The sequence below is a fragment of the Patella vulgata genome, chromosome 4 (assembly GCF_932274485.2).
Source record: "Patella vulgata chromosome 4, xgPatVulg1.2, whole genome shotgun sequence".
In the NCBI taxonomy this organism is placed as follows: domain Eukaryota; kingdom Metazoa; phylum Mollusca; class Gastropoda; family Patellidae; genus Patella; species Patella vulgata.
The window spans coordinates 207565-279653 of NC_065882.2; the positions used below are offsets into that span (position 1 = coordinate 207565).

A 72089-nucleotide genomic window follows, 5' to 3' on the forward strand; every position below is an offset into this window, starting at 1 on the left:
TGACCAACTTTCTGGTTGCCAATGATTCTTCAGTAATGTGTCCAGATTTTACTGGTTTTGGAAGAAGAATAAAGTAGACCTATTATAACTTCTTACCACAAGTGAATGATGTTCGACTGTCTTCTCCAGTAATAATTAATTCATTTAAACATAGAACTAGAATACTAACGGAAACGCCCACTCGGTGACGTATAATGGTGATGACATTATTTATGTTGTACATCGCATGCGCGAAGTGGAATTTCAAGAACTTGACGATGTAAGTTATTTCATAATTTTGTGACCAGGGGGAATCAACAATAAACATGCTGTAGTTCTTGTCAATGATAAGCTTTCATTTTCACGGAATCAAAACGGAAACGAGAGCATCGCTAACGCTGCAATATACGTCCACAGTTTTGCTTAAAATGAAGAGAATGAAATGGGGTTTTACGTCCTACTGTTCTGCTCTGACTGGGCTAATGAAGACGGGCATACGCCATACAGTGTGCTATTAGGGAAATTTCGCCCGGCAGCAGCGCTACGGCCTACTCTTATATCGAATTCCAACTGCCAAGGGATCTTTTACGTACACGCCAATGTGTACACAGGTCCTCGGTTTTTCGTCCCATCCGAACGACTAGACAGCTGTCCTTGTCAGGCCCTCCATCCTGCATCACTGACAAGGGGAAACCACGCCGGAAAATCTGGATGAACTTTCTCGGCCAATGCAGGGATCGAACACCCGACCACCAGGCTAGCGAGCCAGCGTCTTACCCACTTAGCCACGTGATCCCCTTCTGTAATATGGCGTTCGGTTTGTTTTGCCTAATTTTCAGACAAAATGTTAACAAAAAAGTGGGTGTGACACTGCACCAGGGGGTGGGTGCGCAGGGGGGTTGGAGGAGGTTTTGGGGGCATCAACATCAATAGTTGCCGTCCTTAGAGTATAAGGAATAAGTATACCAAGATAATCCATTCAGAATTGTGGCTTTCGGGCGCTAAAGGCAAAAATTGGGCGTGGCTCCGGCCCTGGGAGTCGGGGCATTCACCAAAATCAATAGTTGACGCCCTTAGGCTATAAGGAATATATATGCTAAGTACCAAGCTGATCCATTCAGAATTGCGGCCTGTAAACGACAAACACAAAAATTTGGCTTAGCTCTGCCCCTGGGGTCGGGACATGCAGTTGTCGTCCTTAGGCTATAAGGAATACACATCCCAAGTTCAAATGATCCATTAAGATTCGTGGCCTGTAGGAAAAACACACAGACACAAAGAATAAATGGGTATGGCTTGGTCACATTCTACCCCGCTAAACATAGTAACAAATCATAAAAGTATAAATACAGTTAACAATATAAAAAGTCTAAATAGTTCAAAGCTTTTAACGTTTTTATACAATCAGTCTCATAGTACAGATTTAGGTAAATGGTTCCAGCTGCAGCTCTAGTACTCCTGCGCAGTTGTGTACATGTACCTGTATCAGGTTGGGTGTTTGGGGCACAGTTAAATTCACATACCGAACTAAGAACAACGAGTTCATTGTTTACTTTCAAAGGTTCACTGCAAATAGTTCTATTGTCACATGTACTAGCTTTCTTATTAGAATCTAATACATTAACTATACTTATCAAGTTTTCAGGAATACAAAAATCACCTTTATAGTCCTGTGGCTGAAGAGGGGGGGGGGATCGTCACGTGAGCAGTGAATTAATGAGACCAATTTTCTCTAGACCAATTGTTTTTGTGTAGATTCCGAATCTTGGTGGTGATTAGACGGTTGAGGATGCGTGTTCGAGATATTGGGGGGGGGGGGGGGGGTGAGTGTCATTATGTTGACATAATATATCAATAAGACTTAATTTTTTAGGTGGGGTGGGATAAGCAGGTGTGTGGACTGGGAGGGGGGGGGGTAAATTGGCGGGAAATGAGTCCACGTTGTTTTAACTGACGATTTACAATGTGAATTGGTTTCTGAATACATGCCCCCCCCCCACACACACAGACACACGGGCACCCACCCCGGTGCCCCACCCCCACCCACAATGGTAATCTTATAAACACATTCAGAGATGTTCACCAAGCTCTTAGAAAATCATCATTTCAATCAACGTGAACTCATTTCCCGCCAATCTTATCCCCACCCAGGGGCGTAAATGGGGGTGGGGGGATATATTAAATGAATTAATGAGGTAAACAAACAAAACAGGCGAAATTGACAGATAGGCCTCAAGATTCTGAGATTCTGTCCCATTTTTATCCTCTCGTTGACGAGAATTTGATTCCAACTTCCCTTTACCATGACATTGACTAAAATTTTCAAGCCCAGTCCCCAAAAAATTAAACGCTGGGTTACTACATATCTGGAATTTTTTCGGCGTCACACTATACAAATGTTATGTCAACTCTTGCAAAACAGGCGGAATTGACAGGGGCAGATCTCGAGATTCTGTCCCATTGACTCATATTTCTGGTCCTCTCGTCCACAAGAATTACTCCCAGCAATGAACTCAATTGCCAGGATATTGACTTAATTTTTCAAAATTTTCTTAGGTTGCTCAGTGTTATATTGGCACAATCATCATATATGACATAAACTTTATGTCAACTTAAATAAAACTGCTTTCCGGCGAGAAAACGATCGGCGAACAACTCTATAATTATACAATACTATTGTTACAGTAGTATGTCTTTATATCAGGTTCAGATGACAAGACTAGTTTAACCAATTAATATGTTACAGTATTGGGTCTTTATATCAGGTTCAGATGACAAGACTAGTTTAACATCTTATAATACTTTATATCAGGTTCAGATGACAAGACTAGTTTAACATCGTATAATACTTTTATTCTTTTATTCTCTGCTTCTTACATATCAAGTACACACATCGTATTGTTAAAGACCCCGTAACTAACTTGTATTGAGGGAGCCATGTCCTAGCTTGGCACAAATATGCCAACTCCCAGCCGCTCTCGCGTCCTTGCCCGGACCTCACTAACTATGTCGTTTCCATTCTGGGTTTATAAACCCTTCAAGACAAAGGATCATATTAGACACCTGGCTCATGTATCATATCAGGTCTAACATTCGATACATGCTAATCAGACAAAGAAAGTTTAAATAAAACATGCCAACAACAAGTTCGTTATGTACGCCCCTGTGCCCAGGAAAGGTTGCTATACAGGTTTTGTGTTGTTTCAACATTTAATATAAGTTTGTGTTGTTAAATAGAGATACTTAACATGTGTTGAAAATAATACAAGATGAGAAGAAATTGTATTCTACAAAATTTTAGTCTGTGGTGTCTTTCGCCGTAAGAGCTCCACAAGACATTGGACATTACAATATATAATTTTTTCACAAATTTCTTCTCAGGTCCAACTTTGGGGTTTCTTAAGGTTCGTTTCGGGCATGCAAGTTAAAAATAAACATTTTATGAGAATCCCTAAATGTTATAGTTTATTTGAACAATGACCTGGTAAACGAGAACGACAAGAAGACATGTAGATCCGTGTATGAATGGTGACTAGACGTGACCATATATAGACGTGTCCATATATAGACGTGTCTGTGAGTGTTTTAGTTTATTGAAGAAGGATGTCCGGGTACAATTCGTCGAGCTAGTATGGCGCATGTGACCAGATATAGGCATGACATTGTCATTTGTATTCCATGAAATGTTTACTACCCAGAAATATAATCTTTCTACCTAACTTCATATTTCTTTTATTTCCTATCTATGCCCACCTGCAGAAAATAACAAAATCGTTCCGCAGAGAGAGAGAGGGGGGGGGGGACAGACAGAGAGAGATTCATTGATGGTGCGCGACATCAGTTTAAAAGGACATGGCCACCTATGCAATTTACCATTCAGAAAGAGTGTTGTGTGCGTCAGGTCCGTTCTATGGTCGCGGTAACTCTCTGAAGATTCGTTTAAACTAAGCGCGAACGCAACCTGAACGCGGCGATCGCATTTTGGAATGGAGTCGTTTATACTGATCGCGCGGAGATCGCCTCTAGAGCGGATGTTTGGGAATATTTTGAGCGAACGATTTACATTAGACAACCAGTGTGTATAGTCGAAAGGCTTACATGGTCAAATCGTCTATACTCCAGTTTTACCTGCGAATGTCCGTATCGCTGCTCACAACACGAACGATGATGCTTCGCGGAAAAAGTTGCATTGGGCAGTTGTCACTGGCACACAAACCTCGCGATTATCCGGACCCCATTGAGATCCACGGTAGATCATCAGTGGATGGGGTGAAAAACGTGGTTAACACGTGGACATGTACGTCAAAATCAACTTGGTAGTTGGAATTAAACAAAGAGTAGGCGGCAACACACTACATGGCGCTCAACTGAATAGCCATTGCCAGGTACTTTGTGATTGATCGGACACATCGGAATAAACCTGAACAGACACTTCCAAATCTATAAAATTTGCGAAATTTAGGAAAACGCAAATATACGTGAAAATGTATAAATTTCCCTTTATGGCGCGAGACCAAGATCGTTTGAACAAATCTGAATGAATTATTCATCAAAGTAGTTTTAAATAGATAAAACGCTTCAGACGAAGCCGAAGATGTAAAAATTAACGGACCGACGAATAACGAAGGGAGGAATTACATAAGCTAGGCTACATCTACTGGTCAGATGAAAACTTAAGGGCAGTGCCACGTTGTACCGGGTGATTCTCAAAGATTAAGCATATCCTGCTTTGTACATCACACCATATATAACTTCTAGTTATGAGACCTATATGAAATTGAAATTTTGTGGCGCCAGACAGGGTAAGCTTACTCTTCCGGACACCTATACCACTGTTTGTCGTGTATTTCGTACACGGCGAACAGTTCATTTTGCTAATTACACTATTTTGCTTGTACCGTTTGTTTTGGTTTTTTTGGACTTCGAATTTTGTCTAATGGTTTGGATTGTTCGGACTTGGTTTTATTTTATTTCCCCCTTTTCTGAGGTGCAGGACAGTGGACCTGGCAGCGAACAACGTCTAGTCCTACGGTTTGGACGACAGATCGTAGTCCCTTACAGACATTAACATGCACGTAAAATAACCCCTTTCGATTGGAATTAAAAATATGAGTCGTCATTAGCACCAGTGTCAAGGCAAACTTACCCTTATAGTACACTGTATGGCGCATGACCGGCTTCATTAGCATGGATGGAGCAGAAAAGTAGGACTTTAAACCCCATTCAATTTATTTAATTATAAGAAGATAAGTGTGTAGAGAGATCCGGCTCCTACTTGACAAATACTTAAGATGATATGCAACATGAACACTTAAGATAACGTGACTGAACTGAAAGGAGATATGTATGGGCGTCCCCACTAATATTTTTAGTGGTGGGGACATGATATATTGTGTCCCCACCACTTATTTTTGATGTTTTGCGTACTGCTATTTTTTTTAATTGAAATCATTCCAGAGCTTTTATTGACATTTCAGAAACTTCAACTGGTACTATGTGTATCATTAAAATAGCTATGGGAACAATATAAACAGCTAGATTTATCAATTTATCAATTTTAATGAATTTTATTTAAATTAGTTATATACTAAACAGCAAAAAAAAAAGGCGTCAGTACGATTTCAAAATCAGAGAGGCACTTTAATCAAATAAGAAAACGACTTACTAAATGGATCAAAGCATGTTTTTGTGGACAGTATGTTGAGACATTAGCGATTAATTCATCACAATTCCAAGAGAATGTTTAGAGTCTGTACACAGTCTATTCATCGGTATCTGGTGTGTCACCGCGAGTGTCAATAACAGCAGCACAGCGTCTATACGAGCAGTGGACCAGACGATTGATGAACGCCATTGGCGCCTGGAACCACACTCTCGGAAAAGCCTGGCGCAATCCATCGGCTGTGTTTGGTCTCGGTACGACGTTAAGTCTCCTCAGAATTTCATCCCAAAGATGTTCAATCGGGTTTAATTCCGGACTAAGGGCTGGCCAGTGCATAACGTTGACACCGTTCTGCTGTAGAAAGTCGATCCCGAGTAACTCTGGTGGTGTGGGCACAGGCGTTGTCATGCTGGTAATTAACGGTAATAAATTTTATGGGGGGTAGGGATAGCCTTTTGGTTCTTGTTCTTAGAAGCTGAAAAAAACTTGAAAATAATTTACTATCATCTAAAATTGGAATGGGTGACCAGTGCATATTTTTGGTCAGAACTTCTTAATTTGCATAATATATGACATAATTGTGATGTAATAGTGACCTCTTTGTTTTTATTTTGTCATAAGAGTACCAATTAAAGGCTAAAATGTCAATTAAACACAGATTTTTTGAGTTTCAATAATCTATTTCATCGGAATGATATATTTATTATATTCAGACAGGAATAACATATGGTTTATTCCATATAAAGAGTCCACCAAGGAACTTAAAAATCATAGTGTTTTTGTTATTTTACAAAATTCTAAATTTTAACCACTAAATAGGTTCTAAACAGTATCATTTGATATAGGCTAATGTCCTTGTAGCACCCGACATAACATTTACAGTGTCTGTAAATGGAAAGCCGTTAAATAAAGCCTCAACGAAGAGCGTGGTCTGACAAGTTAATGATTTGTTCTTCTCGGAGTACGGGCTCGGTCTAGGGAAAGGGGTCGTCCCCATCGGCGTATCTTCGGATTTTAATTCACTTGGATTAAGGCCTCGGCAAGATCAGTAAACCAGGATATTATATAACAAGTATTAATGGGATGAGAATTTAAAAGTTTGTTGACAAGCAATTAATGAACGAGGAAGGAAGGAGGTCTTAATCAGATGTAACAAGTCACGAGTATCTTGTACGAGCTAAATCTGTCTTTCCGACTTCAATTTTATTTAAATTATTATTTAGATATTTATTCACATGACATAATTAATCCCCTAGCACATCGGATGTTCGGGATTTAAATGGATTCGAACTCCCCCGAGATTTAAAAAAAATACGATAAAATGGATAATCGAGACGATAATAAACGTATACGTTACGTTTTCAAACACTCATAATCTTAAATAATGCATATTTAATTTTAAGTCACGAGTCAACGTGTAATTATATATAATGTCCATTGAGTTTAAATTGACAAGTGTTGAAGTTACCACACACAAGCAGAGTATGCTCTTCTCAGCTGTAGTCACGAGGGGTGCGTCTCTCGAGGCGTTGTACCTGTTTTCTGACTGTTTAGGTTGGCGCTAGGGCGAACGTAGCTATGGGCCGAGGAACGGGCCCATTCTACCCCCCCACACCCACCACACACACCGCGGCTGACTTGACTGCCCTTAGAGGGCTTAACGGTACAAGTGTGATGGCTAGGTTTTTCTTGGTGGGACGGTGGGAATTGCGGAAAAGTTTAGTGGGTGAATCTAACGTGACCGCGAATCACAGGGAAAAAATATTCGCAGATTCCTTCTCAAATAAAACCGTCTTTTTCTGGTGTGTTAATGTGGAAGACGTCGTCTGTTCGATGAAGAGTGGCTGCCAATGTGTCCATTACCAAAAGTGCTAAATTTCTTATAGAGAACATTATACCATAGGTTAATTCAAGACTCTCTCCGCAAGTGGGGCTAAGCTATTAACATATTTTTTAAAATTTTGTGCGTTTTCTAATTCGGTAGAAAGCACTTGTGTTGTCACAACCAGAAAACGCATGTACTACACGTAAACAAAGGCTGACGATTTTATTTTTTCTAAACAATATTTTTTATTCATTAAATCTGAATTTGGATTGGGGAACAGACTATGCCTATGTGTAACCCCTCTCTCCGATTTAGATACATGTACATTATCAAAATATATACATACATACATAATTACATAAATATAGAATATATATGATACATAATGGATAATATAGAGACTCTAACAAAATATTACTTTAATTCATAACAAAGGAGTAGATTTCATTCTTAGATTTGTTTAGCACTGCTAAAGGTAGCTGTGACAGTTTGTGAATGTTATGTAGACTTTTGGTTAGGTCTTATGTCTGAAGCCAATTCTTGGCAAAGGCTTCCGATGCCCCACTCAATTTAATTGTTATTTCTTCGTTAAGTTAAAAATCTTCGTTAAAAAACAAACGCGTCTGCTTTTTATCGTGTGTTACTATTTCCGTTCAATCGGACACACGCGGATTTAACGAATAAAGTCGATTAATAGATACATGCGATATAAACAATAATATTTTACGGGAATTCCTACTTTGATTTCTCATTTTACAATACTTTTACATATATTTATTTTTATATATTTTATTTACAATACGTGGGGGATACACTGGATTTTTTTTTTCCAAATTGAACACTGATAAAATTGACATGTCTTGCAACATGAGTGGTACTACTTGATTCCCTATTTCCGAATCTTGCGGGATTAACTAATTATTCCGCTCGAGGTAAGTATTCCGCATTCCAAGGGGAGACTTTGTCTCTGGTGGCTTGCAAGTCTCGCAGTAGTAATCATTCATTCCGCTCGAGGCAAGCAAGATCTCCTAAGTAGCGTTTCGTCTCTCTTTGGTAACGTGCAAGTCATACAGAAGAAATTCATTACGCCGCTTAGGACAAGCACGGGCGAAGGCGGGCGTTTCCAAATATAGGGGGATTGTTTGTTTGAGTTGGGTTACGTTTCTAATTAAATTTGCGGGTTCCGTTTGGGTTATATAAGATTTGGTGCTTCTTTTGTACGAATATTGTTAGTTCGGACTGAGGCAGGCAGCAAGCTATGGTAGGCCTATGTATGTTTTATTGTAAAGTTACGAGTTTCTAATTAATTAGAAAGTTCTGTTTGGGTGATATAATATTTGGTGCTTCCCTTCGTACGAATATTGTTAGTTCGGGCTGATGCAGGCGAATTTATTGTTTATATTTTGTTACAGTTCTGAGTTCAAATTGATTCTGAGGGGTTTCGCTCGTGAGTTATATGATTTGGTGTAAGCGGACGCTACGTTTCTTGGTTCTGTAAAGCGGACATAGTGACATAAAAGGATAGTTGATGCAAACTTAGTGCAAGTCCTAGGTTGGGCACATTGACAAAAGGAATTAAGTTAAATTTAGCAACAGAAAATTTATTACAAACAAATTCAGAACATTGACAGTGCTGTATTTACTATAAGTATACTACATATTCCCATTCACTGCCTAGCTAGATTACGACAAACGCGTAGATGAAGAAGGGTGCAATTTATTTACATAAAAATAAAGGCAAGCATTTTTATCACCACCTGATAATTATCAAAAAAGTTTTACTTTATTATTTTGTGGCCTGGATTTTTGGCTAGCCCTATTTAAGGCACGTGCCTTATTTGGCTCATGGTTAATCCAGCACTGGCTGTACATGCCCGTCTTCATTAGCCCAGTCGGAGTAGAACAGTCACAGTGGCCAGTGGGACGTTAAATTTCATTTCATTTCCGAGCCATCAATAAATAAAATAAATTGAAAGTACAAGACTATTAGTATTTTAGTAATTAGGTTATTTTTTGATAGCGACACATTTCCTTGTCTACTTCTTCAATCAGTATCGACAATTCTGTCAATGTCATTTTCAATCGCAACAAATCTTTCGATGCTGTCATTGCAAGGTTGCTTTATGTCTAGGCGCGTCTGACCAGTACTCCGACTTGGAATTGCACTAAGCATACTGGATAACCAAGCTAGTTTACGTAAAATAAATAAACGACCTTCACCGCAGGGAGCAGTTATGGCGTTTTTTGTTTTGTTTATTTCTGTTTTTATCTTTGTTATTCAAAATAAACAAATGTTTTAAACATTTCAACTTGATATAAATGTTTTAAAATAGACTCGGATTAATATATTTTAGAATTGTCACCAATTATTATTACAATACAATTCTTCACACTTTTGAATATATAAGGAAATGATTGCTCAAGTATTCCGCGGGAAACTATGTCATTGTGAGCACGTGCAGACATAAACAATAACTGTACAACAACGTTTTATTTGATGCGTTTTTAGACTAGAGCAGAATTTATTTTTTTAGACAACTGAGGTGTTGTAAAATGCCGAAGCCCAAGAATCGGACAACTGTAAAAGTAACCAAAGAAGACAAGACAAATAAAAAGGGTAGGTCTATAATATTATAGTAATAATAATAATGTAATCTTATGAAAACCAAAAGCATGCACAGACAATGTACGTGTATTGGTACGTGATAATATTTCAGAAGTTCTGCTGAGCTGGGATTAATTAACACCAATGGAAAGCCCCTCAAAAATGCCAAATTTTGATACCAAAATCATCACAATACATGTAGGTGGAATAATAAAATGTGATAATGAGATATTCTATTTTTATTAGTTGGCATATATCACCATGAAATTTTCAGGGGATATTTCTGTCACTGTATTTTAAAAGATGCAATTATTAAATAGAATCATTATTAGCCCACTGATTAGCAATTAATTAAAATACATGATGCAAGAGCTAAATCTAAATGTTATCTAAATTATTAAACATCCATTATGCAAGAGCTAAATCTGCCTATTGTAGGTCTTTCTTTAGGCCTGAAATGTTTCTAAAGTATTAATTAGACATTAATAAACTGATCCAGGCCTTAATCAACTCTCGATGGCATCAGATTTCTCCGATATTAAATAGATTAGAATGGTTCAGCGATACTTTGATTTAATCAAATATGGAGGACAGAGACTTAGCTTCGATCAACCAGTACGGTGGTTGAAATTATTGCACACGTCTGTCAAACCTTCAAAGGCTAATATCTTCGCTTGCAATAGAGTAATTTGAATGAAATTTTCAAATTATTCATTTTACATCATCTACTTTCGAACTATTATAGCAAGAATGGCTAGTTCTTTATCTAAATCTTACATAATGTATCTTTAATTAGACATTAATAAACCTGTCCAGACCATAATCAACTCTCGATGGCATCGCTAGCCTGCGATCTTTAGTGGATTATGAGCCGATTTACTGCATAACTTTCCTTCGAAATTTAATGATTAAATGGATAATCGAGACACTGTTTATCGTACTGACTTCAGTATTAGTAATGATGATCAAGGCTAGACGGAAATTTCAATCGCTTAATTCTCGGTTCATAGAGGACAAATTTGAATGAAATTTTCAACAATTTGCCTTTACATTATCTATTTTTTAACTATTATAGTGAGAACTGCCAACTCGTTATCTGATCTTCCATAATGTATCTTTAAGTCAGAGCTTACATTGGAAGATAATTAATTTTATAATCGTTAACAAACTTCACTGAAGTTCCCACAGTTAACAACCTTCTAAACATTAAATATTTACTACATAAGTTTACATGTATCAGTACTCCAACACAGTTAATGAGGGCTTTTATTATTAATAATAATCGATCCCTGCTTGGCCGAGAAAGTTTATCCAGGTTTCCCCCTTGTCAGTGGTGCAGGATGGAAGGCCTGACAATGACAGCTACCTAGACATTTGGATAGAAGGAAAAACCTAGGTCCCGTATATACATTGGCGTGTACGTAAAAGATCCCTTGACAGTTGGAATTCGATATAAGAGTAGGCTGTAGCGCCGCTGCCCAGACTAAATTTACCTCCTAGCACACTGTATGGCATATGCCCGCTTCATTAGCCCAGTTCAGAACAGAACAGGAGGACGTTAAACTCCATTTTATTTTATTTCCTTGCTTGAAATGGTTTTATACGCCCACATTTTCATGAGTGGTTAAAAACAAAGTCATGGGTATCACAAAACCATCTTTTATAGTATCTTAACGTTTGGTAAGTCTAAAAGCCTACTTCTTCAGAGAAGCGTTAGATACTATAAAAGATGGTTTTGTGATACCTATGACTTTGTTTTTAACCACTCCTACTACTGGTGTCACCGTATCAAGTTTATTATGACTTAGATCCCATCTAGGTTTATGTTATTCAAATGGTTTTGGATTCCTCTCTCTTTATATATTTGGATTCACACATTTTTATGAGGACGTATATTGTCGTCGCCCCTGTCCGTCTGTCCGTCCGTCCACAATTGTTTGTGAACACTCTAGAGGTCACAATTTTATCCGATTTCAATGAAACTTGAAATATAGGTTTATCACCCTAAGATATTGGCATGTATCGAACTGTAACTTCATGGAATATGGCCCTTGATTGTACGAAAAATCACATTTTTAGCTTGTGAACACTCTAGAGGTCACAATTTTATCCGATTTCAATGAAACTTGAAATATAGGTTTATCACCCTAAGATATTGGCATGTATCGGACTGTAACTTCATGGATTATGGCCCTTGATTGTACGAAAAATCACATTTTTAGCTTGTGAACACTGTAGAGGTCACAATTTTTATCCGATTTGGTTTAAACTTAAAATATATGTTTATAACCCAAAGATCTCAGTTCCTTTCGTTATTCGTGCATATCGGACGATAACTTCCTGAATTATGGCCCCTGATTGTACGAAAAATCACGTTTTTAGCTTGTAGACCCTATAGAGGTCATATTTTTTATCCGATTTAAAAAAACGTTTTAATATATCACCGTTACACCCTAAAGATGGCAGAGTTCGAATTTCGTGAAAATCAGACCAAAACTGACTGACAAAATGGCCGCCCATCGTTCTCAAATAGTGTAAAAAAATATGGTATATCAAGGTTGTGGACCCTATAGAGGTCACAATTTTTATCCGATTTTGTTGAAACTTGAAATGTAAGTTTATAACCCAAAGATCTCAGTTCCTTTTGATATTCGCGCATATCGGACCGTAACTTCCTGAATTATGACCCCTTATTGTATAAAAAATCACGTTTTTAGCTTGTGGACCCTATACCAAATCATAATTCTTGTCCGATTTAAAAAAAACGTTTGAATATATCACTGTTATACCCTAAGGATGGTTGAGATCAAATTTTGTAAAAACTGACAGACAAAATGGCTGCCTCTTGCACGCAAATAGTGTAAATGTATGGTATATCAAGGTTGTGGATCCTCTACCTTAGAGGTCACAATTTTGATCCGATTTTGATGAAACTTGAAATACATATTTATAACCCAAAGATCTTGGTTCCTTTCGATATTTGTGCATATTGGATCGTAACTTCCTGAATTATGGCCCTTGATTGTATGAAAAATCACTTCTTTTTTTGAGCTTGTTCTCTGTCCATCTCTTTCAAAATCTTGCATGGAAACCCCTTGTTCAAGATCTTTGTGACTTGTGAAATACGAGGGATGGCTGTCCATTGCTAAAGAGCGTGAGTAGTGCAACTTTCAAGGCTTAATGACCTTGTTTGGACATGCTTTAAACATGCATTATGCAAAAGCTAAATCGCCTATCACAGGTCTTTCTTTGTGCCTTAAATGTTATATAAATTAGTAATTAGACATTAATTAACTTAGGAAGACCATAATCAACTCTCGATGCCATCAGATTCAGACAGTCTAGATTTTTGATAGATTTAAATATGATTTGCGTTTGAATATTTAGCATAAAAATGGATAATCAAGACTTTGTTTATTATCATAATAATAGTATCGATGACAATCAAGGCTACACTGTATTTGTATCGACGATAACTCACCTCAGACTACAGTAATTTGACTGAAATTTTCATTATATTCCATTTTCATTATATATTCCATTATCAATATATATTCCATTTTCATTATATATTCCATTTTCATTATATATTCCATTTTCAATATATATTCCATTTTCAATATATATACAATATATATATTCCATTTTCAATATATATATTCCATTTTCATTATATATTTTTTAAGTATTATAGCGAGAACTGTCAGCTCTTTATCTAATCGTACATAATGCCCCTTTAAAAGCCTGTTTGGCCCCCACAAAACTCCTGAAAGGCTTTGTATTCTGCTTTTGTTTTTGAGTTGAAAGATTTTACTCAGTACACGTAGCTTTTTAATACTTGAGATGGAAGTGAAGATTGGTGAGGTAGAGTTGACAGGTCTGTCTGTCCGTTAGATTCTGTAACACCATTCTACCTATGTAGACTATATTTTTTTATGTTTTTTTTTTTCAGACAAGACTAGCAATATTTGTAGAAAGATTTCCCCTGTACACGATTTTGATGAGGAAGAAATTAAGAAAATCCGCTTGAATCTTGTAGAATGGTATCAGTGTAATAAACGTGATCTTCCATGGAGAAAACTGGTACGAATATTATCTTATTCCCTTACAAGCTAAATCTGTCTATTGCAGGCCTTTTTGTCCCCTGCCTTTCGAAGATCCCTGGCATCCTATCTTTAAACTATTGTAGCAGCTTTTTATCCAAATCTCACATAAATAATAGTGACATACCTGTAACCTTACTGGAGCCACGGTGGCTGGTTGGTTAAGACGCTGGCTCGCTAGCTTGGAGGTCGGGTGTTCGACCCCAGCATTGGCCGAGAAAGTTCATCGTGATTTTCCGACATGGTTTCCCCTTGTCAGTGGTGCAGAACGGAGGACCTGACAAGGACAGCTGCCTAGTTCTTCGGATGATACGAAAAACCGAGGTCCCGTGTATACATTGGAATGCACGTAAAAGATCCCTTGGCAGTTGGAATTCGATAAAAGAGTAGGATATAGTTACGCTGTCCGGGCAAAATTTCCCTCATAGAACACTGTATCATGTATGGTGTATGCCCGTCTTCATTAGCCCAGTATAGGAGCAGAACAGTAGGACGTTAAACCCCATTTCATTTCATTTGTAACCTTACTAGAGCTATAACTCTGGTGTATACCGTTTTCTCCCACTGTTAAAGACCCCTAGCTATGCACAAGTGATTGAATTCTATGTTAGTCCCAAAATGATCTAGTTTGTGTTGAGTAGATGTTAAACGTCATTCTTCTCTCTCATTAACTCTGTTGTAGCTATTACCGTCTATTGTTCATGGGGAAATCTATTAACTCTGTTAGTCTGTTGTAGCTGTTACCGTCTATTGTTCATGGGGAAATCTATTAACTCTGTTAGTCTGTTGTAGCTGTTACCGTCTATTGTTCATGGGGAAATCTATTAACTCTGTTAGTCTGTTGTAGCTGTTACCGTCTATTGTTCATGGGGAAATCCATTAACTCTGTTAGTCTGTTGTAGCTGTTACCGTCTATTGTTCATGGGGAAATCTATTAACTCTGTTAGTCTGTTGTAGCTGTTACGTCTATTGTTCATGGGGAAATCTATTAAGTCTGTTGTAGCTGTTACCGTCTATTGTTCATGGGGAAATCCATTAACTCTTTTAGTCTGTTGTAGCTGTTACCGTCTATTGTTCATGGGGAAATCCATTAACTCTGTTAGTCTGTTGTAGCTGTTACTGAATTTAACTCTGAGCCCTGTTTCACAAAAACTTAAATCTCCTTAAAATCGTCTTTAACTAAAATTCCATCCTAACTTAAGATAGATGCGTTTCACAAAACGATTTTAAGCATTTTAGATAAAATCCACCCAAATAATATTGTAAGTTAAAATTGTATCTTAACTTAAAATAGTGGCGTTTCACATAACTATTTTAGGGACAATTTTACCTAAAATCAATTTTAACTTCAGACAGCCGTCACCCTCTCCTAACTTAAAATCATGACATTAACACATATTGATCAGAGCTACGTTGTGAGATCTATTGCGACATATAGATTTATTGCCAATGATAATATTGCCAATGGCCCGGCTTATATAATTTAAACATACTATCATTCACAAAAATAATTTTCATTCAATTTCTTTTCATTGCATGGGAAAATAGCTGCGGCCCACCCGTTTATTTTATTGTAAGGCAATATAAGCAATTAGATGATGCCCCAAATTAAATCCCCAAGACCAGAAAAAAACAAAAACCTCAAAACCCCAGTTTAAAGAGAGAGAGAGAGATGGGGTTTAACTGCAGAGAGAGAGAGAGAGGGTCATTTTGGGACTAACACATGGTTCAATTTTATTTGAATAATTCGCTTGCGCGAAGGGGTCTTTAGTAGTGGGAGGAAACCGGAGGACTCGGGGAAAACCCAGGAGGTTGGATGGGCGATCCTTATCCCTCGCGTACAACCGGGGAATCGAAACCCCATCAGTCCTATAATACTAGATACGCCATATGCAAAGTATTTATGGTTTTGGGGTTATGCATCTTCAATAGAAGGCTTGATCTCGCCTTAACTATGTACATGATGTTGTAAAACTCGCGGTCGTTTCTTCAGGAACATGGGGGTTATGATGATTTATATAGGCACTTTAGCATTTTCAAATTATTATTGAAAGGGTCCACTGACATTTCAAATCTAGGCCTCGGAACATTGGTTATTTCATGTATTAGTTAAAAAGTTATTAAATATTTTTAAAATAGTCTAGATTAACCCTTTGAGTCAGAAATATCACATGTTTGTGACAATTTCTCAATAGTTTATGTTATCCAAAATACCATAAAACTACGAAATTCAAGCGATTTAGTTTATCGATATGCATTATTTCCATCGAAGCCTGCAAGTTCAAGGCCAACCAACTGATACATTTCAAAACTAATGACACGCAATAAACTTATTTATTTCATCTCTCTGACTGTCTGACCACATGCAGACATTGTTACAACGTATGGAACCCTCCTCATTGGTATTGTAACGGTTAGTTCAAGCTAGCAACAGTTTTCAGTTCCGAAGTGTGTATGCTTACACCCTAAGTGCAATCACTGGAATTGTGCACTGCGCGAGCGCAAGCAATTTTAACTAAAATCAATTAAAATTGCATTTTAAGTTTCAATCGATCTTTGTGAAACGCATAAAATTTAAAATTTCAGTTTGATTTTAGTTTTTGTGAAACAGGGCCCTGGTATAGATATTATTATCTTATTGGTTATAGGGAAATACCCTAATTGTCCAGATGACCATATATAAATAAAATAAAAGTATGTATGCTCGCACATCCCCTTTAGTCGGCACATTCGACCCCCACATATGTGGTATCTAATTTTGCCCCGGGCGGAGTCGTGTATCCTACTAGTTACAAATATTAAGGACGTCCCACTGTGATACAAGTATGTTTTGTTTTGTTACAGGCAACAGATCCCGATATAAATAAAAGATCTTATTCTGGTAAGTTTCAATCTTTTTTACAATTCAATTAAAAACCTAGTACATGGTCCTTGCCTAGTTTATAATATTACTCTGTTTGATTTGAGCAGATGGAAGCACTAGATGGAACAGTGATGAATTAAATATTTCGCAACAATCGGCAAACTCTTTAGACATACAACCAGCATCATCTATATAAATCTTTTGATGGGCCTCTTTGTAATCCAACTGATTCCAATCCAAGAGCTTTTCTATGGTTGGGGGGTTGGATGGCCGAATGGTTAGCACGTGCACGCTGTATCATAAGGTCTGTCATTGGGTCAACTGGCATGGTTTCGGTTCCCCGTTTGTATGTTTACTCCGGGTCCTCCGGTTTCCTCCCACTGCTAAAGACCTCTACGCGCAAGCAAATAATTGAAATAAAATTGAACCATGTGTTAGTCCCGAAATGACCTAGTTTGTGTCGAGTGGATGTTAAACCTAATTTCTCTCTCTCTCTCTCTTTCTATGGTTTTGTTTTTGTGTTCTTAATTAAAGATACATTGTCCTGCAAGTATTTATAGGGTGGTTATTTTCAATTAAAGATACATTGTCCTGCAAGTATTTATAGGGTGGTTATTTTCAATTAAAGATACATTTATAGGGTGGTTATTTTCAATTAAAGATACATTGTCCTGCAAGTATTTATAGGGTGGTTATTTTCAATTAAAGAATGGCAAATTTAGTATATATATAAAGTATAGACACCCAATCTTACTAGAACAATACTGAATTACCCGAAAAACATGCATGGGGCAAGCACTGGGCAAAAATGTCAGGGTATCACTAACTGGCAACCGGACTAGTCTGCCAGCTTGACTGAGGGAGCAGTTGTTATTTCTTGATCAAATGTTATGTGATTTTGGGAACATTGAGGGGTGTCAACGTACAAAAGACTCTGCAATTAAATGTCAGAAAAAAGAATTTGACAGGAATTTACTTAGGCCTCATCAATATGTTTGGTAAAAAAGTAAATATTGAAAAATACTATTCTGAAAATTAGAACCTTCCTCAATGAAGTAAGGTTGACAGTTTTAATTATAGCTGAGGTATCTCCCAGCGGAAACAAAGTTTTAAGAAGTATTTGCAGCAGATTCTTGATGGATTAATTAGCTTCAATATGTTTTTAGTCCAAACATGTTGAATGAAAAATTTAGGTATATTTTAGGGTGGAGAGAGAGAGAAATGGGGTTTAACGTCCACTCAACACAAACTAGGGCATTTATGGACTAACATATGGTTCAATTTTATTTCAATAATTCTCTTGCGCGTAGGGTTCTTTAGCAGTGGGAGAAAACCGGAGGACCCAGAGAAAACCCACGAGGTTGGACAGGCGACTCTACTCCTTGTCATGTACAACAAGGGAATCGAAAACCTCGCCAGTTGACTCAATGACAGACCTTATGATACAACGCGGATATGCTAACCATTTGGCCATCTAACGCACATGCTTACCATTCAGTTATCCAACCATTTTAGGGTGGATTAAGCTGTAAGAAATAAGATATTTGTTTGTAAAATGGACAGTGAAATTATGTATTTATTGTTTTTGTTTATTTATAGTTTGGGTATCGGAGGTTATGTTACAACAAACACAAGTTGCTACGGTGATAGATTATTACAATAAATGGATAAAAGTAAGTTTCAACAAGAAAATCATGAACAATACAATACGAATAGTGTTCAGTTGTAATGTCTGTACAATACAATACAAATGGTCTTTAGTTGTAATGTCTGTACAAATGGTCTTCAGTTCTAATGTCTGTCCATGGAATGAAAAAGTTTGTTTGGTTATAAATTAAAGTACCGGTAGGAGAGATGGGTAGATGGTCCAACATGTGCAATTTAGATAAAGTTTTAATCCCAACCTTCTAAGTGACAGTAGGTCCACTTGTGTGTTATTTCTTTCCTCCCAATCGTTTCATGCAATCAAATTATCAAAAATGTACCATATGTTAGTCCCCACACGACCTAATTTTTTGCTTGAATGGATGTTAAACCTTGTTTTTGTATCATGTGATTATTATGTTTATTCCATCTCTATAAATACCTACCAATTGCTAAAACACATGTTTGTTTTCTCTCTATCTACAGAAATGGCCAACATTAGTGGATTTAGCCAAGGCATCATTAGAGGTAAGGTCAGCTGATTCAGAACAACAGTGAATTTCAATATTTTAATTCTCTGTGCTTCATTTGCATTTTTTTGAAAATATAAAATTTTCCATGGCTTAATTCACGCTAAGATGTACACAAATTGAGGCAAGTCTTTAACTCGACATCATCCACAGTCTTCGACATTGCAAGTATTGGTCAATTTAAATGAACATTGATGTTGTTATCTTACTGTGAAAAGATGGACTTCTGATATCCAATATTAAGACAAAATGAAAATGTTAAAATTGGCACACGAATCGCGTACCAGTATGCTTTCGAGCGCCATTTGTATTGAAGCAACTCAAATAACGAGGCTAAACCCATTCCACAGGAGAATACTACAGGTGTAGAATGGAACAACCAGGTGCCAAAGACTGACATTCAATTCGGACTCTTCGTGTATTTCACTGAACGTAACCGATTAGAAATTACAATAAAAACAGAAACGACGGAATGTAAATCAGTTTATATACATTCATATTACATCATTATATGCTTTGCGATCCATTTGTGTCCATTTCTAGGTGCCAAAGAATGGCGGTTTAGCTCCTTTAACATTTAATTAAGAAAACAAAATCAAACTATTGATTGTAGATAATCTTGTGGCTTGGATTCAGAAGAATAGAATGGGGTCAGTAAAAAGATTTTAGCAAGGATTACAAGTTATACTGATTGTTTCATTTACAGACCAGGTCATTGATGGACTAGGATAAAGTTTAGTTTTATTTCAATAGTTCACTTGTGCATGGGGTTATTCACTGGGAGGAAACTGGACGAAGTGGAGAAAACCCATGAGGTTGGATAGGCAACCCTACTCCATGTCATGTACAAGTGGGGAATCAAAACCACACCACTTGACTCAATGATAGACTTTGCATTTTCACTCGCACGAGTTAAATATGTAGTGCACCGTCCTCTATTTGCAGCAGGTGCCTATTCTGACGGAATTGAACCATTTTTGAACTGATATTTGTTTAAAATAAATTTTTCACCCAAGGGATTCCAAAGCTATGTTATATAACTTGTTATGCTTGTTTTAATAGTTTTACAAGGGATTATAAAACTTGTTTTAACAGGAAGTAAACGAGATGTGGTCAGGTCTAGGTTACTATTCACGGGGTCGACGTCTTCAAGAAGGAGCTAAAAAGGTAGGTGTGGCATGTTACTAGACAGATGGGTCGTGATTTATTTCAGTCAGTTTTTAATACAAATAGTAATCACCGAATTGGCAAACATACTTCAGACATTATTTGTAATGACCACATTATATTTAGAAACTGATTAACCCCGACTCTGAATTAAAAACTGTGGATGGGGAGGCGGGGAATATGATGTAAAAAGAGAGAGAGAAATGGGGTTTAACGTTCACTCAACACAAATTAGGTCATTTCTGGACTAACATATGGTTTAATTTTATTTCAATAATTAGCTTGAGCCTAAGGGTCTTTAGCAGTGGGAGGAAACCGGAGGACCCGGAGAAAACCCACGAGGTTGGACAGGCAACCCTACTCCTTGTCACGTACAACCGGGGATTGGAAACAAAGCCAGTTGACTCAATGACAGGCCTTATGATACAGCACGCACGTGATAACTATTCGGCCATCCAACCCCCCAGTAATTGTAGGAGCCCTTCCTTCGTCCGGTTGGTACAGAAATGTAGAATGTAAAACTCAATTTGACATTATTATTATTATCTACACAACTGTTTTATCTGTTTTATTTGAGGTTGTTGAGGAATTAGGAGGTGAAATGCCAAGAAATGCTGAAGATTTATTAAATGAGCTAGCTGGGGTAGGTCGATATACAGCAGGAGCGATCGCATCAATAGCTTATAATCAGGTTACTGGATTAGTTGATGGCAATGTAATACGAGTTTTGTCTCGACTACGGTTAATAGGTGCTGATAGTACCAGTCATACATGTATGGATGTTTACTGGTAAGAAAATTTATTTAAGATTCTAACCCAGCCTCAGTATCCCCAGTGGTCTGATTCCGTTTTACTCCAGGATACCCTGGGTTAATCTGTGGGGTATTCACATATTCAAATTATTCGCCCTTGATGATTGTGCTATTTAAGATTCTAACCCAGCCTCAGTATCCCCAGTGGTCTCATTCCGTTCTACTCCACTACACCCCTGAGTTCATTGATGAGGGAGACACATATTCAAAGTAATAATTAGTTTGTTATCGTTAATATCTTTTAATTATGTGTATTTATTAAAATACTGAACTTTTTATAAGAACCTTATAAAGTATTTGATAATTTTTTAATTAGGCCCCTATTGTTTTATAAGAACTTCTTAAAAAAAAATTTTTTGTTCTTTCTTTAATGTGTAATTTTTTTTATTGTATTCATGCTATCGAGCATCTTTAAGCTGGATTTTGGGCGCGTTATAAATATGAGTAAATTATTGAATATAAATCGTTATGAACACAATACTCAGCGGTTTTGAAACTCCATTGCTTAATCTGGCATACAAGAGAACCATATTGAATTTCACATTTTGATTCTTAAATTTTATGATGTGATAAAATGAAATTGATTAAGATTTGGTGGGATCATTCACTGGAGTATAAGGCCAGTGGAAACCAATCAAGATTCAGATTGGAGTTATCTCCCATTTACTTTCAAATTCATGAAAACTTGTGTATGTGATACAAGCTGCTCATGGTAGTGTAAGAAAATTTCTGGATGATAAATTTCGAGCATGGTGTGCAGAGTTATCTACTCTTTCTTATTTTGACTGTGTTATGCTTTACAGAATAATATTTGCAATGGAAATGAAATGAATTGTTCTGCTCAAACTGGGCTAATGAAGATGGGTCTATGCCCTGACAGCTGTGTTACAGTCTGCTCTAATGTCGAATTCCAACTGCCAAGGGTTCTTTTACATGCAAGCTAGTGAGTACATGTGAGCTCAGTTTTTCATCCCAGACGAACGACTATACATTGTCCCTTGTCAAGTCCTCCATCCTGCAACACTGACAAAACCTGATAAACTTTCACGGTCAACACAGGGATTGAACACAGGACAACCCGGCTAGCGAGCCATTGTCTTACGCACTGAGCCACTATAGCTCCTATTTGCAGAATATTGTTTTCTATTGTTAATAGGGCTAGAGAGAGTAAGAGAGAGAGAGAGAGAGGGGGAGAGAGAGAGAGAGGGGGGTTAACCTCCACTCGACATAAACTAGGTCATTTCGGGACTAATAATAGACTTTAAGAAGCTAGTGATTGTAATGGGAGCATCAGGTAGAATCCTATTGAATTTAAAGATTTGATGATGTTATTATATTGCAGGCACCATGCCAATAAGTTAGTAGATGTTGATCAACCAGGTGATTTTAACCAAGGTTTGATGGAATTAGGGGCCACAGTGTGCACCCCAAAAACACCCAACTGTTCTGTTTGTCCACTTCAAAAATATTGTAAAGCTTATTCTCAGGTAAGAGAAACGTCTAATTGGTTCTGGTCGTTATTTTATTACACAACCTTTAAGATAACAGTACCTTTCTGTCACAACAGGTTGTATAACTTGTATTGGAGGAGAATTTAGCCTGGACAGCTGCGTTTCTGTTTACTGATAGAATTCTAATTGCCATAGATATTTTATGTGAATAGTCAATTGTGCAATCTTTTCTTCTCAACCCCACTCTGTCTTTATTAAGGCTGAGTCACACTAGTGGTTTATCCTAGTGAAAGTTCACATGAAAGGATTTAGCTTATGGATATAAAACCTCAGGTTAAACCCATTAGTGTGACTCAGCCTTAAGGCCATTTGGTGCAGAAAAGTTAGACACTAAACCCTGTTTCATTAAATGCCATACATTGGCACTGTGACCTACTCTTAGTCTTATTTTAAATCTATGTTTTTTGTACCATCCAAACGACTAGACACTTTCCTTGCAATGTCCTCTGTCTTTTTCCAACTATCAAGGGGAAACCATGCTGTATAAATTTCATGTGTAACACCAGGATCAAACGGCAGACCACCTGGGTAGTAAGTCGGGAGGGGGTTCTAGTGGTTTCAACACATGTCTGTGAAATCATTAAGTGCTGTCATTGAGTCATGTGGTGTGGTTTCGATTCTCAGCTTGTTCGTGACAAGGAGTAGGGTCACCTGTCCAAACTCGTGGGTTTTCTCCATGTCCTGTGCTTTCCACCCTTATGCGCAAGCAAAAAATGGAAGTAGAATTGAAACATGTTAGTCCCGAAATGACCTAGTTTGTGTTGGGTGTTCATTAAACGCTATTTCTCTCTCTCTCTGTTTATTAAGCCTTACTCACTCAACCATATCTTTAAAGAAACATGACTGATTACAATTTGATAATATTTGTAGGTAGAAGTCCATAAAACAGACAACGCTAGTAAATTGTTATCAGATGTTACAAAGAATGGAAAAATAAAAATGGCAGAGATTTCAGATATTGAATGCTGTATGTATGTATGTAAAAATGTCTCGTGAAAACAAACAATGAAAGGGATAGGGTCGTCGTGTGGTCTAATGGGTTAGGGGTAGGGGTGGATGGTCGTGTGGTCTAATGGGTTAGGGGTAGGGGTGGATGGTCGTGTGGTCTAATGGGTTAGGGGTAGGGGTGGATGGTCGTGTGGGCTAATGGGTTAGGGGTAGGGGTGGATGGTCGTGTGGTCTAATGGGGTAGGGGTAGGGGTGGATGGTCGTGTGGGCTAATGGGTTAGGGGTAGTTGTAGGGGTGGATGGTCGTGTGGTCTAATGGGTTAGGGGTAGGGGTGGATGGTCGTGTGGTCTAATGGGTTAGGGGTAGGGGTGGATGGTCGTGTGGGCTAATGGGTTAAGGGTAGGGGTGGATGGTCGTGTGGTCTAATGGATCATAAAGTTCTGTCATTGAGTCATGTGGTTTGGTTTCCATCCCAAGCTGGTATGTGACAAAAAATAGGGTCGTCTGCCCAATCTCTTGAGTTATCCTCAGGTCCTTTGATTTCCTCCCACGGCTGTTTCACTGTAAACCAGGTATCATTTAATCTTGTGTATTTAGCACTAATTTCTTTAACATTCATTGTCCCCCGCCTTTCGAAGAAAGCAGGGGACTATTAAAATGGGTTCGTCCGTCTGTCTGTCTGTCCGTCTGTCTGTCCGTCTGTCTGTCCGTCACACTTTTTGGGACACAATAACTCTCTTCCTAATTGAGCTAGAATGTTCACACTTGGTGTATGTGTTTATTAGGTCAATGCCTTGATGGAGTTCGAAGATGAGCATTTTCCGCTTAGGGTAAGCAGAGATAAGCAATTTGATTGGTTGATGCTTTGGGACACGATAACTCTCTTCCTAATTGGGCTAGAATGTTCAAACTTGGTGTATGTGTTGATTAGGTCAATGCCTTGATGGAGTTCGAAGATATTAGCATTTTCCGCTTAGGGTAAGCAGAGATAAGCAATTTGATTGGTTGATGCTTTGGGACCGATAACTTTTAATTGAGCTAGAATGTTCAAACTTGGTGTATGTGTTTATTAGGTCAATGCCTTGATGGAGTTCGAAGATGAGCATTTTCCGCTTAGGGTAAGCAGAGATAAGCAATTTGATTGGTTGATACTTTGGGGCACGATAACTCTCTTCCTAATTGAGCTAGAATGTTCAAACTTGGTGTATGTGTTGATTAGGTCAATGCCTTGATGGAGTTCGAAGATGAGCATTTTCCGCTTAGGGTAAGCAGAGATAAGCAATTTGATTGGTTGATGCTTTGGGACACGATAACTTTAGTTCTAATTAAGTGAGAACTATTATAAATTAATTAAATATGTAGTATGCAATAATGAATTGACATTTAATGACAGAAAGAAAACAGTGAACTTTGCACAACTTGCAGCAAGATGGAAAATAGACCCGTTGATACAACCAAACTCTAGATCTGTAGGCATAGAGCATGTTTTCCCCTTAATATGCTATAATTATTCCATCAAAAACATTGTATGCTTAGACTATAAGTAAAGATATACTGTTTGATTGTTCAATACTTTGTAAAAGATAATTTGTGATAAATTTATATGTGTCCTCTAATTATTTTACTATTTCGGCGGGGGACATCAGCCTCACTGTTGGCTTGTTTAATATCAAATCTTTGTTAATATTACAAATTGGATGATTTTGGGTGATTTTAAACGATTTTTACGAATATTTAAACAAAGATTTGATATTAAATGATTGTGAAAGAAATTAGGGCTAAATACACCAGATTAAATGATACCCAAGCAAGCGCTGAAATAAGCGTCCGGACACGGACAATGTCTGGGCGAATTGACCCCTTTTGACAGGCCAAATTGCCTTTCGTCCGGACATAATTGTCCGACCGTGTTTTTGTAAAACATTATGTCAAAAATATTTGAGTCGATCGCTATTTATTATTAGACTCGAAAGTCCAGAACCAAAAATATCAATGACCCGAGTCATAGTGAAAATGTTACTATTTATATCTCGGCCGCGTGCAGATAAAATCTTCAATAATTTTTAGAACCGACTCTTTTACGCTGGTTATATCAACGACCCGAGTCATAGTAAAAATATTACTATTTATACATGTATCTCTCTCGGCCACGTGAAGAAAAAATAATGAATAATATTGAGAATCGGCTCTTTTACACTGGTTATTCGAGTCTCGTAGCTAGCTTTGCATTACTTTCGTATATGATTAGCTCTAAATCACACCTAACATGACATGTAATTATATAAATTATTAGTTATAAAAGTAATAATATTTTAAAATTAGTTTACAAGAAAATGTCCAAGTTGACTATGGATGTAATTAGGGACAGATTTTTTATACGAAAATATCTCACTTTGTTGGACACTTCCAATGTGAATGTAAATAGAAGAGCCGTGAAAACATGTCGAATAAAATAACTTCTTACTTTTCCCAACCCTCGGACACGGATATCCCGGCTAGTGGGACCGTTCCAGAAAATTCAAAGACTGGTACTGTGTCTTAATCTTATGTCTCTCATAAAGACACTTCTAAACGGGGGGCGTCGCCGTCACCAGTTGGAAAATTACAAAAACGAGCCGTAGAACTAGAAAAGTGGATCAAAAATGACTTGGCAGATTCTGAACCATTTACGACAACTCATATTTAATTAAGATGTCTATTCTTTAGTTAAATTTGAATCTTAATCAGAGTTTTTAGGATTTAGTCCCCAGCCCAACCAAAGAGATTAATGACATTATTATATGAACTATAAAGTTGTATTCCATATACATATAAAAACTTAAAACTCCAGGTTGTATGTGAGTCATCAATTTATTTTATTAATAAATGTATGTATAATAATATATATAAACATAGTAAATTTCAACAGTTTTTTGGTTTAATATACTTTATAAAGTATTTGTCAGGCTGAAAATCTGAAATGTCCGGCCGAAAATCAGTTCAGCCTGACATGATGTCAGGCTGAACCTTAGCAGTTATTTCAAGGCTTGTACCCAAGTTACAGTGATAACGACCACTGTGTGCAAGCGAATTATTGAAATAAAATTGAATCTAGTTTTGTCAAGTGGATGTTAAACCCTATCTGTCTCTCTCATTGCAAGAGAGAAAATAAGAGGGATGAAATCATTGAAAGAGAACAAATAAGAGAAATGAAATGAGTGTTAATCTTCTACTTTTTGGAACTGACTTGGTCAATCAAGACAATGCATACCCAATACAGTTTGTGATATGGGTAATTTTGCCCAGACAGCAGCACTATCGCCTACTTTTATTTTGAATTCCAACTTTGAAGACCGATTGATTGTAGCTCCCACTTGATCAAATCTCCAAATAATAAAACCAGTTATCACATTTCTGACAAATATTTAGTTTAATATAACAGAGTTTCCATTAAAAATACAAACAAGCGTGTGAAGTCATCGATTAGCACTTTATAATCAAGATAGAAGAGAACTTATCAAATCCCAACATTCATTATTTTACATAGGACTACATGAACCAACTAGAAATTGAACAGTTAAATAGATTTTTTTTTAAATTTTCAGTAGTTGAAGATTGTTCACTTGGTTTTTTATTTTTTCAGTAGTTGAAGATTGTTCACTTTGTTTTGATAAAACAGAAACATGGGATCCAAGGTATAGTGTAGTGACATATATATATTAAAGATGCATTATGTCAGATCTAAATTAGCAGGGTTTTTTTTCTAGCTTTGAATATTATACAAATTATTGTCTATTCACGACAAGTTCATGATCAACTCTCTAGACCATCAGATGGGCGTAAGTCCATGACAAGTCCATGACAAGTCCATGATCAACTCTCTAGAACATCAGATGGGCGTAAGTCCATGATCAACTCTCTAGAACATCAGATGGGCGGGATTTTCAATAGAATAAAACACAATTACTAGTTAATAATTTAACTAAAGAATTGGATAATCCGATACTTTGCCGGTTAATAATTTAACTAAAAATTGTATAATCCGAGACTTGTTTATTATTTTATGAAAGCTTTAAACTCCCATAACAGAATAAAGTAATTTCAATATATTCATACTTTATTTTTGAACTATTGTGGCTAACTTTTTATCCGATTTTGATGAAACTTAATATGTATGTTTATAACACAAAGATGTTGGTTCATTTCGATATTGATAATTGGTGCATTTTTCAGAATGTATCTATCATTATTTACTGTCCATTTACCGAAAATATTGAGGCCTAAATAAATTCCTGAATTACTCTCTGTCAACTTCTTTTTCTGCTGTTTAATTGCAGAGTCTGTTATACGTATACATTTACTTTACACCCCTTAATATTCCCAAAACCGCATACATTAAGCCGTCGGACAAGCCATCGGGTTGCCAGTTAGTGATGCCCTGACATTTTAGCCCACTTCTTGTCCCATGTGTGTTTTTTTTCGAGTAATCCAGTATTTTTCTAGAAAGATTGGGTGTCTATACTGTCCAATATATACCAAATTTGCCATATTTTTATTGGAAATAACCACCCGATAAATACTTGCAGGACAATGTATCTTTAAATGTTAAGTTTGTTATTTTTCTTAATAATACTTTAATCACATATATGTATATTTTACCAAGATAATTTCACACAACATCGTTTTTTACAGTCATAATTTGCAAGTGTTCTGCTGGGTTTTTATACGCCTACATTTTCATGTGGACGTATATTGTCGTCACGCCTATCCGTCCGTCCGCAATTTGTTTGTGGACACTCTACAGGTAACAATTTTTATAAGATTTTGACAAAACTTAAAATATAGGTCTATCTCCCAAAGATCTCGGCATATATCGGACGATAACTTCACGGATTATGGACCCTGATTGTTCGAAAAATCATGTTTTTAGCATGTGAACACTCTAAAGGTCACAATTTTTATCTGATTTTGATAAAACTTGAAATACATATTTATTTCCAAAAGATCTTGGTTCCTTTCAATATTCACGCATATCGGATAACTTCCTGAATTATGGCCCGTGATTGTACGAATAATCATGTTTTTAGCTTTTGGTCCCTCTAGAGGTAACAATTTTTATCCGATTAAAAAAAAAGTTTGAATATATCACCGTTACACCCTAATGATGGTTGAGTTCGAATTTTGTGAAAATCAGACCAAAATGGCCGCCCCTTGTACGCAAATAGTGTATATATGGTATATCAAGGTTGAGGCAACATTTTGATCTGATTTTGATGAAACTTGAAATACATGTTTATAACCCAACAATCTTGGTTCCTTGGCACAATGTTGGCACATATCAGATCGTAACTTCCTGAATTATGGCCCTTGATTGTACGAAAAATCATGTTTTTAGCTTTTGGTCCCTCTAGAGGTCATAATTTTTATCTGATTGAAAAAAACGTTTGAATATATCACTGTTGCACTCTAATGACGGGTGGTTTACCACTATATTACTCTTTCAAAACAGTAGCTCTGTGAGTTATGTCGCTGGCTTGCTAACCAGGCATTTTCAAGTTTTCTCCTCGTGTTGGATTTCCGACATAGTTTCCCCTTATAACTGGCAACGAACGGTGTCTAGTCGTTCGTATTGAATAAAAAACGTGGTCACATTGGCGTGCATGTGAAATAATGCTTGACAATTGGAATTCGAAATAAGAGTAGGTCATAGTAAAGTTTCTGCCAAAACACACTGTATGACATAATGCGATCTTCGTAAATTCAGTCGATGCAGAAAGTATTAATCTGTAATTTAACCTCTATATCTGTATTTTAACCCATATACCTGTATTTTAACCTATATACCTGTATTTTAACCTATATACCTGTATTTTAACCTCTATACCTGTATTTTAACCCATATATCTGTATTTTAACCTATATACCTGTATTTTAACCTATATACCTGTATTTTAACCTCTATACCTGTATTTTAACCTATATACCTGTATTTTAACCTTGTATTTAACCTATATACCTGTATTTTAACCTATATACCTGTATTTTAACCTATATACCTGTATTTTAACCTATATACCTGTATTTTAACCTTGTATTTAACCTCTATACCTGTATTTTAACCTATATACCTGTATTTTAACCTTGTATTTTAACCTCTATATCTGTATAATTGTAGTATGGGTGTGATGAATTATCCTAGAAAAGTAAAGAAGAAAGCCGCCCGGGAGGAGAGAACAGTTGTATGTATTATTAGTCGGACAGATTCGGACAATAATCTCGAATATCTTATAACACAAAGACCACAAAAAGGTATTGCCTAATTCTATTTGAATTATCCGCCTTATCATTGTTAACATAGTAAGTTAACATTCAAACTCGTGGTGTCAACTGTTGAACTATCGGCATTCTGGATACAACCACGGTCAAGACTGGTCACACAGGTGGCATTATTGTTCTCGGGTTTGTCTTATTGGTTAAAGGGGGTTGGGTGGCCGAATGGTTAGCACGTGCGCATTATATCATTGAGTCAACTGACATGGTTTCGAATCTCCGGTTGTACGTGACAAGGAGTAGGGTCGCCTGTCCAACCTCGTGGGTTTTTCCAGGTCCTTCGGTTTACTCCAACTGCTAAAGACCCCTTCGTGCAAGTGAATTATTGAAATGAAATTGAACCATGTGTTAGTCCCGAAATGACTTAGTTTGTGTCGAGTGGACGTTAAACCTCATTTCTCTCTCTCTTATTGGTTTAAGACTGGTCACATTATTGTGGGCAGGTTGCGCTATTGTTATAGTTTGCATGTAGTGCGACCCAACTGTACTTACTATTAATGTGTTGAGTGCAAGCATCTCAAGGATATTAGATTGAATTTTTACCATTGTCAGTCATTACATCACATGTTTGCCCAACCGGGTTTATATGGTAAAGTGTTAGACTTTTTAAAAGAGGCAGGTTTTTATTATAAATTTTAATTGTATTGATATGTCATTTCATTTTTGTATTTTAGATAGTTATATGTATAAAAGATGAATTTTATTTGTAATGTTACTTACTGTAATACTGATTTTATTTATGCATGTAATTTATTCTGTGATATAATTTAGCCTGTCTCTAAATAATCACCATATGTTTGGCGCAATATAGCCCGGTTGGAGCTGACGTGCCATTAAGCAACATTTCATTTCATTCATTCATTACTGTTAAAGTGTATTATGCATACTCTTTTGTTTCCAGCATGATCTATCAGAGCATTTCATTGGTGCTAAAAAGAAGAACTATTAAACAACATTTAAATTATTAAAACAAAAAAAACCAAGATTCAATAATCTGTAATTTATTCAGATCGCATGAAATTTATTTTTTAGGATTACTGGCAGGTTTATGGGAATTTCCTTCACAGCTGATAACAGATGAGTCATGTGACATTACAGACACTCTAAATACCAAATATGGTATTGTTTTATCAGGTGATTGTAAGAGGTTAAAGGTCGGAGAGGTTGTACATATATTTTCTCACATACATCAAACATATGTAGTAGAATCTATTACACTGACTGATCATATTAAAGATAAAACTAACCAAGATGATGTAAGATGGGTAACTAAAGATGATTTCCTTCAGTCAGCCATTTCAACAGCCATGAAAAAGGTAAAGTTTAAAATGCCCTTTTGAAAATCATCTGATCTGTATAAAATTCACATGTATTATTTAAATTAGTAAAATGAAGAAACCTAATGAATTTCAGCAATTGCTGTTAATAACTTTGAGATTTATGGCCCTTGTTTCAATTTGTTGAACCTTGTTAATGCTCTGTTATACAGGGATTCTTCCACCCATCTGCAGTACTTCCAGTGAGGAGTTAATTTGTGACAGTCTTGGATTTTAATTATCAATAAAAATGAATATTAAAATGTTGCACTAATAAGTGCCATGTACATATACACAGAGTTAATAAATATATGTCCTAGGATTGATTCCTGTGTTTGACTAGAAAGTTCCTGGATTCAGATTATGATGGGTGATTGACCTTGTGTTATTAGTAGTAATACAGTAGTAATAGAAGTTTTATTATAATCTCTTCCAGTGCGTGTGTATAAGATGTGCAATTTCTATATTTTGGGGGTTTGTTTTATGTCATGTAAGTTCTCAAACCAATCAATTTAACAAGACTGGTAAATATGGATGAAACGGAAGCATTGATCATGTTTCTCCGCTCAATTCGAAATAAATAAATACTGGTTGATATTCATATAATGATAAGATAACTGGGCACTCCTGTTTATAAAGATTGCGAAACTAAAACTAAATGATAAGCCAATAAGGGTTGTTGTGTGGTAGCTGTGAGGAGGATTGGGGGGCTGAATGGTCTAAGGTTTGTGCTCTTAGATCAGAAGATCTGTCTTTGAGTCAAGTTGCATAGTTTCGAACCCCCACTTGTACATGAGCAGGGTCACCTGTCAAACCCCATGGGTTTTTGGTGGGTCTTCTGGTTTCCTCCCACTGCTCAAGATCCTTAAGTGCAAGCGAATTATTTAAATAAAATTGAACCATATGTTATGTTGAGTGGACGTTAAATCCTCACTGAATATGAGATTTTTGTCCCCAGCCTTTCGAAAAAAACCAGGGTACTATTAAAATGGGTCTGTCCATCACACTTTTTGGGACACAATAACTCTCCTTCTAATTGAGCTAGAATATTTATGGCGTAGGTGTTTATTAGGTCAATGCCTTGATGGACTTCAAAGATAAGTATTTTATGCTTTGAGTAAGCGGAGATAAGCAATTTGATATGTTAATGCTTTGGGACACGATTACTTTATTTCTTAAGCGAGAGTGATGAAATTTGTTTTTTGACTTAGTTTGATAATAAGCATTTTCTGTTCAGCATAAGCAGAGCGAAAACCAATTTGATTGGATTGAGACTTTGGAACACAATAACTCTCATTCTAATTGAGGTAGGATGTTCAAACTTGGTGTAGGTGTTTATTAGGTCAATGCCTTGATTGAGTTTGATGATAAACATTGTCTACTTACGGTAAGCAGAAAAAAGCCATCTGATTGGTTAATGCTTTGGGGCATGATAACTGTGGTTATAATTAAGTGAGAGGGCACCTCCGAATATAGATTCATCATATCATTACCTTGACTAAGTTTGATGGTGAGAATTTTCTGCTTAGGCTAAGGAGGGATAAGAAATTTGATTAGTCAAGACTTTGGAACATAGCAACTCTGCTTTTAATTGAGGTAGAAAGTTTAAATTTGGTGTAGATGTTCATTAGGTAAATGTCTTGACTGAGTTCAACAATTAACATTTCGAGCTAAAGCTAAGCAGAGCTAAGCAATTCCATTGGTCGATGCTTTAGGACAAGATAACTTTGATTCTATTTGATAGAGAGTGATGAAACTTAGTGTATGGTCGATAATCAGTTTGATTGCTCGATACTTTAAAAAAAAATAAATGTGCGATTAATTAATATGTGTCATCTATTTATTTTGGGATTTTGGTGGGGGATATCAGCCTCTCTGTTGGATTGTTAACATTATTCCTAGTACAATTCAATCATTATTCCTTAATTCCAGGTTTTTAAAGCTTATGAGAAGTCTTCTGACTCTTCAGCATCTTTTAACAAGGTAAATTTTTACTATATATATAATATACATGTAGTGTACAGATAATTATAAAGTCTAGTATTTTTATATGCCAACATGGAAATGTGGTCGTATATTGCCGTCACCCACAATTTCTTGTGAACACTCTACAGACTACATTTATCATCTGATTGTCCTTAAATTGATATATAATGTTGACATTAGTGAGATGAAGAATCCTCTTCAATAGTTTCCATTAATTGATTCTGGAGTTATGGCCCTTGTTTCATTTTATTGCACCTTGTGAAGAACGCTTTATCGACAAAAGTTATCACCCGATCTGTATTAAATTGATATGCATCCATTAAATTAGTGAAGCAAAGAAGCCTATTGAATTTCAACAATTTCAGTTAATTACGTCTAGAGTTATGGCCCTTATTTCATGTTGTAGACCCTTGTGAATGCTCTAACAACAAAAGTTATCATACGATTTGTATGAAATTTATATGCATCATTTGAGTTAGTGAAATGAAGAAGTCTATTGAATTTCAGCCATATCCATCAATTGCTTCTAGAGTTAATGTCCTTGTTTTTCTTTGTTGAACATTGTAATGGCTCAAATGACAAAGTCGTCATCCATTAAATTAGTGAAGCAAAGAAGCCTATTGAATTTCAACAATTTCAGTTAATTACGTCTAGAGTTATGGCCCTTATTTCATGTTGTAGACCCTTGTGAATGCTCTAACAACAAAAGTTATCATACGATTTGTATGAAATTTATATGCATCATTTGAGTTAGTGAAATTTCTTTTTATTAAATTGACTGTTATGGTTAACAAGATATTATTATTTATTAGATATTAAGAGCAATGTATGACAAAAGATTTATTGATTCAGCTTAAATTTGGTTACTCCCTGTTTTATAAATCTGTACTTTGACATGAAGAAGTGAACTATGTATGAGGTTTGGGGGGATTTAATAAAGGGTTTGAGGGGTTTTAATAAAAAAAGATTTTCGATTTTAATAAAGGTTTTTTGGGGGATTTATTAAATAGATTGAGAAGTTTTAATAAAGGTTTTTGTGGTTTTTTTCAGGGTCTAAAGAGGAAACGAGGTAAAAGTCAAGATACAGCGGACTCGAAAAAACAAACTTCATTAAATTCTTTTTTTATAAAGCAATAAATATTTTTGTTCATTTTAAACATCACCATAATATCATGATTTTCAACACCACATCAGTTCATCATCATTACATCTTCAATGTCATCATTACGTACATCAGATAAACTACTTTTAAAGCCAAAAACTGTTCAACTAGTCTCTTATGGTCAGCGCTCTTTTAGTTATCAAGCACCTGTTTTATGGAATAATCTACATCTTTATTTCTTTTTAAAAAGGAACTTAAAAGACATTTATTTAATCAGGTTTTTAACAGATTCTTCATACAATCGTTAAGATGTCCATAATCTTGTTGTTTATTGTAAAGTGCCCCTGAACATGTTATATGAAAGAATGCACAATAAATATTAAATATGCTGTAACAATAATAATCATAATCTCTGTACCATCACTTCAAACTAATCGTCATTAACCACATCATCATCATCATCAACCTAATCACCACCAATATCTTCATTACCACATTATTATAATCATCCTTATCACCACCCACATTTTCATCATCATCATGGGGGGTTGGATGGCTGAATGGTTAGTGTGCGCGCGCTGTATCATAAAGTCTGTCATTGAGTCGACTGGCGTGGTTTCGAATCCCCGGTTGTACGTGACAAGGAGTAGGGTCGCCTGTCCAACCTCGTGGGTTTTCTCCGGGTCCTCCGGTTTCCTCCCACTGCTAAAGACCCCTACGCGCAAGCGAATTATGTAAATAAAATTAAACCATATGTTAGTCCCGAAATGACCTAGTTTGTGTCGAGTGGACGTTAAACCCCATTTCTCTCTCTCTCTCTCTCATCATCATCATCATCTTCAACCCAGGCCTAATTATAATATAATCATCCTAGTCATCAAAACATCATCATCAAGATTCTCATCACCACATCAACAACCTTATCACTACATCAACATCACCATCATATCAACCTTATCAACATCACCATCACCCCTATCACCATCATATCAACCTTATCACCACATCAACATCACCATCACCCCTATCACCATCATATCAACCTTATCACCACATCAACATCACCATCACCCCTATCACCATCACCCCTATCACCACATCAACATCACCATCACCCCTATCACCATCACCCCTATCACCACATCAACATCACCATCACCCCTATCACCATCATATCAACCTTATCACCATCACCCCTATCACCATCACCCCTATCACCACATCACCATCACCCCTATCACCATCACCCCTATCACCATCATATCAACCTTATCACCACATCACCATCACCCCTATCACCATAGTATAATATACAATAGAATATTAAATAAATGCATGAAATAACAGCAGTGCCCAGTCCATATTTACATGAAATAACAGCAGTGCCCAGTCCATATTTACATGAAATAACAGCAGTGCCCAGTCCATATTTACATGAAATAACAGCAGTGCCCAGTCCATATTTACATGAAATAACAGCAGTGCCCAGTCCATATTTACATGAAATAACAGCAGTGCCCAGTCCATATTTACTTAAATCATTAAAATATAATAAAACATCTCCCTCCTCTTCTTTTAAAGACAATTATATTATTAATCATTGTTAAAATACTTATCATCATAGTGGTCACTCTCTTATCATTATGTTATCAAAACTGACACAGCAAAACTGACACAGTTATATGGGACAACAATCACTGGTTTATTATAAGTAAACTTGAGGGTGTATATATATGTACAATGTGAAACCATTCTTATTACTAATGATTATGTTTGTGGACCTTCTACAGGTCACAATTGTTATCCGATTTTGGCGAAACTTGAAATATAGATCACAAAGATCTTGCTTCCTATCCATATTGGCATCTATCAGACCATAGCTTCAGGGATTATGGCCTCTGATTGTACGAAAAATAGCGTTCTTAGCTTGTGGACCCTCTTGAGGTCACAATTTTTATCCGATTTTGATGAAACTTAAAATATGTTTATATCCCAAAGATTTTCGTTTCTTTCCATATTGACCTAATATCCTGGATTATGACCCCGTGATTGTACGCAAAATCGCCTTTTTTAGCTTGTTCTCTGCCAACATTTGCCAAATGTGGGCGTGTCTTGCATGGCAACGTCTTGTAATATATATTATACTTACTAGTATACTGTATATAATACTGTATATAATATTGTAGAATATTTTACTAGAATATAATATATATAATATGTATGTATTAATATTGTAGGTTTATACTTACTGGAATATAATATATATAATATGAATGTATTAATATTATAGGTTTATACTTACTGGAATATAATATATATAATATGAATGTATATGATATTGTAGGTTTATATTTACTAGAATATAATATATATAATATGAATGTATATAATATTATAGGTTTATACTTACTGGAATATAATATATATAATATGTATGTATTAATATTGTAGGTTTATACTTACTGGAATATAATATATATAATATGAATGTATTAATATTATAGGTTTATACTTACTGGAATATAATATATATAATATGAATGTATATGATATTATAGGTTTATACTTACTGGAATATAATATATATAATATGTATGTATTAATATTGTAGGTTTATACTTACTGCAATATAATATATATAATATGTATGTATATGATATTGTAGGTTTATATTTACTAGAATATAATATATATAATATGAATGTATATAATATTATAGGTTTATACTTACTGCAATATAATATATATAATATGTATGTATTAATATTGTAGGTTTATACTTACTGGAATATAATATATATAATATGAATGTATTAATATTATAGGTTTATACTTACTGGAATATAATATATATAATATGAATGTATATGATATTGTAGGTTTATACTTACTGGAATATAATATATATAATATGAATGTATATAATATTATAGGTTTATACTTACTGGAATATAATATATATAATATGTATGTATTAATATTGTAGGTTTATACTTACTAGAATATAATATATATAATATGAATGTATATGATATTATAGGTTTATATTTACTAGAATATAATATATATAATATGAATGTATATAATATTGTAGGTTTATATTTACTAGAATATAATATATATAATATGTATGTATTAATATTGTAGGTTTATACTTACTGGAATATAATATATATAATATGAATGTATATGATATTATAGGTTTATACTTACTGGAATATAATATATATAATATGTATGTATATGATATTATAGGTTTATATTTACTAGAATATAATATATATAATATGTATGTATATGATATTATAGGTTTATACTTACTAGAATATAATATATATAATATGAATGTATATGATATTGTAGGTTTATACTTACTGGAATATAATATATATAATATGAATGTATATGATATTATAGGTTTATACTTACTGGAATATAATATATATAATATGTATGTATTAATATTGTAGGTTTATATTTACTAGAATATAATATATATAATATGTATGTATATGATATTATAGGTTTATACTTACTAGAATATAATATATATAATATGAATGTATATGATATTGTAGGTTTATACTTACTGGAATATAATATATATAATATGAATGTATATGATATTATAGGTTTATACTTACTGGAATATAATATATATAATATGAATGTATATGATATTATAGGTTTATACTTACTGGAATATAATATATATAATATGTATGTATTAATATTGTAGGTTTATACTTACTGCAATAAATCAAAATTTATTGGTACCCTGAAGTCTCATTGCGTAATTTTAGCTTACAATCTACAGTATTGCGAAAGATGATACCGGTCCAAAATGTTGAATTAAAATTTCATCATGTATGATGCTGGCTGTTTGCTCAGTCATTGTGTTGTGGGCGAACAGAGTCGGTGGGATGGGTTTTAAATCAGATTGATTATCTAGCCTTGGTATTTTGATTTTATTTTTTCTAATAGTGCATGCCGGCAAGGATAGTGTCGAATCGTTCGGAAGGGACAAAAAACCGAGCCCGTGAGCGTAGACTGTCATAGCTCACTGCATGCAATATGCCCTTTTCATTAGCCAAGCCGGTGCAGAAAAATAGGACGTTAAACCCCATTTCATTTCATTTTAAATTGAGACGATATAATCAAGTGATAGCCAGACTAGCAACCAGTTACATGTGACAAGACAGCTGCAGAAAATACCAGGACATTTAATATCAATATCTCATTGTGTCCCAAACAAAAGGGATAGCCATCACCAGGACCATGTCCTTGACCACGGGTCAGGGGTTAGTAATTGAATTTAGGTATTGTTACACGCACGTCGTTTGCTTAAAGGGTCGCTGTCGCCCCACTCTCCACTCAAAAAGGAGAGTGAAAATAATAATGTGGTATGAATTATAAATCTATCCAAGGAAACTTTCTTCCCGCAAGTAAACGACTAGTCAAATAAACATTGTTAGTCCTGCATGTGGGAAATGGTCCCTTCCGTATAAAACCGCGTCGCTTATGTATTTATCTGGTTCATATAATTAGATCTCTCTCTCTCTCCAACCGGGCATACACCATGCAGTGCAGTGTGCTATAAGGGAACTTCCGTGTACGAGACTTCAGGTTGTAGTCCCATCCCAATGACTAGACGGCGATCCTTGCCAGATGTTATCCGACTAAAGCATGTTTCGAACAGCTTGATTTCACTTGGGTATTATGGAAGTGCTCCCACGCTTGTACTTGACAATGATCGTTTATTTTTCTCAAAATGTTTTCCAATTTGCCTATGTGAAGATATTTGATCACGTCACGAGCTTTAATATTTGAACTATAATATGCGATGTATTTTGATATGAGATTAGATTTAGATATAAAATGAAATAAATGGAGAGATTTATTCTTTTATCGTTAATCAAATGAGCGAATAATGCGGGGCCCTGTGTTGTTCCGCTCGGTTTCAATCGACCTGAGTCTCGAGACACGACCAATAATAGGGGTGTATTATCAATAGGATAACATGTATGTCGACTTGACCAGTAGCTATAGTACAAAAACAACCCAGGTCACATCATTTTATTATTCATAAATAATCGGAGAAACAGAAAACACTCTCACAGAATTTATAACGGACAACTGAAAACAGCACAGAATTTATAGATGTAAAAATGACGGACAACTGAAAACGTGTTAAGTTCACTTATAGATGCAGAAACATCAGATGAAATAAAAACCACTAAGTTTGTTCAGATCATTTAATTCATAGATGCAATTATAAGTGAGAAACTGGAGACATTTTCACAGGAAAAACATGTAAAGTTGATTTAGTTCAATTATAGATGAAGAATTAACAGAGGAACTGAAAATATCGTCACAGGAAAACGAGTTTAAATTTCAGTTAAAGATGGAGACATAATTAAATCCAAGAAAACAGCGTATTGTTTGTTTATGATTGTTAATAAAACTATATCATTCATCGATTCAAAACTAAGGATATAACCACGGCAACAAAAACGTGTTTGTGAATATTATTTTATTTTATTTTTTTGACTGATAATTTTTAATATGAATAAGAAAATGACTAAACGTGTTGCTGTTATTGGTGCAGGATGCAGCGGATTGACGGCGGTAAAATCTTGTTTAGAAGAACATTTTATACCCGTGTGCTTCGAGCGTGAAGATGATATCGGAGGATTGTGGAATTATACAGAAATTCCTAAAATTGGTAAAGGTAGTATTTACAGAAACCTTGTAATCAACACCAGTAAAGAAATGATGGCATTTAGCGATTTTCCAATTCCTGAAGATTTCCCGCCATTTATGCCACACGCAGACGTGTTACGATATTTCAGGATGTATGCCGATCATTTTCATCTTTTACCGTATATACATTTCCGCACGTCTGTTGTTTACATCGAGCAGACGGCTGATTACCAGGAAACAGGGAAATGGATCGTAAAATACCAGAAAGATTCGCAGGAACCAGTACAAGAAGTCTTTGATGCCGTCATGGTTTGTTCTGGGCATCACTCGGTTCCATTTATTCCTAAGTTCCCAGGATTCGACAAGTTTGAAGGAAATAAACTCCACTCTCATTCATATCGTGAGGCCAGTCAGTTTAAACAAAACACTGTTCTTATTGTTGGTAAGTTTCCTCTAGCTTAAATCTTTCTTTGTGCTTTGTTTTTTGCTTGGTTTTTTTTTTCTTTTGTGATCATTTCTTTGTTTTTTTGTTTTGTTTAGTAAATTTCGCGTATCTTAAATTCGTTCCTGTGTTTGTTGTCGTTGCGTTGCTGTTGATTTTGTTTGTCTTTTTGTACTATAATAGTATATGAAAAATTAAATGAAATGATATGATATGGGGTTTAATATCCTACTTTTCTGGACCGACTGGGCTAATAAAGACGGATGTGCGGACAGCGGCGCTACGGCCTACTCTTACATCTAATTCCTACTGTTAAGGTTCTTTTACGTGCACGTGCAAATAAAACCCCATTTTATTTGATAATGATGAAAACAAATATCTACTTGATAAAATACATTTGGAACGTGTTGGTAAATAACGACAGATTATACACACTAACAAAGTTATCCTACTGCGCAACAATTGCTTGAATAATAGGTAATTCAATATTTGGCTCAGCTTGTCTTCAATAATAGGTATATAATACAATATTTGGCTCAGCTCGTGTGTAAGAAATATGTTAAATTGACGAAAACAAATTAACCCCTTTATTCCAGTCCATCAATTTATAATCTGTTGTTATGTTTTGGACCTTGATCTAGACGTTCGCCCTGAGGACAGATTTTAACTACGTCGTCTTCCGTTATTTTAAAATAAAACGAATAATCGTACATTGGGTCAGATATTTTAAAATAAAACGAATAATCGTACATTGGGTCAGATATTTTAAAATAAAACGAATAATCGTACATTGGGTCAGATATAGTTTTGATTTGTATTCTTGGCGGTTGGAATTCAATATAAGAGTAGGCCGTTGTCCGGGCAAAATATCCCACGTAGCACTGTCTGGCGTATGCATGTTTCATTATCCCGGTCTGTGCATAAAAGTAGGACGTTAAAGGGACAATAACACTCTTGCTGGCTTGAAAGCTCCAGAAAATAAATAATATCTCTATCTAAGCACTAGATGTTTAAGTGTCCTACCTGTTGTGTAAATTATCCATTAAATCCTATTTTACTTGTCCAGTGGGTTCGAAAATATTTTTAAATCGAAGTTTCATTTGAAAAGGTTTACGTTACACGTTTCAAACCATTATGTTGAATTTTTCAAATTTTTTAAATAAGGTGTGTTAAGATGAAATTTGTATCATCAATTAATTGAAATATTGTAAAATAGTACAATTTGTTGACCAGAATAAAGATTGGGACATATTATTCAGTTACAACAAGAGTGGTATTGAGCCTTTAAACCAAATTTCATTTCATTCCATTTCTAATCAGACTAAATTGTTATATGTACTTATGGATGAAGTTATTACTATATTTAATTAGTTAAACATAATCAACAATCAGTTTTGTTAAACTTTTGAGTTTCTCACAAAGAAGCTAAAAATAAAAATTGAATTGGTTCGAAATAAAATCTTAAAGTGAGTGATATTACAATCTCTATTGCTTGAAATATCGACTGGATTTTGGTTTGTTAATTAATATTAATTCCATTTTGTTCCATTTTTTTGGCTTAAATATCAACGGTTGGATTGCAATTAATTACATAAGCTGTATCTACGGATGTAAAATTTTGGACGAAATGAAATGAAAATGGGGTTTAACGTCCTACTGTTCTGCTCCGAACTGGGCTAATGAAGACGGGCATACATCATACAGTGTGCTATGAGGGAAACTTTGCCCGGACAGGGACGCTGCGGCCTACTCTTACATCGAATTCCAACTGTCAAGGGTTCTTTTATATGCACGCCAAGGTGTACACGGGACCTCGTTTTTTTGTCCCATCCGAACGACTAATTTAAAAAAACAAAACAATTTAAACACTGGATTAAGCCGTGAAAACTTAAATATTGCCCGTAAAATAATGACCACTGACTTGAAATGAATTTTATCAATAATTACAGATTTAACCCGGGCAAGATGACCTTAATTTATGCCCTAAAAAATGGCGACTGATCGTAGCAATATTAAAGTTGATAAAATCAAATATCTTAGCTTTATCTTATCGTAAATTTAACCCGTGACCCACAGACAGGCCTATCACCTCAGCTCTGACCCGTATTCAAATTATTTTTACACGTGCTAGGTCAAGTGGAAAACGGGTCAAATTGGTCAAAGTGTCTGGCCAGTTATCAATGGATTGTAAAATCTTCTCGAATCGCGATCTTCACACGATGGCTTCCTCGCTTCATTAGACTGTCTCAATTGATAGCTTTCCTTCATTGTGGCTATCTCTCCTTATAGAAATCTTTAAATTTACATTTTCTTTAAATTTGGTGACGTTAATATCAGTGAAATATGACGTCATTATTGTGAATTGTCTGTTAATGTCACGTGATTTATCATGTCCCGGGTTTTTTTTTCCGATTCATTAATATCCCAATTATAGACGATTAATACATTGAAGTTTAGTGATTGAATGTCCAGGGTTTTCTTCCGACCAATTAAATTAATACATTGAAGTTTAGTGATCGAAGTCTAAATGGGGTTTAGCATCCTACTGTTCCGTACCAACTGGGCTATAATGAGGACGATTGAAATGAAATGAGATGGAGTTTAAAGCGACAATCAATCTATGCCAGCCTTTATTAAATAATTTAGCAATTCTAACAGTTTAAGATCCTTTAGTTGCGATATATTTTAATAATGGCCATCTATGACGCCATTTACTGTAAATAAATTTTATTTTGGTTTCTAACCAAGTTTTTAAAGGTTTATAAGATTCGTTAAGTTTGTAGAGGACGTTAATATTACACGTTCAACTCCATGTAAAGACTGGCCGTGGTTTGTGTTTATAAATATTGACAATATTAACGATCGGCCGTGGGTTCGCTCCCGGTGATGACCTAGAAAGTTCATCGGAATTTTCCGGCGTGGTTGCCCCTTGTCAGTGGTGCAGGATGGAGGGCCTGGCAAGGACAGCTGTCTAGTCGTTCGGGTGGAATGAAAAACCGAGGTTCCGTGTACACTGTAGCGTGCACATAAAAGACCCCTTGACAGAATTTCCTTCATAGCACACTGTATGGCGTATGCCCGTCTTCATTAGCCCAGTCGGAGTAGAACAGTAGGACGTTAAACTCCATTTCATTTCGTTTCACTACTTTAACGTCCTACTGTTATATGCCAAACGGACTAATGAGGAGGGACATACGTCATATGATGCAGTGTGCTAGAGGGAAATTTTGCCCGGAGAGCAGCGATATAGCCTACTGTCAGAAGTTGGTTTACGCACACGCCGACGTGTACACGAGACCTCGGGTATTCGTCCCGTACGACTGTCTAGACATTGTTCCTTGCTACGTCCTGTACAACTGACAAGGAGAGACCGGGATGGAGAGGACAGCGTAGGTAAATGAATGAATAAGATGGGATTATTAGCGAAATTTGGCCTGCACAGCAATTGAATTTCACCTGTCAAGGGTTATTTTACGTACACGCGGACGTGTATACAGGATCTCGATTTTTCGTCCCATCCGAACGACTGTGCGAGCCCGCGCCCTACTCATCGCGCCACCGCCCCCCACCCCCGGGGTAAAAGAAACAATTTAGTGATTAAATACTGCCGAAATATCAAAGGACATCATAAATCTACTATAATATAGTTTACCTAAATATACTACTTTCACTTTCTCAAATATACTACTTTCACTTTCTCAAATAGTAATAAAAACGCAGTATTTTTATCTGACAGTATCCGCTGTAATGAGAGAAATGTAAAATGTAGACACGTCAAAAAAACAGTCTTTCCTAAAAAAAAAAACATTTGTCATTTAACTTATTACGTTTGACGTTTTACATTTAACTTTGGCCTTAGAGGTGCTTTAACTTTATCATCACCGGTATTAAGACTTTGTACTTTTTATATATAATGGAACAGACATTTTAGCAGAGCATTTAATATTGGCAACGATACCCTTCTATAGGTTCCACTCCTTTTTCGTCATGTATACCTTTAATTTCATTTCTGATTGTAGCGTATATATGAAATTAGTAATAAGTTATATTTTACGGTTTGTGGTATTATTTTCACCAGGTATTGGTAATTCAGCTGTAGATATTGCCGTTGACGTATCCAGGGTGGCCAAACAGGTAATGTTTATCACGTTCACAAGCTTTTCGAAAAAGGGGGCATGACACGGGAAAATGAGGACAAAGGACGTTGAATATCGTTAGGGTCGTCCTCTCATGACCTCAGTGCTTCTCGCCAAATTTGAACAGAATAAGTAGGATCTATGACGTTCACCGGCTGTTTGGAAAATCTGAAAAATGATTGCGTTTTTACCCCCCCCCCCACACACACACACACATACACCTTGATACGTCACTAGGAGAACCACACTACACATAAAGTAATACCGATAAGACAAACATTGCGCTTTGTCGACAGACTCTATGAGAACATTATTGAACTTAGCATTAGAATGTGATACAGGTTGTGTTGGGTGAAATATGGTTTTAACGTCCTACTTTTCTGTTCCGACTGGCTTAATGAAGACGGACATACGTCGGACAGTGGCGCTACGACTTACTCAAAGGATCTTTTGTCGTGTTAAAGCAGATAAGCAGGACGTTCAACCCCATTTAATTTGTTTTGTGTTGTTTTTTCAGGTGTTTGCTAGTACGAGGAGAGGAGCCTGGGTAATCAGTAGAACAGGATTATGGGGAATTCCCGCTGATCTTCTGGCCAACAATAGATTTATCTTCTCTTTACCTAGAAATATTTTACAATGGTTGGTGGAGAAAACAGCGAATCTACGTATTGATCATAAACAATATGGTCTCCAACCTAAACATGGGTAATTATATAACATTTCATAACATTTCTTCTTTAAAATAACATAGGTTAACACGTGGGAGGCCGGTGTTGGGGACGAGCTAAATATTTGTGTATGGAACATTTGATACCAGTTTTTGTTTAATATAATATAGGTCAACACTGTTGTGGTCGGTGTTGTGCACGAGGCCGGGTATTCTTATATGGAACACCTGATACCATTTCTTGTTAAGATATAATAGATCACCAAATAGGTGACCGGTGTTGTGTACAGTACATGGTATTCTTATATGGAACACCTAATACCATTTCTTGTTAAGATATAATAGATCACCATATAGGTGGCCGGTGTTGTGCACGAGGATGTATATTCTTATATGGAACACCTGATACCATTTCTTGTTTAAGGAGTTCAAATAGCAAACCAATAATATTGCATACCGTAATGTGATAATATGCAGATGTTAAAATTTGGATAACCCATTCAGGATTCTATAACGGTCTTGTTAATTAGTTGTTCACAGATTCCACCACTAAGATATTTCTTTATTCATCTGTTTTCTTTTTTCTTGAAACAACACAGCCTCAAAAGTACACAACTATTGTTCGAACACTTGAAAATCACAATATGGAATAGATTACCGGACTTACTCCATAAAGTCATCCACGAGTAGTGTCCCTTTAAGCTAAATTCCACGCCAATTTGACATCGTTGCGGGCAATCTGTTTTACAGACCTAATGCGACATACGTCTTTTATCTCTGTCCAAGATGACTGACCTTTAAAAGGTCAGACCGCTGTAGTTCTAAGGGTGACGTCACATCACAATGTTTACAAACAAAGCAAGATGGCATCGATAACGCCAAAAAAGATTACTTCTGTGGCTTGTTTTTGTTGTTTTAAAACAAACACGAGCCGGTCAATCAGATTAGACGGTAAAAAATGTACTTCTGAAAGAATTCAGAGTAAACAAACAGAAAAAAACGTCAAATTGATGGTCACACGTGCGTTGTTTACATCGAACGTAGTAATATGAACTGGTACGGGCAGAATTATATCGTTTTACCCATTTTACGCCTCCGCGTACTATTTTCTGTACCTATTTACGCTAAATATGGAATATTTTTTATCAAAATATACTTCAAACACCTTTATTTATTTTTCTAATACTAAAAAAAAAATTTTTTTCAGAATTTAATTTGTCGAAAGAAAAAAGTTAATATTTTGTAGTCATTAAGTCGCATCGATGTCATCCTTATCAGTGATTGTAGCAGCCAAGAGAATATTCACTGCGGATCAGTGTGCGTTGCGGGGGGTTGGGTCTGGGTGTCCGAATGGTTTAAAGAGTGAATCATGTAGCGTAGTTCCGATTCCCTGATTGTACGTGACAAGGAGTAGGGTCGCCTGTCCAACCTTGTGGGTTTTCTCCGGGTCCTCTGGTTTCCTCCTACAACTACAGCCCCCTACGCCCAAGCGAATTATTGAAATAAAATTGAACCATATGTTAGTCCCACATTAATCGATCTTGTGTCGAGTGGACGTTAAATCTCCATTTCTCTCCCCCTTAATTGATGTTTTAGTTGTTACCCATCAAACTACAAATTATTGCACTTGTTGATGCTACAAATCTTTATAAGTGGGTTAGATATCGTATATCGAGAGGACGATTACAAACAGCCGAGTTCCAGGTGAGCTTGGATATCATTCCGCACACAGAGAACCATCTACTTCATACTTCGAGTATAGATCTCTGCCCTAAATGGCCGCCATATCCAAAAATTAGTATATTGTTTTGTAATGCGACTCTACTCCTTTTCACATCTGGCATACACGCAAAGACTAAATACATTTGTAAATCTTTTCAATTCCATTAAACGGAAGCAGAATAAATACTCAACAAAATTCTCCAAATATGCTTAGTGTTTTCGACTAAAATCGACGATTTAGGACTTAAAATGTCGGTCAACTAGCTTAGTGTCTGTTCTCAAGGGGAGCTAACTGTAGACAGACAGTCTAAGTTTAGTATGCTCGGATATTTTACATGTTTGTAGTAAAGCCGCAACCTGCCAGAATAAAGGCTAAATACCATACGCAATTAAAAGTAATTCTGCTTTTTTAAAAAAAAAGAACACCCCCCCCCCCCCCCCCCCAAAAAAAAAAAAACCAGAATAATTTGGTGCAACAATTTTTCTGATCTATCAGTTATGACCATTTTAAGTTCCACTCCGTTATTTTTGTTTCTCTAAGCCATCCTAGTAATATTGATAATGTTCTATAGTTAGCTTTTCGTACAAGTCAGTCCTTCGTCTCAAAATAATTATTTATTCACCGGAGATTTTTATATTTGACGTATAGAATAATGTCGTTGTATTTATTTTAGAGCACTTAGCGCCCACCCAACAATAAACGACGAACTGCCATTTCAGATGTTGAATGGTAAAATCCGAATTAAACCAAATATTGTACAGTTTACTGAAGATGGTATCATGTTTGAAGATGGATCGTTTGAGAAAGTAGACGCGGTCATTCTAGCAACTGGTTATGATTATCAAGTAAAGTTTGTAGATGAGAAGGTCTTGAGGATCGAGAATAATCGAGTTGATTTATACCAATATGTCTTCCCACCAGATTTGAAACATCCAACATTTGGTATGATTGGTTTGGTTCAGTCTATTGGTGCTGTGATGCCTGTGGCTGAAATCCAGGCCAGATGGTTTATACAACTATTAAAAGGTAAGCGCACGCGCTATCGATGTTTGGCTCACCCGTTCTTGCCCGGTTTCTTGGCCAAGTTGGTTCTTCGTTTTAATATTATAGTTCGTACCATCATGGAATTGATTATGTTATATATTTTTTATTAGGAATCTAATGGCGACAGAGAGAGGTGGTAGCTCATTCACTAAAAAGGAGAGAGGGAGAGAAATGGGGTTTAACGTCCACTCGACACAGACTAGGTCATTTCGGGACTAACATAAGATTCAATTTTATTTAAGTAATTCGCTTGTGCGTAGGGTCTGTAGCTGTAGGAGGAAACCGGAGAACCCGGAGTAAACCCACAAGGTTGGACAGGCGACCTACTCATTGTCACGTACAAGTGGGAAATCGAAACCAGGTCACTTGACTCAATAACAGACCTTCTGATTCAACGCGCACGCATTAACCATTCTTCAACCCCCACCCCCACCCTGTTCAGTGGTGCTAGACGAAAAGTGTCTGGTTGTTCAGATGAGATGTAAAGCCATGTACTCGTTGACATGCACGCCAAGAACCCCACACAGTTAGAATTTGATGGAGAGTAGGTACACTGTCCCCCAAAGACCATCTTCTGTAGCCCGATTGGTGCAGAAAGGAAGGACCACTACGTTATCTGACTATGGAGCGAATAGTACTGTAACTGAAGCTTAAACTATTGTAGTGACTCTTGCCATCAGCAACACAGAGAGACTGGTAAGGGACAATGTATAGTCGTTCGGAATGGACGAAAATTCCCGTGTACACTTTGGCGTGCGCGTAAAAGCTCCCTTGACAGTTGGAATTCGATATAAGAGTCGGCCGCAGTGCCGCTGTCCGGGCAAAATTTCTCTCATAGCACACTGTATGGCGTATGCCCGTCTTCATTAGGACGTTAAACCCTATTTCATTTCATTTCGTCTTCATGAAAAATGATCTATAATCGTTACATACATCAAAAGATGACATCCCATTTGTATTTTAATCCATTTTAATCTTTTTAAGGTAATGTTCATTTACCCGATCGTAACTTTATGTGGGCTGATATTCAATCCAAGATGATTGAAATGAACGGAAGTTACGTCAGGTCAAGACGTCATACAATTCAGGTACTTTATTTATTAAAATTATTTCTTATGAGAACTTGTACCAGTAGGGGGCGGGGTGGAGCTTGTACCAGTAGGGGCGGGGTGGGCGGGGTGGAGGCATTTTGTCAAAAGGTCGCTGGGTTAAATGACTTCTCATGAACATTGCATTTCAAGCATGTACATTTATCTCTTGTTTACATGGCTCCAATCTTTGGAACCTTAAATTATTCAGGTAATAAGAACTACATAAAGTGATTTCCATTCAATATTTAACAAGTTTTTTTGTGATTTATAACCAATTATGTTCGGTACGTGAACAGTCCATTCTACATGGTTTTTTTTGGGTTTTTTTTTTAATTTTGTCGTTTGTGAATAAGCAATGTTTTATTACATCCGCGTTGTCTTGTAGATTGTAGGATATGTTTTGTTTAGTTCATCACCAATGACATTCGAACCCAATGAGTACACGACGTCGTGTAGTCATTTTAAAATGTTTATTGTGTCTTAAATATTGGATATTAAGATCCCATATTCACACAGCAACATAACAAGATGAATATTGATTGAAATGGATCTATATTGAATTTTATTTTATGCTTTAATTTTGAATATTATGGATAATATTAAGTTAGAGGCTTAAGATTGTCGAGAACATTTAACAGGGTTGCATACTTGATAACTGAGTCTGTGATATACGCCTGGTTTCCAAAAATGAAATGAAATGAAATTTAACGTCCTACCGTTCTGCTCCGAACTGGGCTAATGAAGACGGGCATACGCCATGCAGTGTGCTATGAGGGAATTTTTGCCCGGGCAGCGGCGCTACGGCCTACTCTTATATCGAATTCCAACTGCCAAGGGATCTTTTACGTGCACGCCAATGTGTACACGGGACCTCAATTTTTCGTCCCACCCGAACGACTAGACAGCTGTCCTTGTCAGGCCCTCCGTCCTGCATCCCTGACAAGGGGAAACCACGCCTGAAAATCTGAATGAACTTTCTCGGCCAATGCAGGGATCGAACACCTGATCTCCAGGCTAGCGAGCCAGCGTCTTACCCACTTAGCCACGTGATCCCCCGCCTAGTTGCGACTGCAAATGTTTTATGAACGTTAGGTAATTAGGGAAACGTTTTTATTTTTTGTTGCCCTCTAAAGTAACCAGAATATTTTCTTTATAAATAAAGTTGTATTTTATTTTTGATTTTAGGCCTTTTGGGTGGAATATATGGATACTATAGCCTCGTATATCCAGTGTAAACCAAACTTCTGGAGAACTTTAATACGTGAACCAGACCTTGCGATCAGATGTCACTTTGGACCATGTGTTCCAGCTCAGTACCGTTTATGTGGACCCAACACGTGGCCTGGTGCACGGAACATTATTCACAACTCTCTATCCCGGGCCACGAACTCAACACCTACTAAACACGGCCCAGTTGAAAATAATTTAAAGATGGAGAACTCCAGATTGATGACGTTGTTAGTGCTATTGGTTGTGTTTGTGGCTTGGTTTACTAAAAGTTTAATATAAAATAAATAACTAATTATTGAGGTCTGCCTTGATTCAATATAAAATACATACAACAATCATACTCATTACAACATATTGACACTTACTGATTACAATATATTGGTAGCTACAAAATATTGTCTGTTACTGAAAAATAAGCGAGAACACCTCTGAATGGGAAAATTGTTCCCCATATCACAGAGTAGGACGTTAAACCCAACTTCATTTCATTTTAAAGGTTACCGTTATAGTAATCCAAAAGAAATGCTAATGCTTTCTGGAGATTTTCAGGTGAATAACCGTATAGATCAGTCATTTTAGGACGAACTATTTTAACATTTAAAATCGGCATGGTATCACAAAAAACTCTGACTTGTACCAGAGCTTGATGTATTACGGAATAATAAATCTGACTGTTTCGTAATAAAATCGGAACTAATAAATTTTGACAATTTGTTGTTTATTATAAATATTGATATTTATACACGCGGTAGCCCCAGGTGAATTGATGAACCATCAATACGCGAAAAGATGGCCAAATAGATGAATGGAATAAATTATGCTTTAAGGTCCTATGTTTCTACACTTCACTGGATTGTTTTATGTAAAAATCTGACTGTTTATAATAAATATTGATAATAATTATTCAGGCTGAAACTCCCAGATGAACTGAAGAACGATCAATACGAAAACGTGGATCAGTGTAAAGTTAATATCATTGGCTAATGAACCAGCAAGGGGATCACTTGGCTAAGTGGGTAAGACGCTAGCTCGCTAGCCTGGAGGTCGGGTGTTCGATCCCTGCATTGGCCGATAAAGTTCATCCAGATTTTCCGGCGTGGTTTCCCAGTGATGCTGGGCAGAGGGCCTGACAAGGACAGCTGTCTAGTCCTTCGGATGAGACGAAAAACTGAGGAAAAACCGAGGTCCCGTGTAAACATTGGAATGCACGTAAAAGATCCCTTGGCAGTTGGAATTCGATATAAGAGAAGGCGATAGTGCCGCTGCCCGGGCAAAATTTTCCCCATAGCACACTGTATGGCGTATGCCCGTCTTCATAAGCATACGAGCAGAACAGTCGGACGTTAAACCCCATTTCATTTCATTTCTAATGAACAAACAACATTTATAAATGAAAATATATGGCGTAACACATCTATATATACTTAAGTGTTATATCATTGAGGTATTGAATGATATACACCACTATTATCCGGGTTTGGGTATTCAATAGTGATGGGTGTTATAATTAGTCACTATTAGTAACATATTTTACAGCTAGTTACACACCAGGGCCCTGTTTCTCGAAATCTTAACTAAAGATAAAATCCAAATTTTAGTAGATACTATAATTCTGATTGGCTAAGCACTAAAATCAATCTAATATTATCCAATCAAATTACTAAAATTTGGATTTTATCTTAGTTAAAATTTCGTGAAACAGGCCCCTGGTAATCAATGACAACTGTATACATACTAAATATTAGTTTTAAATAATGATCACTTGTTTGTTTTAATGACAAAACAATATATATATTTCATTAGAAAATGGCCTAGGTTCATTAGTCAATGCTGTTGGGTTAACGGGGGTGCCTGAATTACATAGCCACGCTGGCTCGCTCGTTCCCGGCGATGCCCGAGAAAGTTCATCGGAATTTTCCGGCGTGATTTCCCCGTGTCACGGGTGCCGGTCGGATGGCCCGACAAGGGACGATAAGCCCAGGGCCCTGTTTCTCGAAATTTTAACTAATGATAAACCCCAAATTTTAGCAGATATTTCAATTTAATTGCCTAAGCACTAAAATCAATCTAATATTATCCAATCAAATTATTAAAATTTGGATTTTATCTTAGTTAAAATTACGTGAAACAACCCCCAGGTCAAATTGGCGTGCACACTGTATGGCGTATGCCCGTCTTCATTATCACAGTAGAAGAAGAACAGTAGGACGTTAAAACCCATTTCATTTCATTTCTTTTCTTTTCTATTCTGCACCAACTGCGATATAGAAGACGGGAACCTTAGTCGTCCTACTCGCCATCGAATTCCGACATCCATGAATTACATAAGAGCGCTATTTCAAAATTAATTCAGATTGGTTGATTACTGAATCTGTATTAACACTATAATCAATAAATTACTATCACGTTCTGGTTTCAAATCAATGTAATATGTTAGATATTATCCATGACTCTATCAGACTTTCCAACAGGTTTATGATCCGTGCAAAACATGGCATTTGATCATTTCGATTATGAGACTGCGATGACCCATATTTTACACAATTGTTCCCAATTTCAACTAATGACAAATTCGACCAAATTATAAATTGCGCCATTTAACAAACCTGTGCTTCTTTGTGCCTACTATTTAATATTCGTTCTTCTACATTCCAACATAAAGTTAATTCTAACAAAATTCTCTTGCCTGCCCTGCCCTGCCCCTAATGTCTATGGGTCTTAAATGAACAGCCGTGATCTGAACACACCATAGCTTTGTAATTAGATTTACCGCAGTATATGTTTCAGTGAGGAAGGTCTAGGGTTATATAGGCTATACCCCAACTGATTGATGTTTGCAATATTAATTTTTATTTATTTGCAGACTATTCTCCCGGATAATACACACGTTTCCCCCCAAGCGATAAAACGGGAGAAGAAGTGAACATGCGCGCAAAGTTATTCGGTTCTGGTAAACCTGTTGATCTGAATCAAGCGCGCCACACTAAATATTGGACTGCGAATAACCCGAATGGAAACACTTGTCCCAGATTGAATTTGGAAAAATATAGGGATTCGTTATTTCAGATTCAGTTCGGACTTCAGCAAATTGAGTGTGACGCCTAAATCCGGAACAAGACTTCATTCTGAATTCAATTCAGATTAAACCCCAGTGTGAACGCACCTTTAGACGCTGGTCCAGAATGTTCATCTATAACATTCAGCTTGGTTTCCCCTTGTCGGTAGTGCAAGGAATAACTGGTTAGATCTTAATATAAAGGTCACCTGCCGTAGTAGTGCAAGGAAATTCTGGTTAGATCTAAATATAAAGGCTACCTGCAGATTTCGTGAAAGTCACGAGATGTAACCAAGGCTAGCCCTAACCCTTACCATAACAAACAGTCCTTTGTAACAATCACGTTCCCTAACCCTGTTTACATGTCGTATAGTATAGTCATTAGTAATTAAATCTATCACAGTTTAATAGTGGCGTACAACATAGACGTCATTTTCGGCAATTCTATGTGTGGGTTAGTTGTATTTTACGTCCGCTTCCACCGAGGTGATATCGCAATTAACAATGAACAATTAACTGTTATTGTATACCATATAAACACCATTTCCACAATTTACTTAAAGCTACAATTTCATATTTTTAAGTTATATTTTTAAAATTTATTAAAATAAAGCCTTAAAATAGATGGTATCCATAAACAATCCTAACTTGTTAAAGAATAATCCTATTAATCCTATAATTCGCTATTGCCAACTGAGAAATTGGCAAAAATATCATTTTCAACTTCAAATTCCAACGTTTGAAGATAGCTATTCCATGGAGGGAATAGAAAACGAGGGAGGTAATTGTGTTATTATTTCCTGTGTCAATGATTTTTAAGGGTGGGAAATAATGCCCATGACCGTATAATAGTGAGTTGATAACCTATTGAGCAAAAAACATTGAAATAATATGTTTTGACTTTCTTAGAAAATATGAAATTCTCGCTTTAACGAATAAATGGTAAAGATCAGGTTGGTTCCAGATCGATCGTAGGAAATGTACCTCTTAAAAGAAGATTGAATTAATACCGATGTGTGCTTTAAAAGAAATGTTATACCTCGAATGGGTGAATAAATGGTGTGAGAATAGGTGAACGTCTTTGGAGTAAAAACTAGATGTAGAACTAATAGATTACTCTCAGGAATTGTGACACTTAACAAAACTCCAGAACCATAAATCAACGCAATTACAGGAATAAAACCCCAGAACACCTAAACAACCACTTACTCTTAATGAACTCCCCACTGAATCAGTAAATAGATAAGAACAAAAATGGTCGAGCAGCACTTGAAACAAAATCTTGAATTATAAACCACGTGTACTTTTAATAAACGCCCAACAAGATCAGTAAAAGTCAAACTATTAAAGGCTCAATACCACTCTTGTTGTAACTGAATAATATGTCCCAATCATTATTCTGGACAACAAATTGTACTATTTTACAATATTTCAATAATTGATGATACAAATTTCATCTTAACACACCTTATTTAGAATTTTTGAAAAATTCAACATAATGGTTTGAAACGTCTAACGTAAACATTTTCAAATGAAACTTCGATTTAAAAATAAAATATATTTTCGAACCCTCTGGACAAGTAAAATAGGATGTAATGGATAATTTACACAACAGGTAGGACACTTAAACATCTAGTACTTAGATAGAGATATTATTTATTTTCTGGAGCTGTCAAGCCAGCAAGAATGATATTGTCCCTTTAAACCACTTTCATAGCAAAGTGTAAAAAATAAATCGATTGATAGATTCGTATTTTAAAATTACACGACAAAATACCATAACAATAATAACCATGTACTCCTAATTTCCCTGTACTTCTAATAAACATTAAACTCCATTTCATTTCATTTCTAATAAACACATCACCGAATTAGTAAATAGTAAACATCTATTTATTGAAGCAGTTAATAAGAATTCAAAACCACTCCAGAAATTTTAATTGCAAAAAACTACCTCAAGCCGTATAAATCTATTTTTAACTGGGTCCAATTTTAGCTTGTATTTGTAGTTACTCGCTGGCAACCCGACGGTTTATTGTAAAGTAGTTTGACTGAGGGAGCGGTTGTTTTTTCTTGATTGAATTCTTGCATTTAAATTAAAAATAGCCCCAGACATAACCCAGGGAGGGATCAGATTCATTTAAACTCCTCGAAAACAAGGAGAAAAATGGTAAACTGAAGCTCAAACCCCCGGTGTCTCATATCAGCGAATTTAAAGAAGTTTAACATCTCCTCAACTCAATACTTAAGTCAATTAGAGACTAAGATATGGTTTATATTTGTCTATGGTCATGTCTGCAATGTTGTGGGTGCGATGGTGGTGGGGAGGGATGCATTTTGACAGAATTGTACTCTGTGACGAATTCTAAATGTCCAAGATTTTTTTTACGTGATCGCTTCAAAGACTGTCAAAGCACCGAAGCCTCTTTAAAGACGTCGGTGTTATTGGCGTCATTGATGTAGTCATCATGGGGGCGAACAAGTTTGTTTACTCTGGCTTAATTGATTTTTAATGCACTATTGAAAATTGTATTGTTATGTCCCTTGATCATTGTATACCAAAAGTTACCTCCCTTGATCACTGGCGCGTGTCTATTCGTTTTAAGCTTAGACAACGATGATTAGTATTATATTACATTGTTATCCCCCTTGATCATTGGTACGTGTCTGTACGTTTAAAAGCTTTTTAAATTACATTTTAAAGTGTATTTATCCCTCTAGATAGTAACGACATTTATCGTTATTTACAAATGGATTTTATCAACTATATTTATTACTTTGTGGTTATACACGACAATACCGACTGATCTTACTTATTTTAGGTATAATACATTACCATGTAATTATTGGTAGACCGATAATATCACTGTATCAGAAATGAAATGAAATGGGGTTTAACGTCCTACTGTTCTGCTCCGAACTGGGCTAATGAAGACGAGTATACGCCATACAACGTGCTATGAGAGAAATTTTGACCGGGCAGCGGTACTATTGTCTACTCTTATATCGAATTCCAACTGTCAAGGGATCTTTTACGCGCACGCCAAAGTGTACACGGGACCTCGGTTTTCCGTCTCATCCGAAGGACTAGACAGTTTTCCTTGTCAGACCCTTTGTCCTGCATCACTGACAAGGGGGAACCACACCGGAGGAAGAACAGACAATCAATAACAGATTTCGAGTAAAAATCCCTATGATCTGTTTTTAATAATAAAAAAACAAAAATAAAAAACCCCAAACAATCTGATTTTTAAAATACAAATCTATCTTTCGTTTCGTTTTTTTTTACATTATCGATGGCCTACACTACATGAAGATCTAACCAGTTATAGTGGGAGTTCATGTCAGGGGTCAAACGAGCGGCTTTTAACCCTATGAAGTCAGACATTGATTAATCAATCAGCGTTTACGTTTCTAGGGGTTTACCCACAGTTCAGCGCAGAGAACGCCAAGAAATCGCCGTAACAGACCGTTTCAATGGCTAATTCCTCACATCAATAAGAACACCTATTATATAACAACTCTTCCAGATCCTAGTGTAGTAAAGACAAGTAAAACGAAATTTTGAACTATAAAAACGAAACGAAATAGGATCTGTGTTTTAATCAGATTGAAAAAAACAACTCATGATAAAATAACAAAAAAGAAAAACAACAAACAACCTATGATAAAAAAAACCCCACACTCCTTAAATTCTAATAATATTTAAAGGGGAGTGGAGGTATACAGAACGCGAACGCGAACGCGAACGCGGCTTTACGACCTGGAATGCTCTAGTCATTTTTAGAGGCCCCGTTCATACCGAGCGCGAACCCGAACCCGAACAAATATTGGTTCGCGTGAACGACTGCCTTGATTGCCTCCCGAGCGAATTTTTCAGAAGTTCGCGCGAGCTTTTTCCCAATGAACCAATCAGCGGGCACTTCCCATGACATCATTTCCACGAATAGAAACCGCTAGGCCTGACCGTTCCCACTAGTGTGCAATATTCACAGTCTACTTGTAAAAGCAGAATGGACAAGACCGAAGAAATGATCATTGAAATCGAAAGGAATGCGGTCCGGATGAAAATATAGTTCTTCTACAAGGTGATGGTATTCGCGAAACTCACTTCTTCTCTGTAAAATTTCATGCACTGCTATTCGCCCCATTTCTCTTCCTTCGTTGTTTTATGTACAAATACAGTGCCAAGATCTTGTCTGTGTCTGATTCCACCTGAGCCATGATAGCAAATGACAAAATTTATCTCTCACAGCTAGAAAAAGACAAGGAATCACGAAAGCCGCCGACGGGTTTCCGCGTTCGGGTTCGCGCCCTATTTGAACGGGGAAACTGCTCAAAAGTCGCGTTCGGGTTCGCGATGGACGTGTTCGAGTTCGCGCGCTGTATAAACAGGGCTTAAAAGTCTAAACTATTGTTTTTTAAGAGTTTGCTGATAAAAACAATATTAACGGAAAATTATCAACCTGGAGTATTTGCATACAGATGTACGCAGATCATAATAAAAAATAAAGTTAACGACATTTAGAGGAGACAATACATGTGTTTATGCCAATCGTTGTAATCTGTTTTCGTCTTTCTAGAACCCAATTCAATTAAACGTCGTCTCAATAGACAATTTTGTCGTCAAATATTTTTGTTATGGCATCTTTATTTCTTGTAAAAGTAGATGTAGTGTGATGTTAGGAAGGTAATTCTTGTAAAAGTAGATGTAGTGTGATGTTAGGAAGGTAATCCATCACCTCTCGTCCCCATGATAATATATTAACACATCTTATTGTCTCTAAGTTAGTCGTACCTTGGGATGTTCATTTTAACGCATTTTTTACTGTTCGTAAATGTTAATAGTAGGCCTACTCTTTCTGGTTGCAGGTGGAGGGAGGTTGCGAGAGAGAACTTACTTGAGAACGAGAGAGGGGGACGGGATTCAATGGGGTGTTCCCACTTAGTCGGCCGGCTTTGATGTCAAATTGTGCCGCTAATCCAGAGTTAATCCTAGAACAATGGTGTTATAAACTATAGTCCATATCTTTTTAAAGACTCAAACTGTATTGATTTTAACAAATTTAACTTTTATTAAATAACATTAAATAGCTTACACATATAAAAATATATTGATTTTAACAAATTTAATATTTATTAAATAACATTAAATGATTTACACATATAAAAATGCATTACAATTTACACATTTAACTTTTATTAAATAGCATTATATAATTTATAAATAAATGCCTTACAACATAACAATCATTTTACAGCCCCACTAAATAGGAAATATTTGTTCCATACCGATTTACACTTAAAGAGCCATTTAATAACTGTGTTTTCAAATGTTCAATTCTTGTATCAAGTTGTCGATATTTCTTAACTCGAGGCCTTTTGGTACCACCAAATAATATCTGTGAAATGGTGATTTCGACATAGGATTGTTCTTGTTTTATTAAGTTAATGAACTTGTAAATATTAGGATGGCATGCTGTCATTTTATTCAACTTAGAATGCCAAACTTCTACGTGGTTGGTAGTACGGGGCCCTGTTGTATCAAAATGGTTCCACACATTACGGCCATTGTTATCAACCCACTGCTCCGTTATATATTGGTTAATAAATTTTATTAAGAAGGATTAAGAGCTCATTAACGATGAACTCTAGTGAACAGTTCTTGAGTGACTACTTTTAAACAGACTATAGTTTTAAGATCAATCAAAGGATTAACAGTCTGCCGGCTAAGTGGGAGCACACCTATAAGGCGTCGCTTCATTTTTCAGAAAACCAATTAGATATGTAACTAGGGTAATCAGGTGGGTGGGTGGGTGGGGGGAGGGTAATTAGTGAACATTGAATCGGTGTGTTCCCATTTAGCCGGCAGACTGTTAATCCTTTGATTGATCTTAAAACTATAGTTTTACCCTTACTAATTACACCCCCACCTGATTACCTCCCACCCACCCACCCACCCACCTGATTACCTCCCACCCACCCACCCACCCACCTGATTACCTTAGTTACATATCTTATTGGTTTACTGAAAAATGAAGCGACGCCTTATACTACATATCATAGTATATATTGTAGTACATATTATAAGAATAGTCCTATTTAATATTAACAGGGCGTGTATTTCATTTGTCAGTGGTGCAAGACGAGACGGAAGACCGAGAAATTAAATGAAATGGGGTTTAACGTCCTACTGTTCTGCTCCTAAACTGGGCTAATGAAGACGGGCATACGCCATACAGTGTGCCATGAGGGAAAGTTTGCCCGGGCAGCGGCACTATGGTCTACTCTTATATCGAATTCCAACTGCCAAGGGATCGTTTACGTGCATGTCAATGTGTACACGGGGTCTCGTCCAATCTGATCGACTAGACAGCTGTCCTTGCCAAGCCATCCATCTTACACCACAGACAAGGAGAAACCACATCCAATCTAGTGAGCCAGTGTCTTACCCATTTAGCCACGGTGGTTTCTAACTTGTCACAATCGCTTGATTAAAATAATAAAGACAATTGACCTGCTCAATTTTCCGCCCGGTAAAGGAATCATGGGCTTTGACGCCCGTTTCGTGGGTTATTTCCTCAAGACATGGCTGCTTACCGCATGACCGAACAGCCTCAATTATATTCACCAAAACCGGACAGAAATATAAACTAATACACTTGCCTTAGATTCCAGGCCAATAAGTTAACAAAAGTGGAGGGGGAATGGGGCTGGAAAACGAGAAAAATGACATTCTTGCATCAAGAAATCAGAGGAAACATTTAATAGTCGTAGTTCTACGAAGTTATATTTTCCGAGTCTCAAGTTAATTTCTAATACATTATTGCATGGTATTTTTTTTTAAGGAATGAATGAAAAGTGTCTTCTTTGAGTGACATTTAGTAATTGAACATATTTAAACAAGGTATAATTGTTATGGAAACACAATTACTGAGTTTAATACTAAGCGACGTTTCATTTATAAAAATTGTACCTTGAGTTAGAATGAAATGTGGTTTTATGGCACGTGAGCTCCAACCGGGCTATATTGCTCCAAACATATCGTTTTTTTTAGGACAGAACAATGTATATTAAATGACGTCATTGCATGGTGCCAAGTTAGAAATTGAATAACAATTTTGTATTTTAGAATAAACTGATTTTATAAGAAATTCCCAAGAATACAGTGTATATTGCATCCTACAAAGCCAATACTATGCAATGTCCGTTTGATTTCATTTTTCTATAGCGTTTATTCAAAAAATGCCATTTTTTTAGAAGCACCTATCTTGAGTTATTTAAAGATGGGTTCCCGTGTACAAACTGGGTGATTTAATGGTATATATGGACTAAAAACATATTCAAACTAATTAATTTGTCATAATTATGCTTCAAATCCTTCTCAAACAAGCCTGGAGGTCGGGTGTTCGATCCCTGCATTGGCCGAGAAAGTTCATCCAGATTTTCCGTGATGCAGGACGGAGGGGCTGACAAGGAAAGCTGTCTAGTCGTTCGGATGGGACGAAAAACCGAGGTCCCGTGTACACATTGGCGTGCACGTAAAAGATCCCTTGGCAGTTGGAATTCGATATAAGAGTAGGCCGTAGTGCCGCTGTCCGGGCAAAATTTCCGTCATAGCACACTGTATGGCGTATGCCCGTCTTCATTAGCCCAGGTTAGGAGCAGAACAGTAGGACGTTAAACTCCCATTTCATTTCATTTTCATTTTCCTTCTCAAACATTGTAATTGCGAAGAAATATCCGACTATAAAAATTCGATCAAACCAGGTCAAGTTTACGTCACGTGACTTACCTCTCTGGGAAGTCAGAGGAGAATTCATTGCATACATAAGACGATGTTGTCTTTAATCGCTTACTATTTATTACAAATATTGAATCCTAATTAAATTCTCGGATTATCCACTACCCGCGTCTTTTTATCTCGGAAAGTGTTGTACGTCTAACTCTTCATAAAGTTTATCAACTTGTACATCACGCGCTCAATGTTCGCGTATGACCTTTGACATCACACGTGCAGAAATTCCTTATCGTCGGGCTGTTTATTAGGGGAACCCTTACATTTTTGTCCTGTATACGCCCCATGAGTGTTTTTCAGGGAATCCAGTATTTTTCTAGTAAGATCGGATATCTCCACTTTCCATATATACCAAAATTACCATACTTTTATTGGAAATAACCACCCGATAAATACTTTTCTGGGAACCCATCTTTAAACGCTAATTATTAAAGACCAAAAAAAAGGTACAAAAAAGCCCCGAACAACATTAAACTAATTTGAAATTGGTTTGAAAGATTAAATATAATAAAAATAAAGCTTCTGACCGTTCAAATTAACTAAGCCGAATAAATGTTTTTATCAAAGAGCTAAATCATTAGTTAATTGCCGCCCTAGACCGTTATTAATAATGTCTTTGTTCAATTCTGTTATTTTTCTAAAGTCAATTTATGTTTTATCTTAATCTAATTAAAACACAGATCCTATTTCGTTTCGTTTTTTTTTATAGTTTTAAACTTTATTTTACTTGTCTTTTACTTGTCTTTACTACACTTGTATCTGGAAGAGTTGTTATCATTGAGGTGTTCTGAATGATGTGATGGATTAGCCAATGAAATGGTCTGTTACGACGCGACGAGCTTTAGGCGTGTTTTGCACGGAACTGTGGTTAATCCACTAGTAACACCACTGCTAATTGGTTAATCCAATGTCTGACGTCATAGGGTCAAAAGTCGCTCGTATGACCTCTGCGCGACCTATCGCTACAACCGGTCAGATCTTCATGTAGTGTAGGCAATCAAAGGTATAAAAAAACGAAACGAAATATTGATCTGTATTTAAATCCGATTGTTTAAGTAGAGGCTTTAATATAATAAAACCAAGTACGAACAATCCAAACCATTTGACAAAATTCGAAGTCCTAAAAAAACCGTATAGGCAAAATAGTGTAATAAGGCAAAATAGTGTAATCAGCATATGGACTGTTCACCGTGTACAAAATACACGACAAACAGTGGTAACAGGTGTCAGGAAGAGTAAGCTTACTCTGCCTGGCGCCACACCCGCCATAGCTGCATCCAAACTATTGGGCGAAATCTCGGTAAAATAGCGTGATTGGCCAATGGACTATCGGTATGCAAAATGCACGTGATGAACAGTGTTAACGATGTAGTAGACATACATTATCAGAGAGATTGTATACGCGTCAATTAAATATATCTAGAATAACAGCCGAGAGAGACATGTTATATGTGATTCTACCGAGTTTAAAATAAGGGACTGAAAATTGGTGAAACCAAATCCAAATAACTAGCCAATTACGAGCAGGTCGATATTGTAGAGGAAGGTGAGGTAACCATTCCCTTTTCAATATACAAAAGTGACGTCGTGCAATCCGCCTCATTGGCATCCCAGCATTCTCCATGCCCATAACTTACCATCTTTTCGCTGTAGTTTGTTGACCAGGTTTCAGCGGGTCATGATGTTCGTTACCGAAGGGGTTCATGCTTTCCTTGCGAGGTGGTTCAATTTCCAAATAACCATTCCATTGTCGCCTACATTTATTTACTAATAAATTGTTCTAGGGCACATTTACATCCGGATATTGCGGTACTTTTTTGTCTGTGTATATTTCACGTACCACATAGAAAATACCACGCACAAACGATGTTACCGGTGAAGGATTCCACAAAGATGGGATTTACTCAATCTGATTACAATAAAGATCTATATATCGTTTCGTTTTTTTATACTTTTAATGGCCTACACTACATGAAGATCTGACAAGTTATAGTGATAGGTCACGTCAGGGGTCAAAGGACCGACTTATAACCCTATGACGTCAGACATTTGATTAACCAATCAGCATTGATGTTACTAGTGGATTACCCTCAGTTCCGTGAAAAACACGCCTAAAGCTCGCCGTAACAGACCGTTTCATTGGATTATCCCTGACACCATTCAGAACACGAGTTAAATAACAACTCTTCCAGATCCAAGCGTAGTAAAAGACAAGTAAAACGAAATTTTGAACTATAAAAACGAAACGAAATAGGATCTGTGTTTTAACCAGATTGTGATTTACTATGAAATACCCATCCCTTTAAAGATTAAGCTACAATGTAGGACAATCTTTTTCTGGCTTCATGAGTTACAGAATACCCTCGTCTTTTATATACTGGGAATCTAAATTGGACATAATAACCCGGTAATGTATCTTTCCGGTTATAACAGATCGTTGTGGACGAACTGTGCGAAGGCCTCGAAAGTTCCAATATCAGGAAGAACGCTGATTATGTGAAGTAATTGACCCACGAAGCCAACTTTGCGATAATTTCCGAAACTACAGAGTAACAATTTCTCCATAGGAATCTTCTAATAAAATTCCGGTTGTTATTTAACTAAGAACTATGACTCATTGATGATTGCCATTTGTATATATTTGAGCGATTCCTTTATTCTGCATGTATTAACTGGTTTTATAAATGCAGGGCGACGCTCTTCGGGAAATGTCTGATACTCCTCTAATTCAAATACGATCGACCCGAAACTGTTGAATTCTCGATTTTACCTGCTGTCGTTTCGGATCGGTTTATTTTTTCAACGGTTCGTAACCTCCACCGATTCACTCAGATAAATTTTCTTCAATGTTCCCACTTTAAGGAATCGTCGACCAAGACGTTATGATCTAAAGCTTGCACGTGAAGCAACTAAACCACCTCTGCCTGATGTGAATATCGATATGTGACGGGGAAACAAACCAAGATGTCTTCAATGTAGAAAACATCTCCCCTTACGGAATCGTTACAACCATATTTGTTTGGATTTTTCCGATTGCTGACTCAATATAGTTAAACATACATTATGTAAAAGTTAAATTTTAGGGTCTGTTTCACGAAATTTTAACTAAGATAAAATCCAAATTTTAGTTATTTGATTGGATAATATTAGATTGATTAAATGAATTGAAATGAAATGGAGTTTAACGTCCTACTGTTCTACTCCTATACGGGGCTAATGATTAAAGTGCTCAGCCAATCAAAATTAAAGTATCTACTAAAGTTGTGATTTTGTCTTTCGTTAAGATCTCGAGAAACAGGGCCAAGGTTCTTTTGCTGATTTGAAATATAATATAACCTATTATTTAAACATTTATTAACATGCCACGCCCAAAATCAACTTCTTGGGGACATTTAAGAGTTTAACAATCAAACAGGTAACCAAGACTTCTCTCGATTGTCAAGTACCGTTGCTGCGGTAATAAACAATCTACGCAACATTTTTTTTCAAAATGTCAAACATGTGTGACCAAAAAAGTAAGTTGGTTGAAATTTTCAATATATTTATATTTCATTATATTATAGCAGGAACGACCAGGTCCCTGTTTCTCGAAATCTTAACTAAAGATAAAATCCAAATTTTAGTAGATACTTCAATTTTAATTAGCTAAGCACTAAAATCAACCCAATATTATCCAATCAAATTGCTAAAATTTGGATTTTAACTTTAGTTAAGATTTCGAGAAACAGGGTCCCGACCTTTAACTTAATCCTAAATAATGTATTTTTAATGATATTTGTGTAACGGTATATAATCAAATTATCTGCTAAAAGCTGAACCATTAATAGACCATGTTTTCTATCAAACCATACATCTTTATGCCACCGCGTTCCACGTCATTATTAAAAGAAGATATTTTGTAATATATTTTAGGATTGCACTGCCAGTAGCAATATTTGCTGCTGTCAGAAATGCTAATTTACCAAAAAACTTAAATGTCAAGTGGAAAATATAATAAATATTCAGACTCCATCCCATCAAAAACAAAACACCCTCGTCTTCAGTGCACAAACAAACGTAAGACGTTAAACTCGTTTTATCAAAAAAAAATCCATGGCTCGTGACAAACAGTGGGGTGGATTTTTTGGGAAAATTTTAATGAAGTTACAGTTTTCATTTTGTACTTCATACAGTTTTATTTCAAGAAGTTAGATGCTAATATGTCAATTCGCTTCAGAGAAATGACGTAAAGCAAAAATGCGGTGTCTTCTAAGTCTTCATTTAAAGCCTTTCATGTTTCCCCTGGCAACACAGTCACGTTCGACAATCTCTTAAAGAAGCTTTAAGTCCTGGAGGTATTGTCAGCTTTCTCTAATTTGTCTATATCATTGCACTGTACAGGTTCGAATTTAATTGTATGTAAAGTAAATTTGAAACAAATTTGCCGGGCCATCGATGAGATATGGGCATTTACTTCATCACCGACAAGGAAAAACATGCTGCAAAAACCAGAGTATCAATCAAGCGGCATCAAGGATAGTCTCACTTTAATATTATTTTCTTTCTGTTTTGTATGAAAGTCGCCACTATTTAATGATGTAAAAAGGGGGGTAATAATCGATTCAGCTTGATTGAAGGCTTGATTAAAATGGCTAGTTTATAAACCCGCAGGGTTGTTGTCCTGAATCATAATACTGTTTTTCACATAATAACAATTTTTTTTATATATTCCAATCATGATATTTTTTATACTTTTCAGTTGTCATAGTTCTAGATAAATAGAGAGAGAGAGAGAGAGAGAGAGAGAGAGAGAGAGAAAACTGGGGTTTTACGCCCACTAGGCACAAACCATAGCGGTGTTTGTGATTCTCCCGAAACGGCCAACGCCAAAAAATTGGGATAATGCGACTTGATGTTCAGAAATCCTTTATTTCCCGCATATTTTTATACGTCCACATTATACCGTAGCCCCTGTCTCTTGTGTGCGTGTGTGCAGGGGCGTATATAACGATTTTGTTAGGGGGGGGGTAGCAAAAATGCGACCGACTGATGCCCATACCCCTAGTACGAGTGACGCAGGTGCGAGTTTTGTAGGAACCATGTGCAGTAGCAGATCTAGTCACAATCCCACCCCACAATGAATGTCAATAAAATACTGGCTATAACATTAAGCGTTCCGGTAGAACATAGATGGTATTGTATAATTATATAGTTGTTTGCCGATCGTTGTCTCACCGAAAAGCAGTTTTATTTAAGGTGACATAAAGTTTATGTCATATATGATTGTGCCTATAACACTGAGCAACTTGAGGAAATTTTGAAAAATTGAGTCAATATCTTGGCATTTGAGGTCATTGTTGGGAGGAATTCTTGTGGACGAGAGGACCAGAAATGTGAGTCAGTTAGACAAAATCTCGAGATCTGCCCCTGTCAATTCCGCCTGTTTTGCAAGAGTTGACAGAACATTTGTATAGTCTGACGCCCCACGACCCACACACCAGTGCCAGTGGTACTACAAACATAACTAAGCAGTTCAGTATAACCGTGAATATGATAGTGCTGAGACAGTATAAGACAACAGTGGAGTGGAAGAATGATGTTATAATGGAACCGAGCGCCAGGCCCGAACAAATTTCAGATGTGTAACCGAGCTTTTAATTTTTGGGACTGGGCCTGACAATTTTAGTCAATGTCATGGCAAATGGATCCGTATTCTCGTTAACGAGAGGATAAGAAATGGGACAGAATCTTGAGACCTATCTGTCAATGTCGCCGGTTTTGTGGGAGTAGAACTAACAATTCTACAGTATTTTGACCCACGAATCACTCACTAGTGGTACTACTAACTGGGCGATTCACTGTAACTGTGAATATGATAGTGATGAGATAGTAAAAGACAGAGGAGGAGTTGAAGAATGATGGCATAATGGAATTGAGCGCCGAATTGAGCTTTTAATTTTTGAGGACTGGCCCTGAGGGCACTTTACCTCAATGGGGCGCTTACTTGGTCTCTGAAATGCCCTGGACTTTGGGGAGGGATTTTGCAGAATTCTGATGGTCAGAAAACACCCCATTAATTCATTTAGTCTGAGACCGACTGCGGTGAGTAATTTTTTTTGAGACCGACTTTTTGTTTGCCATGGGGTGAAAAACATTTTTTTCAAACATGATAAGTCGACAAGGTTATTTTATACTTAAGTTTTGCGTGAGTAGCGTGACGTGTGTAGTAAGCACTTATTTTGATACCGACTGCGCTGATTTTGCGACCGACTAGTATTTGGGATCTATTCTGGCATTATTTGTTTACCTCATTAATTCATTAAGACGGCGATGCATAACTTTGAGACCGACTGCAGTGACTGCACTTATTTTGAGACCGACTATTTTTCTCCCTGGGGGGAATTTTGTTCTTAGACCTACATACTCACAACAGAATAAGAGTGAAACACATCATTTTTTCAAACATGATAAGTTGACAAGGTTATTTTATACTACAGTTTTACGTGAGTAGCGTGACGTGTGCAGTGAGCTCTTATTTTGCGACCGACTGCACTGATTTTGCGACCGACTTTTTTTTTCCGGGGGGGGGGGGGGGGGTACCACCCCCCACCCCCACATTTACGCCCCTGCGTGTGTGTATGTTTGTGCGTATGTAAAAGGTGTACAACCCAGACACACGCGAGGATACACACCTTCTAATTGAGGACATGCCGTAGTCACTGTCTGTGTGTGACTGTGGCGCGTGCGTATGTTAATGGCGTACGATGGCTGAATGGTTAGCACGTGCGCGCTGTATCATAGAGACTGTCATTGAGTCAACAGGCGTGGTTTCGATTCCCGATTGTACGTGCCAAGGAGTAGAATCGCCTGTCCAACCTCGTTGGTTTTCTCCGGGTCCTCCCACTGCTAAAGATCCCTACGCGCAAGCGAATTATTGAAATAAAATTGAACCATGTTAGTCCCGAAATGACCTAGTTTGTGTCAAGTGGACGTTAAACAACGTCTCTCTCGCTCTCTCTTTCCCTTTCTCCCTCTCTCCTCGGTTGACGGTACAGTATATGTGGTGGGTATGACGTGTTAACCTCAAAATAATCGTGTACACACAATCACGTGATCAGTACGTACGTTATAAAATGGCGGATTGATTTTTGATTGGAAGTTTATTTCTTCTAAGTTATTGTTACATAGAAAGCTGATAACAGACCAATACAACCATTTGTTAAATAGTGGGCCAGATGTTTAATAGGACTTAAAATGTCTACAGTTGTTAATAAAAGAACCAAAATGTCTTCTATCTGTAGTAATCAGACACACGCGTGTGTGACCTAAATTCTTAATGTATTTGGATATGTCAGGTAAATTAAGATTTCTGCTGTACTATACCAGCTATTTATCGAATATTATCACCTAATAATACATTCTACAGTAGATATCGTTTGTGTGATATATTTCATAATCTACTGCTATATCTCCTTAGGAGATATCGCTTTACATGAATTTGATTGGTCAGTTGAAAAGGAACTACTTTTTTTTATTTTCAAAGAACAGTTCATTTCTTATTAAAAGTAACTTTTTTTAATATTAAAAATGAACTATTGTTATTCAATTGACCTTGATGGAAACACTGGGTCAATATAAAGGACTTTGCAATGGTTGAATTGCTGTCAAAAAATGATGTATCTCTACGCCATAATGTCCAGTAAAAAGTTAAATCTACAGCAAAGAATTATATTTATCTATTTGTGCATGTAAGAAGGGATTGGGTGATAAATAAAATCTCCTACTCGTCTTTTTTTATATCAAAAAATATCAACAATCGTTGATAAAGTAAAAAAAACTCGGCAGAGCCTCGTTTTTTGTTACTTTATCAACTTGTGTTGATATTTTTTGATATCAAAAAAGACTGGTAGGAGATTCTCTATATATCCTTAATTGGGGGTGGGTAGGGTCAGTGTGGTAGTAGTATATGACATTGGCCCCACCTTCAGTTGAGGTGGGTAGGGTCAGTGTGTTAGTAGTATATGACATTGGCCCCACCTTCAATTAGTATTTGTATTTTTGTAATTTATAATGTAGTCCAGTCTTCAGAGAACGAAATTACTTCCAGGTAGACAGATCACGCCTACGATTGGAAATACATCAATCGATATGTCCTCGATTTATAGGAATCCTACGCACATACGTCTGTCCTCATTTTCTATCATTCGAACAGTTGTGTGTCATTAAAATTGATAGTTTTCTACACACACCAATGGCTCACAGAGGTTTAATTTATTGTAGTAAAATATTTCAAATTAAATTATTATCGTCCAATCGATTTAGATTAATTATTTGAGTCCAAGATAACTAGATTAATCCAATTAGATGGAATATTGGAGTCCGTGCTAATTAGATATTTTGAGTTGAATTCAAATAAATGGATTACTCGAGTCCAATCCAATGAGATGGATAATAGTCTGGAGGAATGATACATCCAAGGAGAGGGGGTGAGGGAAATCCCTTAAAATAAATGGTGGTACCTTTCGTTAAATAGGCAGTCCACCAACCAAAAGTTCCAGATGATATTATACTATGATCACAACTCATTAATACTCCAAAATCAACTTCTACACTTTCATGAACAATAACCGAATCGTTAAATTGTAAATGATCTGTCACCCATTTCTTATCTTCTGAACACACGACAAATATTGGATTTGTTAAATTTTGTCTCAGTATATTCATAGCTTTGTAAAAATACGAAGGGGTAGCTACCGTGGTTCCTTTTCTATTCACAAAATCACCTCTTCTAACATGAACTCCAACCTTTATTCGATGTGATATGTTAAGTGTATTAAAGATATGTTTGACCCGAGCCTTGATGTCCGCTTTCAGGATAAACTCCTTTCGGATATCCGATTCTATTTTTTGGAAATATTTAAACGATTGTAAGTATCCAAACACTGTTATATTAGTTGTTTTATTTATGGGTGACATCAGATCTTTGGTAAAAATTCCTATACATTTTTCACCTTTCACAACATTATTGTTCAGGGTAAATTTGTCGACAGAATTATTTAAATTAATTTCAAACAATTTAAGTATAGGATCTGTTCTACTTAAAATGGGTGTATAGTTGATAGCGTCCCCTATTCCTCTTAAGGAAGCGTAGAAAAACATATGATTACCCAACCGACCCCAAGCTCCCTTTAATCCCAGAAAATGTGTCCTTTTTTTCTCGGTACCTGTCTCGATTTGCGATATTTCGTCCTTTTTCAGTAAATGATTTCCATTCTCCTCGGGATCATCTAATTGGTAAGTGCCTTTCGTTTGAATTGAAGGTTTCATCAATTTGTTTAGTACTCTTTCGCTGTTAGACCTCAGAGCTAATTGTTTTCTATTTTTCCTGTCACCTGTCTGGATTTGAGATACGTCGTCCCTTTTCAATGAATGGTATCCATTTTTTAGTCCAACCCTCGTCTTCCGTTTCCCATGATATATACTGTTAGTGGTCTCCGTTTGAGTTATCAATTTTCCGTGAGTTGCTGCGCTTTTAAACCTCGGGGTTGATTGTTGAACATTCGTCATAAAATATACATGAAGCAAAGCCGATAAAATAAGAACACCGAATAAGGGATACAAAACGATATATTTGTTCATAATGTCACGAGAATAAGTAACATGTAATTCATAAATACAAAATTTATCTTAAATTAACACAGCAAATCACCGAAATAAAACAGATTTTTAAAAATATTCCTCAAAAAGAGATCCTTATTTGTTTTGACTGAACAGAAGTAAATGGATTGGAAACACAATTTATCCCAAATGAACACAGAATAAAGCCTTTAAAAAATTTCACCGTAAGAGAGATCCGTATTTTTGACTCAACTGAAGTAAATGATTGAAAATTAAGTAACCACTACAATATTCGCTTCTTGCATTGCAGCCAGTAGCTTGTTCTTAATAGTATATTCGGACAATACAAAATGGATTTTTGGATAAAATCTGATACATAATATTTAGATAACAATGCAAAATAATCGATCCTAAAGTTAATTCAAATTATAAATTAAGTGACAGATTGATATAGTAATATATCGTATATAATATTATGTATACGTCAGCGTGTCAACAGAATTTCATGGAAAAGAATAAATTTTGTCTTTATATTAAAATAAAATTAAATTAAACAAAAATACATTTTACAAATCTAATATGACAAATGTCTAATTTGTAAAACAAATAATGATTTTAAGATACAAATGTTAATTTTAGAGTACAAATGTCGAAATACGACAACAAATGAAGAAATAAGATTTAAGGACTATGAATTAAGAACTAAGAATTAAGAACACTGAATAAAGAGCTGTTTGGTCTTTCATACTATAGAACCAACAGATGAGATGAAGTTGAGTTGTGACACACTTGTTTAATTGACATCTTGAAGAAAAGCATTAAAAAGAATATAAATTATACCCTCATGATACTTTGACAGTTGGTGTGGATGATTAGCTTCATCTTGAAGGATAGCATTAATTAAACAGAACTATTTCTGAAAACTTATTTTTGTTACATATGTCATAAAATAAACAGCAGCAAACGAAGACTCGGCACGATGACATCACTTTATTATCAACAAAATACTTAAATTGGATTACAGAAATAACCACTTCGATTGTCCTTTGGATGACAAAGAAATTGATTAAAAATTAAACAGAACAAACCATTTATAAAGCCTTACTAAAAAGCCAAAATTTTTAAAAAGTGATCCTGACAAAATTGGTTATTTCTCGACAAGGGAAGTTCTTATAAATATCTTTTTGATATCTATATGATCACATTAATTAATTCTATTTTGCCATTGGAATCAAATATC

The 72089-nt window shown here is 36.2% G+C and overlaps 5 protein-coding genes across 8 annotated transcripts in view; 2 read left to right on the forward strand and 3 right to left on the reverse strand.

Moving 5' to 3' along the window:
• The window catches only part of LOC126819259 (serine/threonine-protein phosphatase 6 regulatory ankyrin repeat subunit A), a 16123-nt gene extending 16012 nt beyond the window's left edge, over positions 1-111 (reverse strand). For all 3 annotated transcript variants that reach the window (XM_050547203.2, XM_050547202.2, XM_050547201.2), the window contains exon 1: positions 1-111. This exon is cut by the window's left edge and continues 172 nt beyond it. The gene's annotated coding sequence lies outside the window, so the exon portion shown is untranslated.
• Positions 112-9913: 9802 nt separating this feature from the next.
• LOC126819264 (adenine DNA glycosylase) lies at positions 9914-35440 on the forward strand. The gene is made up of 14 exons (XM_050547212.2): positions 9914-10083; positions 14024-14154; positions 17019-17055; positions 18637-18710; positions 19168-19209; positions 20307-20378; positions 20956-21167; positions 22533-22677; positions 23572-23668; positions 27273-27324; positions 29805-29938; positions 30992-31275; positions 33208-33258; positions 34312-35440. The coding sequence occupies exons 1-14, from the start codon at positions 10020-10022 to the stop codon at positions 34396-34398; spliced, it is 1482 nt and encodes a 493-aa protein (XP_050403169.1). The 5' UTR covers positions 9914-10019; the 3' UTR covers positions 34399-35440.
• A 4471-nt stretch (positions 35441-39911) lies between these two features.
• On the forward strand, positions 39912-50698 carry LOC126819263 (flavin-containing monooxygenase 5). Of its 2 annotated transcripts, XM_050547211.2 has the most exons (6): positions 39912-40508; positions 44587-44642; positions 45162-45349; positions 47708-48060; positions 49063-49166; positions 50355-50698. In XM_050547211.2, the coding sequence occupies exons 1-6, from the start codon at positions 39929-39931 to the stop codon at positions 50676-50678; spliced, it is 1605 nt and encodes a 534-aa protein (XP_050403168.1). In that variant the 5' UTR covers positions 39912-39928; the 3' UTR covers positions 50679-50698. The 2 variants fall into 2 exon arrangements, with proteins under 2 accessions (XP_050403168.1, XP_055956510.1); XM_056100535.1 differs by lacking the exons at positions 44587-44642; positions 45162-45349; positions 47708-48060; positions 49063-49166; positions 50355-50698 and having other exon boundaries at positions 39912-40543.
• A 17298-nt stretch (positions 50699-67996) lies between these two features.
• On the reverse strand, positions 67997-70870 carry LOC126819266 (galactoside alpha-(1,2)-fucosyltransferase 2). The gene has a single exon (XM_050547215.2). The coding sequence runs from the start codon at positions 70868-70870 to the stop codon at positions 69653-69655; it is 1218 nt and encodes a 405-aa protein (XP_050403172.1). The 3' UTR covers positions 67997-69652.
• A 1148-nt stretch (positions 70871-72018) lies between these two features.
• Positions 72019-72089, reverse strand: part of LOC126819265 (galactoside alpha-(1,2)-fucosyltransferase 1-like) — a 5456-nt gene continuing 5385 nt past the window's right edge. The window contains exon 2 of the mRNA XM_050547214.2: positions 72019-72089. This exon is cut by the window's right edge and continues 57 nt beyond it. The gene's annotated coding sequence lies outside the window, so the exon portion shown is untranslated.

Coding starts and splice junctions, on each gene's coding strand:
- LOC126819266 (XM_050547215.2), bottom strand. CDS start 70,870: ATGAACAAATATATCGTTTTGTATCCCTTATTCGGTGTTCTTATTTTA.
- LOC126819263 (XM_050547211.2), top strand. CDS start 39,929: ATGAATAAGAAAATGACTAAACGTGTTGCTGTTATTGGTGCAGGATGC. Junction 40,509..44,586: donor AAACACTGTTCTTATTGTTG/GTAAGTTTCCTC, acceptor TATTTTCACCAG/GTATTGGTAATTCAGCTGTA. Junction 48,061..49,062: donor GTTTATACAACTATTAAAAG/GTAAGCGCACGC, acceptor AATCTTTTTAAG/GTAATGTTCATTTACCCGAT.
- LOC126819264 (XM_050547212.2), top strand. CDS start 10,020: ATGCCGAAGCCCAAGAATCGGACAACTGTAAAAGTAACCAAAGAAGAC. Junction 10,084..14,023: donor AGACAAGACAAATAAAAAGG/GTAGGTCTATAA, acceptor TTTTTTTTTCAG/ACAAGACTAGCAATATTTGT. Junction 18,711..19,167: donor ATTACAATAAATGGATAAAA/GTAAGTTTCAAC, acceptor CTCTATCTACAG/AAATGGCCAACATTAGTGGA.